We start from the raw sequence: 72,089 nt of genomic DNA, 5'->3' as shown, positions 1-72,089 counted from the left end.
GCAATTAGCGCCTCAAATGAAAGTAATTATTTTTCTTATAGAATCATCTTTATAAAAATGATCTATAACTTTTTCAACCCGAGTTTTAGCTTTCGGTAATTGGTTCTTTCGAAGCAAACATGCAATAGCGCCTAAAATGAAAATATTAAATTTCTTATAAGCATCATCTTTATAAGAAAAAATTATTTATAACTTTCAACGACTAAGTTTTAGCTTTCGTTGAATGGTTCTTTCAAAGCAAAAATGGAATAGCGCCTTAAATGGATGTGACTATTTTTGTTATAAGCATCAGCTTATAAGAAAAATCATAACTCTAGATAGACGGTCATATACCTTTCGGTAATTAGTTCTTACAAAGTAAATGAGGGACGGCGCATAATATGATCATATTTATTTGTCTTATAAGCATCATACTTTATCAAGAATCAATCAATAACTTTAATAGACGGGTGATTATACCCTTAGTCGTTATATTAGTTCTTACAAGTAAAACAAGGGACAGCGCACACCATATGAGCATATTAATTTTTCCTATAAGCAACTACTTTATGAGAATCAAATAACTCTTGGTAGAATAGTATTTACCTTTCGGTAATTACCGTATTCCTACCAATACACGCTCCTTCTCTGAGAAAAAAGACTCCCTCAATGGGAGGTTTTAAAATTTTTAATTAACACCCTTTTCTTTAACACCTTCCTCAAATACATTTGCCGCAAAATCATTTGCGCAAAATACATATTCGCAGAAATAATTACATATCTGCGCAGAAATTACATATCTGCGCAAAAATTACATATCTGCGCATAACAACACCTTTTAAAAAGATTTGTAAAAATAGATTATCGCTATTATGAAACTTTTCTCAAACGTGAGGAAGAAGGAAGAACGATGAAAAATGAAAAAGCAAATATCTTTAAATGATATGTTGATGTTGGGAAATTCTTTTTACCATTAACTTAATGACACAGCTGTTTAACAAAAGATGATTTTCCATTCACTTTTTCATTAATTACACGAGAAATTATATTATTTCCGTGGCTGATTTCACTCAGCTTAAAAACGATTAAGTATTTGTTAAACAATGCCAACGTGTTTTGATTGTTTTAAAACAGGTAATGACAGATCCTGTACCAAATCCAACTGCCATTCTACATATACTATATGATAACACTTTTTTTCGTTGTCGATAGTGATCCCTTGTCCTTTTTAACGTATACAAAATTGGTGAATTGTGCTCCCCTGTTTATTTGATCAGTTCGCTGGTTTGATACAAGCCATAACTCCCTTAGAGCAAAAAGAAATTTGGGGACGTGTTGCGTAATTGTGTAGGATTACTTTGTGAGGAGTAACAGCAGGGCCCGCGCCACGACTTTGAAAGTGAGGGCGGGGCCAACAAAAATATAGTGACTAATAAGGAGGCGCAACCATGGTTTGCGCGGACGGGCCGGAAAATTTTCGAATTTTGACCTGTCTTATTTGGCTAAAACAGCTTCCTTTTGTTCTGATTTTCTGAAAGAAAACTGTTAAGTTTGTTTGTTTAAAACAAAATAGTATAATTAGACTTATTTAAGTGTCATTCTGTCCCCTTTTAGAAAAGGTCTAACGGGGGTCTAACGTTTTTATTGGCACGCGCACAGAAAAAAATAAGAAAAAAATAATTAGGTGAGGAGAAATTTTTTATTTTGCTTTGCAAAAAAGTGCCCTGACAGTATTCGTTACCCTCATTGTGACAGACCCGGGGGCAGACAGTCAAAGATTTAATAGATATACCTAATGAAGTTGCATTACTGTATGCTCCTAAATTTCAAAAGGAAACTTATCGACTTATTCGATTTGAAAGAAATTCAAACAAGCCTCGAGACGAGCGTCTTTTCAGAGGTTTTTCTTTATTTAAGATTCACATTATTTTTGCAATGATACTAGTAGTTGGTGATAGGTCGAAATATACAAAACTTTCCATTTAGGTTCTCATGAAAAATGAAACCAAAAATCAGATCAAGTTAAAAGGAACAAGTTGAGTTTTCTATTTCGATAAGATATATGAATGTGTAAAGTCATCAAATAATTCAGTATTGCATCACCAAAATCTAGCATTATAAAACTTTTAAAACAAAATAATATTTAAATTATCATTTTAAAATGTCTTAAATTATCATTTAAAAATGTCTTTTGGGCTCTGCCAGAGTTCATTATTATTTATGATTTCTTCAAATACAATACAAAAAATGCATTGCCAGGCATTTCATCCACTTTTCGTCTCCCTGTCAACTTTACGATGGGTATTTCTTTTCATCAATTTCTTGGCATACATAGCGTAAACTATTCCCACCAGTTTTAACAATAAAATTACTTTTTCTCCATTAGTGTGCATGTTTTCTGAACCCGGGGGGGGGGGGGGGGGCACTCAAGGTAAATGACCTACCAGACGTTCGGCCCTTAAGGGTAGGTTTTTCATAGTTCAGCTAGTGCACTGTAAGGGTAGGAAATTACAAAACTGCACTGAACTGCACTGTAAGGGTCGGAAATTGTGATAAAAGGCCAATTTTTTGGTAAAATTGGCACAAAATTGGTCAATTTTGGAGGAAAAATTCCACATTTTCTTGGAAAATTGCAAAGATTTTAGCCCTTACGGGCGAGAAATTTTGAAAAAGTGCACTGTAAGGGTATGATTTTTCATGGAAATTCACTGCACTGTAAGGGTCCGATTTTAGAAGCCAAATTTTGGGCCGAACGTATGGTCGTTTTCAGATCGAGTGCCCCCCCGGGTTTCTGAACCTTCTACAGAAGTAGTCGAATGCCAAATTGTCTTTATTTTGCAAACCAGCCAGATTTATTTACATCGTATTAGATCGTGGATTGAAGTATCTGTTTAGTCTCTAATTCTCAATATTTGCTGCTATGTATTTCTTTCTATTTTTCTGACGATTGTTGATATAAAATTCAGCAGGACATCATTCAACTTTGTCTGACATAACTTTAATATCATAACTGATATAACATAAATTTCAATCAATGTGCTTTTCTTCTTTCCTTTGAGTGTATTTTTGGCATTGTGATTAATCTTCTACTCTTTTATTTCTCCTTCAGTGGCACTGCCAAATTTTGCACAGCATTCATTTTATTTTTATTTTAAATTTTTCTGGAAAATTGTTTTGAAAGTCGAAGTGTTTTCAAAGTGTTTTGTAGTAGTAATAATTAATGAAAGTTTCCATTTCATCCATTTCAGTTGCAAAGAAAAAGAAGGCTATCTCCAAGAAAAAAGAATCAAAGAAAACACCAGTCAAAGGCAATCCTTTAGACTTTTGAGTGTGACAAAGATATGTAGGTAAAATAAAGCTCGTCGATTAAATGTCGATTCATTCAAAGCTGTTACAGTATTAAGATTTACTATCCAACTTATTTTCTTTTGAATTTTCCTCCAGATTCATTCATTCATGAATCCCGCCTTGAGTGAGCACGTTTTAATCTAAAAATAATGTTGACAACATTTTTACCTTTAAATTTCAATTTTTATGAAAAATGCTAGCTAAAATTTCTGCTGATTTTTATAATTTTAAGGCAATTTTTCAAAAGGAGGGGAGTGGCTTTGGCAAAATCGGGTGCTGAATATGTATGTACGGGTACCTTTTTCAGACCTTGAAAATCGATCCAAGAGTAAAAAAAAGCCAATAAACTTAAAGGGTCTCAAAATCACAAAAATCAAAATACTTTCACCGAAAGGATCAGAATTATTGAAAATTCCGGAAGAATCTCTTTATAGCGTCCCAAAGCGTCAAAAATTCTTCTCTCCAAGGGTCGATTTTCAATTTTTGGTTCGAACATACCCAGACACTTCGCAATTTGTTAGCAAGTTCTCTTATAAAATTCTTTTTGTGTTGATACATGATACATTATTGACAATGAAGGTTTTCTGGCTAATTGGGTCTTTTCAGTAATTTCAATAATTTTTTATCTTGATCATGAAATTTTGTAGAAAAAATCTATCATAAACCTAAATTTGTCTCGCCTTATTCAAGTGGTAGCCAGTTTTTAAATATCTTCCATTTGAAGCTTAAAGTGAGTGTCTCGAAATTGGCAACATTAGGAGTTCAATTGTTCCAGTGCTGACCAGTTTTTAAATATCCTCGGTTTGAAGGTTGAAGCGAGTGTGTTAAATTGGTCAATATTATTTATTAGGAGTTTGATTGTTCATCCAGTGCTGACCAGTTTTTAAATATCCTCGGTTTGAAGGTTGAAGCGAGTGTGTTAAATTGGTCAATATTATTTATTAGGAGTTTGATTGTTCATCCAGTGCTGACCAGTTTTTAAATATCCTCGGTTTGAAGGTTGAAGCGAGTGTGTTAAATTGATCAATATTATTTATTAGGAGTGAGTTTGATTGTTCCAGTGCTGACCAGTTTTTAAATATCCTCGGTTTGAAGGTTAAAGCGTGTTAAATTGGTCAATATTATTGTTAGAAAATGGATATTTGAAAACGCCGTAATAATTTTGCATGCAACGTTACTACTGTTGCATACAACGTTATTACTGTTGCATGCAATATTATCACTGTTGCATGCAACATTATCAGAGTTACTCTTAGGTGCCAAATAAACGGGGGGGTTCGAATAAACGGGGGGGGTTGGAAAAAATTTTCAAATTAAATAAACGGGGGGGACCTAATTACCGGGGGGGGTTGGAAAATGGACCTTTAAAAACCCTAAAAAGGATCAAAATAGACTAAATTTAGGCTTTTTAGAGTAAAACAAGGAATTTTCCTTCTTGTAGTTGGGAATTTTTTCAAAAATTAATAAACGGGGGGGGTCCTAATAAGGTCCGGGGGGTTGGAAAAAAATCGAAAAATTAACAAGCGGGGGGGCCCGTTTATCTGGCACCTAAGAGTACATGCAGCCATTTTAAATGCTTGAAGTGACAAATAATTAGAGGCAAACTGGGCATGTGTAGCTTGAAAGCTTTTCTCTAGGAATCAAATATCAAAGCCTAAAAAGGCCTGGAAGTGAATCTTGCTCAGCTCAGAGAAGAAAAAAGTGAAACCGCTTATAATGTGCGCTGCTAGAGATCTCTTTTTTCTTGTGATACATCTTCTTTATATCAGATAATAGATAGATGGGAAGAGTCGATTTTTAGCATGGATAGTTCAGTAATCTACGACTTTTAGACAGTTTTCGATTTTTTTTCACGCGATCCACGGCCAGCTGACTTGACTATCTATGGACTAAACAGAACATTGCAAGGAGCGGGGATTTTAACTAGGAACCCCTGATTTAAGCAAAGAACTTCCTTGTTTCAAGCACTGATGCCTTGACAACTCGGTAATCGTGCCGGAGTGTACAAGGGTTGTGAGCTGACGGGTATGTGTGGCCCGACATTCAACCTTCGGACCCTGGGCGGGACTAAAAATGAGGAAAAATAGGAAAATTTTGCGATTCTTATTGGAACTAATTTGACCAAGTTTGAACCAAATTTCGATCTTTCAAGAAGTAAAAGTTAATTTTTCCTATTTGTCGCTTTGTCGGGACTGAGATTTAATTTTCTGATTTTTCCAACTCTTACCTGGACTCAAACTCGTCCCCGTGTATCCCAGGCTTTATTTACGTTGCTGATGGACACAAAAGAATACCCTGGTGTTGGCTGATGCGAATACGAGTTTCCCCTCTCAGAGGGAGGACTTCTCGAAACAATACGTCATAAAATAATCTGACGTTACAAAGTTACACTACTCTTTTGCGCTTAATTGTAGAGGGATGGAATAAGCGGGGAGCGTGGGTACTCCAGGTAAAAATCAACAAAATGGGGGGGGGGGGTCATAATAAAGTGCTATTGGCCTGATTTTGCTAAAAACCCCTTGGAAAATGAAGTTTTTTGGCCAATTTTGGTACTTTGTAGCACAAATGTCATAAAATCGGGGGTCATTATAAAGTGATATGAGGGTGATTTTTTTCCAAAAATTGCAAAATGACCCCCCCCCTACAATTAAGCACAACAGAGTGCAATGCCTTAAAAATCGAAGAACAAATGAAATCTGACGATTTGTGTTTGAATTACGTAATCTTTCGAAATCGAAAACCAGACGATGCCAGGGTGGTATTATCTGGTGCTATTGGTAAGCATCAAAAAGCCGATAATAAGCAGGGAACGAGGTTGACTGAGACTTACAGGTTCGAAAAAGGCACTCTTTCTGACGGCATATACCCGTACTTTTAACTTGTCTAGGTACACCCTAGGGATGTAACCCAATTTCTAATACAGTTTACCCCTTTTAGGCTGCGGAGAGTTGGTTGTCATTTTTCTGATTTGAAATTTTTCGACCGCTATCTCAAAAATATCAATTTTTCATAGAAAATTATAGGCAAGACCCACCTTGCACAGAAAATGTAATAACGCCACAGAGTGCACTAACGAAGCATAAACATGTATTGATGACGGGTACTGACGTTGAAATAAAAATCTCGAAGAAATGAATATCTTTTCTAGCGGGAATGAGAATACAGTGAGTGATTCAATTCGCCAATTTTTTAGTTAGATTGTTGAATACGAATGCTTAAATTTGCCTCACCAAAATTTAAGTAGAGATTTTAGCCAAACGAAATGGGTTGAAAACCATAATTTTCTTACTAGTACTCCATTCAATACCCCTTTTACACCCCTGTGGCACAAATCCGGTGGGACTCTCCTCCCACTGTAAAATTTGCCTGAAATTTCGTCCCCGGTTATAAAAATACTCTACAATTTCATTGCCGCTGGGAAATTGAATTTGTTTTGATTCCCATTTAAAATTCGATGGAAAAAATTAAAATCCAAAACTTTTTCATCCCTGCTGTGGGAAAGAATTCCATCGGGTCTGTGAGACAAGGGTGTCTTTCTTCATTCTTTGAAAGTTCTAGCCTCCTACATATTGAACAGGCAGTTTCACTTGCACAGATACTGAGAGAAAACGCTTTACTCTAAGCATGTTGAGTAAACTTGACTTACACCGTTCATCATATGATTACACCGTATGATAAAATTTGACAGAAGAACATACTACCCCTCAATGCCGCCATTTCCCAAACCTCGCTACATCTCTGCCACAGTGTATTAATGGATTCATTTAATGAAAAAATTTACCTCTTATTTAGTAGAGTGTGATTATAATCCTGGCCATAATTAGTCAGGCAGCTGAGGTCACATAAAAAAGTGCAGTAGCTACAAAGTTTGCGAACAAACTTTGAACAGTTGTTTTCAATAGATACGACCTTTCTGAACACAAAATCATCAACCGGACAGTTTGAAAATAATTACCGGACACGTCCGAAAATATTTTCGTATTTGATGACGTCACAAGCAAAATGAAAATTTTTATGAAAAAAAGCATAGACATATTATATACCAATCGACGCATTTTTTGACGTAGATTAAGAAAAAGGTCAGTAACTATGTCTGAAAATTTGATAATAAAAAGTTACAAGCTTCCGAAGTTTTGATGACGTCATATTTACACTTTCTTTAGGATCGATTTTCTCGAGTTAGGTTGAGAAATCATATATATCCACTTAAAAGTCTTCTATATCAATTTTTGAGAGCTTTCGAATGGCGGTCTTAGATTTCAATTTTGATAAGTTTGAATTTTTGATTTTTTTTCGTCCGTCTCGGACAGGTAAAATTGAAGTACGGACATAAAGGAAAAGCGTTCTAACTTTTTATAGCAAAATTTTCAGATATGGTTACTGACCATTTTCTTAATCTACGTTAAAAAACGCTTCGATCGGTATATAGTATGTCTATGTTGGTTCTCAAAATTTTTTCAGTTAGCTTATGGGCACGCATGACGTCATCAGGTACTAAAATATTACCGGACACGTCCGGTAAGTAATTTCAACAACTCCGGTTGATGGTTTCTAGATATTTAGGTTGTATATTTTCAATTAAAAGTGGTTTGGGATTGTTCGCACCCCGTCCAATTTTTTTGTGACCTCAGCTGCCTGTCTAAATATATTGGCACTTTTTGTTAATTCCTCGTTTTACGCAATTTAAAGTTTGGGCGAGAAAGTCATTTTTGGGCTAATTGATAAATTTATTCGAATATTTCGATTAATGGACTTCCAGGCTATATTCTGAGCCCAGTTGGACCATTCTGGGACTTTTGGATTCTCAGATCCTAAGGTCTTATGTCTAATGTTAAAACTGAGAGTTAAATAACTCAAACATTATGGCCAGGATTGTAGTTACATGCTTCATGTGCCCTCCTGGGTCGTACAGTCATGCCTTGTGTCTCGTGCGTCCCGTGTCCTTTTGCCTTCCCAGCTGGCAAACAACGTTGTTTCAACGTTCATCTAACGTTATATGGACGTTGTGAACGTTGGATAAACGTTGAATCAACGTTGTGTGCCAGCTGAGCTTGTGGGTCTCGAAAAAAAGTAGGTCCCGAAACAAAAAGTCGTCCTGAAAAAATTCTTGTTGGTCCAGAAAATGATTTCGTGGGTCAGGAACAAAAAAGTTTTGCTTTTGAACCATTCAATTTAGATCTTGTAATTAAATGAAATCACCCAGGCGGGGGTGGGGGGGTACTAGGTTTGCGAGGTGACGGGTATGTCCGAGCCAAACTCTAGAGAGCCTAGAGATACTGAATTTTGACATTTTTTGGACCCTTAAAGAAATTTTAGTCGATTTTCTCTAATTTTGGTTGATTTTTAGCACATTTTCGTCGAAATTTTCGGAAATCGCGACCCTTTAAGAGAAAAATTTTCGATTTTCATGTATCGCACGGAAAGATTTTACCGTTATAACACTGATCATACACTTATCGACACATATCTGGTATATCAATATTGTGATATTTGGAAAGCCACCTTAACTCAGACAAACTGCATCCCCTGATTCCAACGCCGTAGCAACCTTTTGGATCGCGTGGGTTCGTGAGTCACTAAAAACTCAACTGGCCTATCATTTTGCTGCTCCCTTTGTTGAGGATAATTAGATAAGGTCGCTCCGCAATAACCTAAGTATCAATTTTTTTGCTTTGAAGACGGCTGGATTAGCCCTGGCATATTTCTTATTTGAAAAGGCATGTAATTTGTAAAAAAGCACGTAGCAAAGAAAGCAGAAAAGAATGCGATTACGATTTATGGCATACATTTTTTTGGATTATCTAATCGCTTTTTCACCAGCACCAGCCAGGCATAAACCATTTCAAGCAACTAAAAAAATACGTTTGATTACAGAGTTTTTAAACTATTTATTATGTGACGTCAGAAAGATCGTCAGAGAAAAGTTAAAGTTCAAATTTTCGGTGGTGTCGACATTTAGCCATGATTTCTGATTTCTCAGCTTCTCAGGGCGCACAACGTCCACGCCAAAACGATGCTTGCAGTCCCACCGTGATTTTTGATTCTCCAGACGTCTGTCCATAGCGTTGTTTGGTTAGCGTATCGTTCGAGGTTAAAAGATGTCTTGTGCCCACTGAATCGTTTTTTGAAAGTTAATTCACAAAGTCCGATGTACTTTCTTTCACCGTATCCGGGAAGGTTTGGTGACAAAGTTGCCTCTTATACGATATTTGATATCAGACAAATTTTTCTTCATTTGACAGGTTTCTTTGTGGATGCAGTTGTATGTTCTTTCATCAAGTTGTCGGTTAAGTCATACTTATTGTTGTGAGCGTTAATAACTGACTTGATGTTTGTTTTACAACTGTAACCGACTTTAACCGCATTCTTATTAAAGATCGTGTAGAATTTATGTCCTTGTGGGAAATGCTTTTTAATCATATCATGAAATCACCTCTATCCACGTTAACACATTGTTGTTAAATGGGGGTTCGAACCAAATGATCTTTCTGCGTCTGTTTCTTTTGTTGGTTTTGTTGGATCCCCTTTGGTGTATATTCGAAATCGTGAGTGTAACCAGATTGTCTCAATGCTTCTGAATAAAACAGTGTTGATTGGTTAAACAGTCCCTGGTCTAACAACCCCGGTGGAACTTTTTCCCAAAGTGTAGATGAAAATTTCTATTGAAATCCCAAAGAGGATAGAAAATCTGTTGTTTTCAGCTCCAATCCAGTTTGGATGGTTTTGGATCAAATTTTATTTTCATTTTTAATTTCCAATAGGGATGAAATCAAAGTCAATTTCCCAGTGGGGCTGAAATTGTAGCCTATTTTTCCCACCGGGGATGAAATTTCGATCAAATTTTCAAGATGCTGAATGGACCTATCTGATGATCAAAGTCAGAATAAAAGAAAAAACAACATGATAGACATGGATACTCTTTTGTGCTTAATTGTAGGGGGGGGGGGGGTGGAATAAGCAGGGGTTGGTACTTCAGGAAAAATCAATCAAACAAAATGGGGGGGGGGGGGGGGGGTCATATTAAAGTTCTATTGTGCTGATTTTGCTGAAAACCCCTAGGAAAATGAAGGTTTTTAGCACTTTTTGGCACTTCTTAAAAGTCATAAAAAATGGGGGGGGGGGTCATAATTAAGTGATGTAGAGGTTGAAAATTTTGAAAAATTGCAAAATGACCCCCCCCCCTACAATTAAGCACAAAAGAGTAAAAAAGTGTTGTTTATACCGGGGAAATTCAACAATCAGGATTTTACTCTGTGTTCCCGGGTGGCCCAAAAAAAACTTTACATAAATTGACGTTGCTTTGCGATATGTATTTGAAATTTTACACAAGCAAAAAGAATCCTATTTTGCATATCTTGTGAAAATTTCAGGCCAAAATATTGAACCAATCTTGCTTTATGACGGTATACTCTCCCATAGGTAGGTTTCAAAACCTGCAGAAATTGACGTCAAATATTGTTACAGATTTTTTGGCTTTCAACATCTTCAAAGCCTTGGTCCGGTTTCTGGATTTAATTGGTCATGAAAAAAGAGCGTTGTTTGTTAAGCTAGTATCTCACATATACCATACATCTTCTACATGTAGTTAGCGGACTAAAAATAGTGCCAGAGAATCGTTTCCAGAAGTAATTAAAATCCTTCGTTTTTTGGTAGGAAAGCTAGACTCTCCTTTTTTGACGTTTTACTGACGGTAGCGAAGGGAAAAGGTCAAAAATAGCTTCCATGTGAATGCAAAGTCTTCAAATAATTTCCCTGAGGTTAAAAGTACCATAAAAATGATTTGGAAGATAAACAAATGATTTTAGAGCAAATTTAAAGCTTGGTTTTGAAAAATTTACAAGGTAACCCTAAAGTTGATAGATTTAAAGTTGAAAGGGGGGTCGTTTTTCTCAAGAAAAAGTGATATTTAAAAGTTTTTGTTGATAAAACCTGATTAGGACTCATCATTTGTTGTTATTTGTGCCTAATTACCCTTTCCTTTTCCCCTGTAACGAAGAAAATGGAAGAATTTTAGCTCTCTGTGATTTAACTGCGAATTCAAAAACCACAAATTGACGTCAATTTTTTACTTTTCTGCGGGTTTGGTTTTAGGCCTTATGTCACTCTTTTTATTAAAAAACTTGATCAAGACTGCAAATGATTCTGAAACTTGGCAAAAAGAATTGAATTAGAATTTCGAAGACACCCTGACAATTTCAACCTGTTTTAAAAAGGGTACGTCAAAACAATGACTTTCAAAACCTTGTAAAGTTTTTTTTGGGCCACTAGATAAGGTAACAAATCTAATGAAGCCATTTCGCACGAAGTTCAAAAAACCCCTTTTTTGGCCCAAATTTGCCCAAAATTTTTTTATCGAAAATCGAGCTCGTAAGACGTCAGGTTATAACCATTACCATTCTCAACTTCAGTTGAGCTAGAATCTGACAATGTGTGTGTATCTGTCTGTCTGTCCCAAAACTTTAGGGCAGCCTGGAGGCTTCAAAAATTGCCGGATTTGGCTGAAATTTGGCACACTTGTTCCTTGGGTGAATATCTGGAGGCGTTTTTTTCATTTTTCAAAATTTTTGATTTTTTGGGCCTGGGGACGAGTTTTTCGCCAAAACGAGGCTAAAACTTTAGGGCAGCCTGGAGGCTTCAAAAATTGTCGGATTTGGCTGAAATTTGGCACACTTGTTCCTTGGGTGAATATCTGGGGGTGTTTTTTTCATTTTTCAAAAATTTTGATTTTTGGGGCCTGGGGACGAGTTTTTCGCCAAAACGAGGCTGAAACTTTAGGGCAGCCTGGAGGCTTCAAAAATTGTCGGATTTGGCTGAAATTTGGCACACTTGTTCCTTGGGTGTTTTTTCCATTTTTTCAAAATTTTGATTTTTGGGGCCCGGGGACGAGTTTCCACTTTAATTCAACCTGAACATCTACAATTGGGCCTCTAAATAGTTTGGAAAATACTGAAGTTGAGCCCAGTGCGTTGCGCACGTTCGACTATTTTGCATTATTGTGCAAAAACCTAAGCCAATTGCAAGAGATGCTCATTTTACCATTTCAACCACTTTTTAGAGAACCTTGCTTTTTCTTGCTCGAAAATCGGGCTCCGTCACATTTTGGGTATTACCATTTTGCATCATTGTGTGCAAAAAATCAAACAAACGAGTCAATCTCGAGAAAAGCTGGTAACAGATGGACATGAGTTGATTTATAGGGCTTCCGAGGTAGGTCTAAATAGAATATCCTAAGAACATTTCACCCTGAGTTTGGGCGAATCGCCTAAGAATACCTCATCCCAGCTAAAAAACACTATTAAAAGAAGATGTGTAGTTCCAGTCCGGTTAAACGTAATTTTCGGGGATTAAATTGTTTACAAATGAAAATTATACTTCATTAGCCTTGACAACAACATTTGAAGAAAGAAAACTGAGTATCAGCTATTTCAAGGTATTCAGCGAAAAAGATATATTAAAATCTCGGGAAGCGACGGAAAAATTGCAATACAAAAGTCAGTAAAATGAAAAATCTGAATCTTTTTAACATTTATACTCCGTCTTTTTATATGTTGTGGAGAATCTTCTTTCTCGAGAGTGCTCCATACGAAGTAGAGCTTTTTAAGACAGAAAAAACAAGAACAATTTGTTTGAACTAATACTCCGTCTTTTTATAAAATAAGAAATACAATCAAGTTGTTGGTTCTATCAAATTTGATAAAATGACGTAATGTCCTAAAAAACTTGCTTACAAACGCAATACACGGGTTTCGAATTAAATTTTTGCTTAGCTTTAGCTTTGATCCCATGTAAATTTGCACGAAAAATATCAAGTAAACAGAACGAAAATTGGCCGTGTATCAAGCAATTTTAGCTCATTTTTCCATTTTGACAGACTTTATGGGTCATTATGAAAACAAAAAACATTAAAATAAAAAGTCAATCGTTTAATCATATTTCTTTTATTGAATTTAAAATAGAAAAACATCTTTTGAATGAACACCTGGCTTTCAAAAGAGAAGAAAGGTATGAAAATTTCAACCCGGGCAAAAGCGGTGAACTTTCAAAAAACCCGGCAAATCTGATTACAAAAAGCGCAAACACAGAGTAAAATCCTGATTGTTGAATTTCCCCGGCATATTAAAAAGTTGTTGATTTTCTTGACCCCCCCCCCGACTGAAATCTCTACCCTGGTAGATATTTCTCATTTAAAAGTCACCCCGGTGGAGCTTAGACCCACCAAGTTACTGAGACAGGGGTGTAGGAATAACTAATCAGCAGCTTTCCTAAATGGTATAACCATGCAACATTTGATCAACAAGATCTCCAAAAAAACTACGCTCAGTTACAGAACTTCTCCTAAGAAAAAGACCATCACGTGTCATCATGAAAATGTTAGACCCTTCACCCAGCAGACACAAGACGTCATTTTAACGTTTATCTAACGTCCACAACATCCATTTAACGTTAGTTAAATGTTGAAACAACGCTGTGTGTCTGCTGGGCATTCCTTTATGTTGACATGTTTTCTTTTTGTCATTTAACAAATCTACATTTTTCTGTCTAGGGTCAAGGTAAATTCAAAGAAAAAGCTCCGACCCTGTACGCTTCAATCATTATAATTTTTGTACTATGGAAGCATGGAACTAAATACAAATTCTATACGGTAAAAAAAGAAACGAAACTGAATACAAAAAAACCTTTAAGGTAATAGCTTTCATAGGACCTAATTTTTGCGTTCCAACTTTTCCCCCAAGATCCTTGTATTATTCTATTTTTAAGCTTTTTTATGACCGCAAAGATTAGATCCACAGAAACAATATAAAGTATGTTCGCAAATGATTGGCAGTTGAGACGAAAAAGGCTGTAACTTTTAGTACAATTTAAATTAGAAAGCAATTAATTCGATAAAAATTTCAATGAGTGGAATTATTGAATAAAATACAATCAGTTTTTATCTTTCTTTGTCTCAGCTGCCAATTATTATGGATAAATAAGTTATATCAATATATAAAAATCTTTAAACATTAGTTATTTTAAAAACTAGTAAAAAGTAACAAACTGACACCCATGCTAAAACTAGTTCAATAAAATAGATTTTGCATTCAAAATCTAATTGTACCCGAATTTTCCTCAAAGTGAAAAGTTTTGTTTTTCTCGTACCCCCTTCTTTACCAAATATATCTTTACCCCGGTAAAGATGGCCTTTCATTACAGTTCATAAGAAATCAAAATTAATGCAAATTTAAAGACAATGTCCAAAATATCATGAAATTCTCGAAAGTTTGGTGTATTTGAAGTCATTTTTACGGCCCGGAAAAATTTTTCATGCGTCAATAACAGAATCCATATGCAAAACTTTGAAGGAAAAAATAGGTTAAATAATGGGCAGTTTTCGAAAGTCCTGTTCAACCGAAACTATCGATCAAGTCGGAGGGTGGAAATCTCTACAAAAGTACACTACTTAGAAAAAAATCACAGTTGGTCCCTTCTATCAAGAAACAACAAAACGAAACAAATGTCAAAATACAAAACAAATCTTGCCATCGATCAGTCGTCAGTGTCTGTTGATGTTGATGTTGATGTTGATTCCGACTCTGATTCCGGCGAATTAGGCAGTTGATTTTTTTGGTAGTTCACACGCGTCCGAATTTGGGGCAATGTTGCTCGATAGAAAACTGTTTTTGAGGACTTCCGCAACCCGTTTTGCTCCAAGACCACCACTTGTTAACTGCCCCATATATTTTTCCAATTCATCGAGGTCACTGTCCTGCCATAATGAAATTCTTCCTTTCCCTCCTCTTCGAGATTTCTGGAACAAATGAAATAAAAGGCACACTGTCAGGACACCAAATCTGAGTAATGAAGTGCATAATTGCCTTTACCTATCCTCTTTCCTCATCTAAATCGAAATTATCAACGACCCTAAAATATTTGTAATTTGTTGATTGTAGAGTCTACTTTTGGCTTAACTTTGCTTTTTGATGATTTTGATGACTCTGCGTTCAGATCATAGTGCAAAAACTTCAAGACTCAATTATTTTCCCGCAAAAAGGACCTGGGCCAATTGATAGAATTTGGCAACAAACCAGAGCAAAAGACTGCCAATAAACACCGGGCCACTTAATCACGTCATCTAATCTATCAAAAAGCCTTAAGTAGCCTCCGGGCGAGAAGAGAATAGCCAAGACATTCGATCTTTTTCTAATTTATTATTATGATTCATCCAAGGACGAAACAAGTGATTCGTGGGAATACTTTACTTTAATATTTTACGAGAAATAATTTCACAAATATTTTCGAAAGTGTCATGGAAACGATTAGAATTAGCAAAATCTTTGAAATCGAATCTTCGAGAAACTTAACCTTCATTTGCTAGATTAAATCCACACGAAATTCCCATTTGCAAAATCAAATGCAGACGATTTTTCCATTTTTATACCTTGCAAAATTATTTCATCCGATCCGAGTATGTTACAAAGAAAGAAACATTACTTCAAAAATTACTTACTTCATCTGAGACACCTAGTTTAATTGCCTCTCTTCTTGCTTTGTCATAAAGCTTTCTCGGAGATGCATCTACATCAGGAAGTAGCTGTTTTAGCTTTTTTGGAGTAAGTTCAGCTCCATTTTTGATTAAACTTCGGACTTGGTCAGTTTCATCGGCTGACCAATTTTTCTTGGCGAATCACCATAAAAGTGGTTCCTAATAAATCTTGAGCCCTTCTTGGCTGAAATTCTCCGATTCCGGACATTGTAATGAATCGATTGCGTTTTGCTCGAATGTGCCATCAAGCTTGCCACATGCTTTGCAGCTGCTGGGTCCTTCTCCAAGACAGCTGTTGATGACGCTTTGCGGATCAAATTGACAGTTATATTCTTTGGTAGGTCGTCAGAGTTAACAATTCCAGCCTTCACCCAAAGTAAGTGAATACGTTTGCTGACGTCGCCTGAAATTAATTCATGTATAGTATTAAAGAGATTAGCCTGCAGCTGTGGTTGTTGAGCGGCCTCCCGAGCGGAGTTTTTCTTAAGGCGCACAGAAGAGCAGAAAATCATACTAAATGCGCATGAAATTGCATTCAAAAGTCTAAAATGTTTACTCAACCCAAAATAAAACCGTTCAAAATTTGTGCAAAAAGTAAATTTTTTTGTTTCAAAAATAAGCATAATTTGGGAAAAAATATTCCCTAGAAGACAAAGGTTTTCCTAAGAAAACCAAATTATGGTGCTCTCTATGTCAAAATGTCCCAAAAGATTTATATTATAAAGTCGAGCGGAAATAATGATAAAAATACCTGACGTCACACTTTTCCCTTCCCAGGACAAAAACACATTCTTTGACAAAATACGCTTCATCTTCGGCCGAATTTGCTCAACGTACGTCTTAATAAAATTGTACGAATCAGCTGTCAATTCGACGTGGGCTGGACCATAGTCTGCATTTGTCTTATGGTCCCAGACCATAATATTCCAGGTACCATCCGTTTCGTCCTGCTTGGCTTTTTCGTACTCAGCCATCGTCATGTTGGCTGTCACACCTGATCGATGGCTATTACTGAAATGGACCCTCGTGTAAAGATAGTCCCTTATTCTACAAAATTTTGTCCTCGTTAATTTCACATGTATTAAAGTGTCGAATAAGCGTCTCGTGCGTTCTGCATGTTGAGTCTTTTCGAACTTAACTACTTGTTCGTCTGAAACATGAACGATCATCTCTTCGTCAACATGTTCCCGTTTATGCTTGTCAAGGCGCGCAAGCCTTGTAAGTTTTTTTCGCCACAAATTCATTCGGAGTTTCGCTGAAGTCAACGTTTGAAATTTGTGCGATTCTGTTTGCTTAGGGTGTATGTCAACCTTCTCCATTATTAAAAAATCAATGAAATCTATCATGCTGCTCAAATACTTCGCTATTGAGCCAGGAGCAATTGCTTTTGGTTGTGGTCAGCATATTACTGCATGATATACTTTTCCTTCAATAAGCGTGCGTCGTTAGTAAAAAGTTCGTAGAGGTTTTCTGGGTTCACAACAGCAATTATTCTTTTGATGTCATGCTTCCTTTGGTAATTAGACCTCTGCTTTGTACCTTTATCATGGCCTTCTAAAAATTTGTAGAATTGGTTAATAATAGAGTTTAAGTTTTTGTTGACTCTCAAGTCCTTTTCAATATTCTCCTCTTCATCATTTCCACCCTCCGAAGTTCCACTTTCCAAAGAAGAATCTGAATCGTCATCTGAAGTGTTGAAAGCCGTACCTAGTAGGATAAAAAGAAACAAATTTAAAGTTTTTCAAGTGAATATTATATTGTAAGACCATTCCCTGAATCAAGAATAAGATATATTCGAATGTTTGTAACAGTTTAGGATTTGACAGTTCGAAACCGTTTTCCAACTCTATTGCTTGTTTATGGTAAAACATTTTTTTCAGCAATCATTTAATTAAAACGCATCGATGTTGGCACCTTTAACGGCTATTGGTTACTTTTGAAGGAAAGGAATTGTTAAGAATTGTTCAAAATCAAAAAAGACATATAGAGCTCTTCAAACTGAACAAAACAGTGGATGGGTTTACATCTAGGAGAGAATCAATTAAGAAATACAATGGAAATAGCACGATTTCTTTTCATTTCATCACGATTCCTTTCTTAAGTTATAATTGATTTTCCCTAAGCTTTCTTATTGGTTGATATTTTATTACAAAGTTCAATAAAATTGAGAAATCTTTGTTCTTATCTACACCCACAAAAGCACGAACCACAATAATTTGATTTTACAAAATTCATGTGTGCACTTTGCATGAAAAAAATCATGTTCCAATTTTTTTACTCGTTAAAAATGAATTGAAAAAATCATTTACACGATTCCTATTTAAATATTAATTGATCTTCTCCTCGTTAAGTCCTTTGTCCTTAGAGATGCCCATACCCATCTCTTGAAACAAAAGCCTCAACGAGGGGAAGATCGATTAAGTTTATAAAAGAATTCGTATAAGTGATTTTGAGCTTTTGTTTCGTTTATGTTCTGAATTGTTATCAACAAAGGGATTGCTAATGGATTCTCTCCTACAGATGTAAACCCACCCAGTATATTACATCATGAAGGTAATAAAGATAGATGGAGCCATCACTCCTACTATTCTATTGTATTATATCATTGATAGCAAACTGTTGCTTTGTTGCTTTGGGAAAAAGCCATTAATTTTACTTTCACTCATGGGACTAGTAAAGTCGAAGAGACTTTGAATAAAAACAAGCGATACTTTTATGGACCTACCTGGTTATCAAACTAATCAGTGAACATTGAAACAATGAAACACATAAGACATAACTGGTCAAAATACAAAAAAAAAAAAAGAAAAGGAAAGCATATCTATTGAGAGAAACTATCAACACTATTGAAAAAGATTTTTGAAAAAGAAATAAAAAAGCTATTACGCGCTTTTCTTTATAAAAACCACTATCAGAAAAATGCACAGCTTAATAAATAAGGTTTCCAGAAAACTCAAACCGTCGCACTCTACCGTGACATTTTCTTCTGTTAGAAAAGATACTAATAAAAAAACAATTTGGCTAATAACATTGATATATGCTCATAAAAAGTGATTCTTATAGATAAAGATTCGTTTTTCAGCCACAAAAATAATAAGTGTTTACAGAAAACTCAAATCATTACCCTCCACCGTGACATTTTCATCGTAAAAAAACTAATAATAATAATAATAATAATAATATGGCTAAGAACATTGATGTATTCTTATTAAAAGTGGTTCTTATAGATAAAAATGCGATTTTTGAGCCAAAAAAATTTTTTTGCAAAAATCTGCTTGAGCCATCCTTTAACTATGATTGTACCCTACTTTCATGCTAAAAATCAGAAAAAATTAATGATCCAATTTTTCACAAAGTCCAAAAAACCCGTTTTTAAGCCGTTTTTTGGCCCAAATTTGCCCAAAAAATTTTTTTTTCGAAAATCGGGCTCCGTCACATTCGAGGGTTTGTGGTCATGCACCTTTGTGCCAAAAATCAGAAAAAACTAATGAGCCAATCTCGAGAAAAGCTGGTAACTAACACACTAACTAACGAACGAACGAACATGGGTTAATTTATAGGACCTCCACCCCACCGGGGTAGGTCCAATAAATTTACTGACCAGCCAGAATTCACTAGTTCACTTAAGCGACACCAACTAGTTCACTTAAGCGACACCCGCTAGTTCACTTAAGCGACACCTACTAGTTCACTTAAGCGACACCTACTAGTTCACGTAAGCGACACCTACTGGTTCACTTAAGTGACACCTACTAGTTCACTTAAGCGACACCCACTAGTTCACTTAAGCGACGCCAAACTTCACAATTTCACTTTGCTGGTATGGATGATCTGCTGGCTTACCCAAGCCTCGCAGAAAGTTTAGCTAGTTCCGGACCATCGCGCCGTATTCATAGCAGCTATATCGTCCAGGATAGATTGATTTCCCTGGCGGGCTTGCAGTTGCACCAAAATCTCATATCACTGAGATGCTGTTTGAGATGTTGTTACAAGGGAGTTTTGTAAAAGCTATGAAAGATTCTATCGGTTGGCAGTATTGAAAGGTTTTCTGACTCATAGTCATACCTGTGGTGAGGAAAACGAGGCGCCAGGCTTCAGATGGCAGAAATATCATCAACCGTTCGGGTTATATGGCAATAACGTCATTTGCGGCCCGCTCGGAATTAGATTGAAGTCGTTGCATTGAAGCGAAGAGAGACTTACGTAGAGACTAAACTGAGATGGTCGTCTTCTGCGGCTATAACTATTGTTATATTACCATTAACACCTATCAACTCTAAAGCTTGAAATTAAAAATGACGTCATTACGAAAATAAAAATGAGTACCTTAGAGGTGGATTCTTAACTTGAGGTCAAGATTTTGTTGATTAGCATTTTTGACGTCAATTTTGGCTGTTCAAAAGAAGACATTATCAAGTCTTTCTATTGTTAACCGGTTTGTATTTTGACGCGGTCTTACATGACTTTTGCGTCCAATTTCGCTTGACTACAGGCCTATACACTGCACGTGGTTGCCCGTCAGTGACGTCAGTTTTTTCAAAGGAAAATGAACACTGCGTTGAAATCATTCGTTCATTTTTAATTTTTGACGTCAGAAATCAAAACTATTTTCAATTTTTTTTGTTTTCTTGCTAATAATAATAATAATAATGGTATATTTCAATCTCCAAAATTTACATTTGGCTCTTCGGCTGAAAATATTATATAGCATATGTGTGCAAAGTCTAGAAAAAAATATTTATATTTATAAAATTATTATGTATACTAGTGAGATGCTCTGACCGGCTACGCTAGCAAAGTAGAGTGTTAGTAATTGTATGCAGAAGATTAACTCAGAATTGGGACGATATCTAGTCCCGCGACCAGAAGTAGTAAATTCGAATGCAGCCAAACGAAGATAAAACCGGTATAGCAAGGCCTGTTTGTCATTTTCAATATTTTAAGGTGAACATAAAATAAATGAAAAAAACAACAAAATACTGGTAGACCACCAATGAAATAGATGATGAAATATAAAATTAAGTTAGACTATACAAAATTGGATGGGAGATAGGAATTGTAAATACTAATTGAGCTAATTGAGACTATGTAGAAAAGTGGACGAAGAACTGAATAGACATATGGAATAGATACTAAATACGAGTGCGAAGGGGTCTGTACCAGTGCCTATGAACATATCATACTGTATATAAAAATAAATTTCAAGTAACATATTTGGTTTAAAATTTTAATGAAATTAAGAAACATGATTGCTTACTGACGTAGTAATATGGCTTGTGCTAGAGAAGAGATTATAATGTATTTAGAATTGTGACTTGTTAACAAACTAATATGGGTATTGCAATATAAAAAGTGGAATATTAAGCAGTTCGTCATTAAGTGATTATGGGAGATATCGCATACGAGAAACAAGAGATTGAGTGTCAGTATATGTAAAACAAAAGCTTATGCTGAGAAGATAGCAGAAGATATCAAACCGAGAAAAAGCTTTAAATAAGGCTTGTACTACTGCAGGCTTCTAGCAAGAGCTTTATCTAGGAAATAATTTTTCGCCTCTTTGCAGAAAACTTTATATTCAAGTGAGTTACGACATGTAACAGGAAGGTCATTAAAAATTCTTGGAGTTTCAAATTCAAACGAGCCATTAATATTCAAAGATTCACGCAATTTTGTACCACCGATACGGTCGTTCCTAGTAATAGGTTGCTCATATTTTTCCATCGGTAGAAACTTTGGCCAAGTACTCATATTAACGGATTTCCATGCGAGTCTAGCCATACTGTAGTCCGAGCGTTCCTTTACCGGAAGCCATTTCATAGCGATGACATCAGTTTCCCACGAATAACTCTTTCTTACAAAGCTGGCAGCGGCATTTTGTATTTTTTGTAGTTGTTTGAAAAGGTAGTCTGGTGCATTGTTGAAGACAGCATTACCATAGTCCAGTTTACTTAGGACGAGGGTCTCGGCAAGCTGGCAACGAAGTCGGTACGGTAGATAACGTTTAATCAGCGCGAGACTTTTAAGTGTTCCGTAAGCTTTCGTTATCGCATTTTTAACATGGGCGTTCCATATGAGATTTTCGTTAAACGTGACACCAAGCAGTTTGAATGACGGAACTCGCTCGATTATCATTGCGTTGTTTGATTTTATCTCAAAAGTAAAGTCGTGTCTTCGTGTCATTTGACTGGTGGCAAAGAGCATCGATTTTGTCTTTTTTGCATTGAAGATTAAGTTTGAGTCGCGTGACCACTCCTCGATAACATTGACATCGTTCTGAACTTCTTGACTACATAGTTCAAGGTTAGCAGGTTTGGTGTGACGATAGATGCTGGTGTCGTCGGCATACTGAACACATTTGGCGTCGGTCTTAGATGCCATGTCGTGAACATAGATGTTAAAGATGACGGGACCCAATATGCTCCCTTGCGGCACACCATTCGTGACAGTTAAGACGGGTGATCTATTATCATCAATTTGTACGTACTGTTGTCGACTGCTGAGGTAGTTTGCAAGAATACGTAAGGACTTCTTCGAGAAGTGGAGTGAATGAAGCTTTTTTATCAGAGTTTCAAAGTCAACGGTGTCAAATGCTTTCGAGAAATCGGCAAGAACAGCAAGTGTGATCTCTCCGTGGTGCATAGCTTTCAGAATGTCATTTTTGATTTTAATACATGTGGTTACAGTGCAATGGCCCTTACGAAAGCCAGATTGGTATTGTGACAAGAGTTCCTGGTGTTCAAGAAAGTTTGTCATTTGTATCATGATGAGTTTCTCGTAAACTTTTGATAGAGTGGGTAAAATCGATATTGGACGATAATCACTTGGCTCATTCGGTGATTCAATTTTAGGAATTGGGCTGATTTTTGATATTTTCCATTGACTTGGGAAGATCGATTGTTGAATAGAGGTGTTAATGATGTGACATATCGGACTGCAGATTTCATCTGTGGACAGTTTTATATATTTTGATGGCATTTGGTCGTGACCGGTTGAGCAATCGTCCCGAAGATTTCTAATGGCTTTACGAACATCAGCGTAGGAGACTTGGGCAATGATGAACGCGTCATCAAATTCAGGTAGATCGTCAATGAGTTGGTGAAGGAGCTGCTCTGGTTTCGGTTGTGAATTAAGTAGTCTCCCAGCAGTTGTGTTGAAGTGTTGGTTGAGGGTGTCAGGCTCAGCGTGGATCTTTTGAGGATTCGGATTGAGGATACGATGGATGGTAGACCACACCTCTTTCGGTCGTTTAGAGGATAGGGCACGACGGAAGAAAGAAGCTTTGGTTACACGAATGAGAGTCTTTAGTTCATTACGAGCTTTACGGTAGAGGTCCCAGTCTCCCTCTTCGGCATCGGGGACATGGCACTTAGCGCGGAGGTAATCTCTTTCTCTTTGTTTCTCGCCGATATTGAGATCTTTCAACCATGGAGCTGGCGGACGTGTAATTTTCTGCTTTACCAGTGGTGCATGTCGGCTAACACAGCTAGTAAACAGTTCATTGAATATGTCAAGCTGTTCCTCGGCGGAGTCGAAGGCGTAAACTAGATTGAATGGTACTTGTGCGATATCGTTTTTAAACGCATGTATATCGAAGTTTTTTTCATTACGTATGTATTTAAACCTTGGTTCGAATCTTGGTTTCCTGAGGTTGCAGATGACGAAAGGTGCATCATGATCACTCATTTCGCAACAGGGTATCACGTGTTCGCCGACGACTTTCGGAAACGAGGTGATGATATGGTCAATGCAGGTTTTTCCTTTCCGGGTTGGTTGTTGACGTAAACCGAGACGATCTAGGGTATCTTTATATTCGTTAGCAACGTTGTAGTTCTCTTTCAGAAGATCGATATTTGTGTCACCAGTGATCACAATTGGATCAGACCAGATGGTGTGAACGTATGATATCAATATTTCGAATTTTTGAAGCCAGGCGCGTTTGTCGACATCTTCGGAACTTGGTTGATAGAAGACGGCTATAAGAAAGGGACTTTTCCTTCCCTTCACTTCAAACCACTGGTGTTCGATCGTTGTGTCCTTCTTATCAATGTCAGTTCTTGGCCCCTACAGTAAAACAGTGCGAAAAATCAACCGAATCTGAAAGAAAAGGCTAACAAATACAAAAATGACTGTTTATTTTTTTGGGCTATACTGAGAAATATTGTCCTCGGTCAACGCAATGACCTCGAACAACATTTCTCAGTATAATCCTCAGTAACCGGTCATTATTGTATATTATTAAGCATATAGCTGGTCATTAAGTAAGCCATTAAAGGTTCAATCGGCGGGCGGTATTAAGAGGTTTTGTGACTCAAATTGACATACCCGTGCTGAGGAAACTAAAGCGCCAGGCTTCAGAGGACTAAAGTATCATTAACGGCCCGGGTATATGCATTGAAGCGAAAAGAGTTGGTTGACGCTAGAAAAAAACATTGTTTGAATGTCCGATATGGATAATAATAACAATAGCGTTTAGTTTTCGTTCATTTGTTGTCATTAATTCTGCCCTTGCAATTTGATTATTAGCCCTCTAATGCCATTTGCGCCCTCCGCTTTGCGTCGGGCCCAAATGACACTATCGGGCGAATAATCAAACTACGCGGGCAGAAAATAATAACAACGACCTCAAACTGAACGCTATTGTTATAATAGTAAGAAGAGCCATTTTCTATACTAATCCTATACTAACTATTTATGAGGGCAATACCGTAAAATATTGACCGATATTGACCGCGCTTGCGTGGGCAATACGTTTGATAGGAGTAAATATTAGTAATAACATGATTTAGAAGATTATTCGGTATTAATAGCCCCGAGGCTCATTGAAAACATTTCAAAATATTACTGTATATAAATACTAATTTGAAATGTTCATGAAACGAAGATTACCCGAGAATACCATGTTATTCCAGAAGCAGCCAACGAGCCCATTTCCCCCAAATATATGTTTCCCTCTTCCAGGAGAGAGCTTTTTTTCGAAAAATTGGGAAACAGATCCGGTTATCTAGGAAAGACCTTTTCCTTAAAACTGTTCAAATCTTAAATCTGTTTCCCCGCTCCAGCTGAGACGTCATTAAAGAGAAACATATCAATATTTCTAGGGGGATGACATGATAAATTGGGAAACAGACATCTGTTTCCAAAAAGATGACATTGCATTGGACTCGGCATTGAAAACAGATTGGACTTTCTTATCTTAGGGAAAATTATTATATGGTCACGTATGGTCTCCTCTATTTCCTTCTGTAGTTTGAGTTTTTTCCTTTTCTGTTCCTTATTTTTTTGGAAATTATTAAAACATTCCAAATTATAAAAAAACATTCCATTGACTCTTATTTTGATTGGCTTAAAAATTTCGTGCGAGATTTTATCAATAAAAATGCTCCAAAGATATCGTACGATACTTTTCAACTACCTTATTGGCTCTTTTTACGCCGGCCCTAATTTAATGCTAGCCCCTTTTACGCCACAATTTAGGCTTACGCCAATTAGGGCCGTCAATAACGCCAAAATTTGTAAAAACGGCTACTCATGCTTCAAATTAGTAAATAATAGTATACTGTAACGTGCTAAGACACTGGGCTCAACTTCAGTATACGTGTGAAAGTGAAAGGCCCAATTGTAAACACTTTTTTTAAAAGGGCAATGGGTACTAGGGATAAAAGAAGGCCGATTGTAAACCCGTGGTGAATGGTGATTGGAATAAGAGAAAGCTAAGTCGTAAACCCATAGGGTGATGAGTAATCAGGACTAGGGAAGGCTTAAAATTGTAATCGAAAAGTGATAGTTACTCAGAATAAGGTAGGGCTAAATTGTGAACTTTGGTTGATAAGCCTACGTAGCGATCGTTCACAGGAAAGGGAAGGCTCGATTATAAACCCAGATAGATGAATACTTAACAGAATTAGAGAAGGCTCAGTCGTAGGCAATTTCAGGAATAAACAAAAATTGGAATGAAATATCTAAATTGCAAAAATTCAAGTAAAACAATTTAAGGCATTGACACTTGAAAAGTTAAAAAATGATATTTGACGTCAATAAATTCATTTACGTCAATGAATCTAAAAAAAATAAAAAAAATATTTGACGTCAATTATTTTGACTTTTATGACGTTAAGCGCAAAATCCCGGTAAAATGGGGATAACTCCCGAAACGAAAAAAAGCGAAATTAAAAAAATTTAAAAACTACCCCTAAGTTTTAACATAAGAAGGGCGTGTGCCAAATTTCAGCTCCTTAAACCAATTATTCCGCTCTCTACGCTGCCCCAAAGTCTGTGGACAAACAAACTCACAAACTCACAAACATTCTGAGATTCTAGCTCAACTGAAGTTGAGAAAAATTCCATTGGGATATCCTTCCATTGAAAATCACTGATTTTTGTGAAGTCTTAGATACCGCGAATATCCGATACCGCATTACTTCGAATAAACGCCCCCTTCTTTTTAACGTCCCTCCAAAAAACGCCCCTCTTTAAGGGAAAAATTTTTAATATACGCGCCCTCAAATAAACGTCCCCTTTGAATAAACGCCTTCCCTCTCTGGGACGGGCGTTTGAAATAATCACCTGTAGTTAAGTCTCGTATGGAGAAAAACTTAGATACAGTGTTAAAGATTGTATTCTTTTGTAATTTTGACACCAGTTCTACATCTCTGAAAGAACATAATTGTACTAACAGAAGATAAAAAAGGCAAAAAAGCTCCCAAATTACTTTAACAAAATGGCCTTGGATACCGCCCTGGGCGTTTATTTGAAGTGATACGGTATGGAGTAAAACAATGGATAATTTTCGTCTTTAAATCACACCTAAAACCCTTCAAATTGAGAAATAATGATCAAACGTTAACGCCGATTTTAGGTAAAAATTGCAAAATATCTTGGCCCTTTTTATGCCGGTCCAAAAATAACGCCTAAGGGCCGGCATAAAAAAGGCCGATTAGGTAATTGAAATCCCCGTTCATATCAGGGCGATTACAAAAAAAGCGGGGCTAGTACGGACTTATCGCCCCGCTTTCCTTTTCAAATCTAAGCTGAATGTATTCAACCTAGAATTTATTATAGACACTGGACAACGAGCAAGATTTTCATTGATTTCTCATGTTCTAGCTTTGTCCGCAGTAATGACATTATTGTTTACTCTCCTTCCTCCATTAAACCATTTTTCGTAAAAATTTAATCATTTTTTCATCTGAATACAGTCATTTCAATTCCCAAATAAAAACGAGAGGCGAACGCATCAAAATAATTGCTAATTATATGTCGTTATGACGTTTCAAGTTGCGAGAAAGATACGAAAAACATGCTATGTATGAAAAATTGAATGTTGACACCAGAAATTTTCAAACTTTAACCTCAATAAAACCACCGATCCACCACGAGCCTCTAAAAGATTTTCATACCCCACAGTGAAGCCAAGACACTCAAGTCTAATTTATGTTAATCTTAGCTCTTTTCAGAATGATGTTAGAAAGATATCAAAAGATATCAACTTAAAATTATGTGTCATTTTAGGCCTTTTGTTTGATTTTTCTTGTCTGATGATGTTTTTCGCACAAAACATTTAATACATGTATCCGTTAAGTATTTCAGCATTTATTTCCAAATTTTTAAAAAATTTTGGCGATTAAAAGTACAAAAAGATAAAGATAGAGGCCTTTTTACTAATTTTGGTGCCCTTTTTTACCTCACAAAGTTTTTAGCCTAAGAAGAGGAGAATTGTTCAAAATTTTGACAAAGTTGCGACACAAACTTTTTGTAGTAAGGGGCGATAAATTACTAATTTAACTTCTAATTTGCATAAGATTTTGAAGGGGGTTTTAGCCAAGAAAGATCGGAGACACAGTGCTTAGGTTTTGGCCTTGATTATTGGCTAGCCTCTTATAAAGTATAAGTTTTGGGGTAAGATTGTCCCCGTCAATACAAATATTTTCTATTTATAAGGGCTGCCTGCAACCACACATGTAAGGTTGGGGTTGGCGGTAACCAAAATTTTGATTCAGCTTCTCCTTCACCGTACCCATCAAAAGGGAAAGACAACGAAACGACAACGAAACGATGACGAACGAAATTTTTTCAAAGCCTATCCTCTATACGATTTCTTTACATGAAACTAAGAGGCCCCCCAACATTTTTGCTGAATACCGAATGCGTGGTTGTTGAATACGGTTTCAGTACCATTTAAGACAAAAAACACCCGACAGGAGCCGAGGGAAACATTTATGACCACAATGATGATTCAATTTATTTATTGGCGTTTTACCGTTTTCCATTCCTCTGGAAACCTAACGTTACTCAATACCTTATCGGTAAAAAAATTCACCGGGAAAAATATTCTCTGGCAAAAAGAGGAATTTTTTTGCTGACATATTTTCTACCGATAAGGTATCTGGCACCTGATGTAGAATTCCTTTCCCACAAGCTAAAGCTTTGACTGTTAGAAAGAGTTTAAAAACCTTAAATTTTTGCGTCCAAATATTTCGCGAATCAGGCCATTCGCAAAAATCTGCGTGTTTTGATGGAATTTAATTTTGCAAATCATTAAAATTGACTTATTTCATAGGAATTAGTTTTCGCGAAATTGGATTTTCTTAGACAAAAACAGTGGCAAATAAGCTCATTTTGTCCTAATAAGCAAAAATATCCTCTTTTGCTGAGCCAGCAAAATTATGCTATAGCAAAAAGCCAAAATATAATGCTATATCAACGAAATCTCGACCTCAAGATAAGGATCCACCTCTAAGGTACTAATTTTTATTTTCGTACTGACGTTATTTTCAATTTCATTTATATTTGATAGGTGTGAATGGTAATTACGATTTACCTACTTTTTCCTGGCGGCGAAGCATTGCATTGCATTTGATTTTATTGACTTTATGCTTGTACAAAACTCCCTTGTAAAAGCATCTCAGTGACGTGAAATTCGCAAAGACTTCGACCTACCCTGGACGATATAGCCGCTATGAATACAGCGCGATGGTCCGGAACTAGCTAAACTTGCTGCGACGCTTGGGTAAGCCAGCAGATCATCCAAGCCAGCAAAGTGAATTTGTAAGGTTTGGTGTCGCTTAAGTGAACTAGCGGATGTCACTTAAGTGAACTAGTAGGTGTCGCTTAAGTGAACTAGTAGGTGTCGCTTAAGTGAACTAGTAGGTGTCGCTTAAGTGAACTAGTAGGTGTCGCTTAAGTGAACTAGTAGGTGTCGCTTAAGTGAACTAGTAGGTGTCGCTTAAGTGAACTAGTAGGTGTCGCTTAAGTGAACTAGTTGTTGTCGCTTAAGTGAACTAGTGAATTCTGGCTGGTCAGTAAATTATATCTTAGACGGTGGCCCACTTTCTGAAATGTGCCATCGTCAGTTCGGTACTATCATTTTGGGTGGTGTCGCTTAAGTGAACTTGTGAAATATACTAGTTCACTTAAACGACACCGACCACGCTAACGTCACCTGATCCAAAATAAGCAACATTTTTACTTTGTTCATTGTGTGACGACAGCTTTTTTGATGAAAAATAAGGAAACTTTGCAAGAATAAGGTAGATCCTGAGTAAATTTTTTTGATTTTTAGATTTCTACTAATGGCAACCTTTCATCTACATTCTATTAAAATTCGAAGGCAGCTGCTCTTTTAGATCTAAAGATATTTGTAACAAGGAAATTTCCAAAAACCGCGAAGAATTCGCAAAATTTGAAAAATTCTACCTCCCGAAAGTTTCCCTACAAAATAAAAAACATCTTTAACATAATAAAAAAATATTTACAATAAAAAATTTGCAATTTTCCTGAAAATATGAGGTTTTGTTTGACAGAATAAGTTACTTTAGTTCTTATAATCTAAATCTTGACTCATTTTTGCTAACAATGATTGGTAATCAAAGGAGGCCGATTTGAAAGAAATTTCTAAAGATTTTTACGACCAGTAAAGCTGTTACAGAAAAGTTGATACTCCATCTAACTTTTATTACCTCTATGATTACATCAAAGTCCAAACTTGTCTTGATCAACTAATTGAAGCATTCTATTTATGGAATAATTATGCCTGCATAGTGTGACTTTTACCATGGAGGTATAAAGAAACAGGAGAAGTATGCTATTGTAACCATGCTCGCCCTACGATTAGAAAAATTACGAGGTATGCATGCTCATAATCTCATATATCGTGCATTTTTAATGAGCTCTTTTGTTGATAGGTGAAATCTTATTGGCTAACTTAAGTGTTGGAAATAAGATGAGACGAGATTCATTGTTTCTGACATTGGTGTAAGAAAATATTTGGATTAAAAAAAGGCCTGTAAAATTTGCAATCCTTCATCAAATGACAAGATTTTTCGATCAACATTTTCTTCAAGGTGAACTCTATTGCTTAATACTTTCCTCCAAAATTCTCCAGCGACTTTTTGTCTACAAATTGGGTCTGAAATTGTGTGTGCTTATACATAACTTTTTATTTTCTGGCTGGAGAAAATATCTTTTCAAAACAAAATTTAATGGATGATAAAATTGAACGTAAACTTATTTCGTGGAGCTAAATTTTCGCTTGTTCATGCTAAAACATTTTGGTTATCAATGGTTGTTTTAAAGATCACTTAAAGGAAACGTATATGTTTTTAGCATAAAAAGCATTAGAGCAACAAAAATCTGTGGTTACACATGTAGGATAGAATCTCTTCAAAAAGGTTTCGACCAGAAGATTTCTAAGAATCAACCTATACGTATGGAGTACAATCGAAGAGAACATTCTTTGTATAAAGGAAACTATACCTGCATTGACGTCGGCACCAACAACGGCGAATCGGTGTTGCAACGGCTGCGACAATTACAACAGAGGGAGTGCTAAAAAAAGAAACGTATAATTTTAGCGTTAACTAGCAATGAAGCAACACAAATCCGTGTAATCATTGCAGGATCAAAGCTCCTTAAAAAGGTTTTCAGTTGAAAATTTAACATTAAATTTTTACGTTACAGAACTTAAGCAGCGCCTAATGAAGCATTCTATTTATCCCTTTATAAAAATTATGCCTGCATAGACCCAGTGTGACTTTTACTAATAAAAGAAGACAAATGTACCTTGATCGATGTTTGTGGAGTTACTAATAGGTGCCGATGGGTTTGGTTGGAACGTAGACTGGTTAATATCTATTATAAATAGAAAAAAATATTTTTATGAACTGAAATTTCAGAGGTTTGGAACATTGATCTTTGTACTGAAATCATCAAAAAAATCTCTACAAAAAGAAGCAAAGAAAAGACTAAAGTACCTTGATTGAGTTTTACAGAATTTTGAGATACGGACAACATGTTTACTTTTAATTGAGACTGATCGGCATCTATTAAAAAAGAAAAGTCTTTTTATTGAAATTTGCAAATAGATAGATATATTTGATCGATACAGCGCATTCGTCAAATAGAATCATTCTGAAAAGAATTCGAAGATGTGTCGAATACAGTTAGAACAGAATTACTAAAAACATAGCATCTTGCCAATACATGATTACATCAAAATGGGAGTCTCTATAATTTTGTATTAAGACAAATGTACCTTGATCGAGCTTTGCAGAATTTTGAGAGGCTGGTAACGGGTCGTGTTGCAGCCGAGGTGGATCAATAACTATTAAAAGAGAAATACCTTGAAATAGAATGGATTCAAAAAGTCAAGAGCTAAGATAATATTACACAAAATGCTGAAGGTGCGCGCATCCCTGAGATATATTTTGTTATAGCAGTGGATATCAATTGTCTAAATTATTCTTGTCCAGAATGTTGCTCCGTGTTTAGGGTAACCAAATTAACATAATTATTACTTAACATCATTAAAAACAAACAAAAAAAGTTTGCTTTAAATTTTCATTCTTTGAAAAAGGAAGAAAAAGTGAATAAATCACTATTCTATGATGTATATGAAAAAGAAAGATGAAAAGACTTTTGCCAAAAAGTACCGTTTTTTGAAAATAGATTTTTTCGACTTTTCTTCATAGCTTTGGAACAAGCAAAGCAACTAATGTTGGGTGGTTTTAAATTTAAGTTCATCTTTCCTCTTCAAATTGGTGGAGTGTTTATTATTTTCAGTCTTCTCGGATTTTTGATTTGTACCCTTGTACACTTTATTTTGAAAAACCCGGTAGAGTTTCTTAACAACGCTGTTTCTAGCAAAAAATATGAAGTTGTTTAAGGAATTATTCTAAATTGCGGGGCCCCCTAAATTTGGAATGGAATAGATTTCCGTGATATTTCATTTCGGAACTCAGGCGAATGGTTACTTTTGGTGAAGAACAAATTTTAGGGTAAAATTTCCAAACAGAAGATTTGAGTTTTGCAGGAATTAATTTCACGAATGACACTCTCAAAATTAGAGTTCCCTTGTTCACAGTAAGATCTTTGATATAAAATTTTATGCAGCTAGAATAGAATTACTCCAAATATCTCAATCTATAACAATAGTCGAACGTGCGCAACGCACTGGGCTCAACTTCAGTGGCTTCAAATTATTCATAGGCCCAATTGTAGACCCCCAGATATTCACCCAAGGAACAAGTGTGCAAAATTTCAGCCAAATCGAACAATTTTTGAAGTCTCCAGGCTGCCCCAAAGTTATAGCCTCGTTTTGGCGAAAAACTCGTCCCCAGGCCCCAAAAATCAAAATTTTTGAAAAATGAAAAAAACACCCCCAGATTTTCACCCAAGGGAGAAGTGTGCAAAATTTTAGCCAAATCGAACAATTTTTGAAGTCTCCAGGCTGCCCCAAAGTTTTGGGACATACACACACACAGACACACACACAGACACACATTCTCAGATTCTAACTCAACTGAAGTTGAGAATAAACATAATGTATACGGACATCGGATTGGTAATTTCAATAATTTTAGAAAATGTTTGGAGTATAAATGAGACTTAGGAAAAGTCTCCTTACAGCCTGAAGATTCAAAAAACAAAAATCTATTGTAGATCATATATCATTGCACTGCATTTATTAAATTGAATTGCTCGAGAAAAAAAACGTAAATAAATCTCTGTTATAAAATTTTCAGGTATCCTAAAAATGAAAAAAAAAACTGAGTAGAAAGTTTTACTTGGACTGATGTATGCTCCATTACTAGGTAGTGCCAATAGAATTTCTTGAGCCGTGGATTGATCGAAAGCTATAAAAAAATTATCATTCAGTTTTCATTAACGTAAACAAGGACAACGTAAATCTATTGATTAAATGGCACTACTTCAAAAAGAAATCGCGATTTCGCCCCGGCACTGGGACAGTGAGAAGGGGATAGGTTATATATTTATGTCCGGGATAATGTTTAATTTCACCGATGTCTGAATAGAGCATTCAATAATTTTGTAGGAGAGGTGTACCTTCGTTAGCGTAGCCAGAATTGAGACTTTCTAAAACCGAGTTTGGTTCCCATAGAGACTGATCGATATCTATTGAAGAGAAAACAAGCAACATGCTGAATGGACCTACCTGTTGATCAAAATCAGATAAAAGTAGGTGTTCTACATTTTACTTTTTTTATTGATTAAACACAATAAGTTTTAGAATGCAAAAACGTCTGATTTATTTTCTTTTATCATTGTGTAACTTGGTCGTCTTTTTTTGAAAATTTTATGACGAAAAAAAATTTTCCAAGAAAAATTACTTCAGACACATTTTAGGGTGCCTTGCACTCTATCTTTCTGCCAAAAATCAGGAAAAACTAATGAAGCAATTTTGCACAAAGTCCAAAAAACCTTTTTTTAGGTAGTTTTTGGCCCAAATTGACCCCCAAAATTTTTTTTTCAAAAATCGGGCTCCGTCACTTTTAGGCCTTGCTATTTTGTATCATTGTGCAAAAAATTAAAAAAAACTAATGAGCCAATCCCGAGAAAAGCTGCTAACAGGAAAATGGTAAAAGGGAATTTCCCCAAAAAAACGAAAATCCGTACTTTACGACGATCGAAAAAGAATTTTCCGAGAAAAATTACTTCAGCCACATTTTAGGGTACCTTGCACTCTATCTTTCTGCCAAAAATCAAGAAAAACTAATGAAGCAATTTTGCATAAAGTCCAAAAAACCTTATTTTTAGGTAGTTTTTGGCCCAAATTTGCCCCCCAAATTTTTTTTTCAAAAATCGGGCTCCGTCACTTTTCAGGCATTGCTATTTTGTATCATTGTGCAAAAAATTAAAAAAAACTAATGAGCCAATCCCGAGAAAAGCTGCTAACAGGAAAATGGTAAAAGGGAATTTCCCCAAAAAAGCGAAAATCCGTATTTTTACGACGAAAAAAAATTTTCCGAGAAAAATTACTTCAGCCACATTTTAGGGTACCTTGCACTCTATCTTTCTGCCAAAAATCAGGAAAAACTAATGAAGCAATTTTGCACCAAGTCCAAAAAACCTTATTTTTAGATAATTTTTGGCCCAAATTTGCCCCCAAATTTTTTTTTCAAAAATCGGGCTCCGTCACTTTTCAGGCATTGCTATTTTGTATCATTGTGCAAAAGATTAAAAAAAACTAATGAGCCAGTCCCGAGAAAAGCTGCTAACAGGAAAATGGTAAAAGGGAATTTCCCCAAAAAAGCGAAAATCCGTATTTTACGATGAAACAAAATTTTCCGAGAAAAATTACTTCAGCCACATTTTAGGGTACCTTGCACTCTATCTTTCTGCCAAAAATCAGGAAAAACTAATGAAGCAATTTGGCACCAAGTCCAAAAAACCTTATTTTTAGGTACTTTTTGGCCCAAATTTGCGAAAATCCGTATTTGACGACGAAAAAAAATTTTCCGAGAAAAATTACTTCAGCCACATTTTAGGGTACCTTGCACTCTATCTTTCTGCCAAAAATCAGGAAAAACTAATGAAGCAATTTTGCACAAAGTCCAAAAAACCTTATTTTTAGGTAGTTTTTGGCCCAAATTTGCCCCCCAAAAATTTTTTTCAAAAATCGGGCTCCGTCACTTTTCAGGCATTGCCATTTTGTATCACTGTGCAAAAAATTAAAAAAAACTAATGAGCCAATCCCGAGAAAAGCTTGTAACAGACGAACGGACAACGGTCAAATTAAAGGACCTCCCGGTAGGTCCAAAAAGTATCTTGATGACATGAACATTGGGCAACAAGATCGGATACATTGTCCGGGGATAGAAAATCATTTTGGAATCTTTAGTTTTACTTTACTCCAATTTCTTAATGGCAGTTTGAGATATAGAGATAACACTTATCAGCTTTCGAGCAAGTCTGGAGACCCATGCTATGATTTCTTCTTTTTATATATATATTGATGGTAAGAAATATATACTATGGCCAGATCAAAGAGTTTCATACATTATTTTATCAGCACAAACAATTGCTACAGTACCATATTTCCTCAAATACGTGATTTTAAGTGCGGCGCTTATTAGAGGGCGGCGCTTTTTTCGTGGTTTGATATTTTGCTTTCCAATGCTTCTCTATAATTCCAGAAATTAGGCTGAATCGTGGATTTTACATTCTGTGACTTTGCTATTAAGTTTTAATGAAATAGAATTAGCGATTAATTTGCAAGTTTACTTATGTTAACATTTGGTTATTGAAGATAAGCCTTAAAATTTCTTCAATTTACAGTTATCTTCTAATTAACGCAGCACTTTGAGGTGCGGTACTTATTGAAAGGCGGCACTTATTAGAGTGCGGTGCTTAATGGAGGAAATACGGTATCTATATTAGAGCAAAGAGGCATGGTAAATCTATATTATACTGGTAGGATCGAATGGCTATAATATCTCATTAACACAAATAATCAAACGAAGCAGGATCCAAGTCTTTCAGTAATTTATGTTACAAGAATGTAGAATCTACACCGATGCATGATTGAAGTAATGGACTATTCTATTTAAAGAATAAAATTATACCTGGATTGACACTGTCCTTAGTAGGGATTAAAATTGGTTGATTTGATATCAGTTGCGATTGATGAAAGACTGCTGTAAATGAAAGTATAATATCTCATAAACACAAAGATCAAACGACACAACGTAATTCTATATTACACCGGTAGGATAGAATTGCTACAGTATCTTTAGAACTACAATCTTTTGCGAAATATATTGAGACTTCCGGTTATTTTGACGTTTTTCAAGATTTAAAGTTCGGGCGAAAAAGCCGATTTTGGGCTATCTCTTTAATTTAATCGAATATTTCAATTTGAGAGGGGTTGGCAGACTTCCAGGCTATATTCTGAGCCTTACTGGACCATTTTTGAACTTTTTGATCCTCAGATCCTAAGGTCCTCAGATCCTAAGGGCCTAAGACTTAAGTCTAGCGTTAAAACTCAGAGTTAAAACTCTAAACTTCAAACCTACATTAGAACACTTATAAATCGATTGTGGTTTTGAAACTTCCTGGGGAATTTCCCATTTGTCTCAAATATTTCGAGAAAGATTGTAAGATGAAACGAGGCAACGTAATTCTATATTGTACTGGTAGGATAGAGTTGCTACAGTATCTATATTAGAAGTAAGAGGCATGGTAAATCTATATTATACTGGTAGGATCGAATGGCTATAATATCTTATTAACACAAACAATCAAACGAGGCAGGATCGAAGTATTTCAGTACTCAATGTTACAAGAATGTAGAATCTACACCGATGCATGATTGAAGTAATGGACTATTCTATTTAAGAACAAAATTATACCTGGATTGTTGACACTGCTATCAGTAGGAATTGAAATTGGTTGATTTGATATCAGTTGCGATTGATGAAAGACTGCTGTAAATGAAAGTATAATATCTCATAAACACAAAAATCAAACGACACATCGTAATTCTATATTATACTGGAAGGATAGAATTGCTACAGTATCTTTATTAGAACTAAGATGAAACGAGGCAACGTAATTCTATATTGTACTAGTAGGATAGAATTGATACATTATCTATATTAGAACTATTATATCCCATGTCTCCCCTGGGTGGTACCCCTGGGTGGTACCAATTTATATTATGCATCGTAATTCTATACAAGAAGCCTTGCGGCATGAAGGCCCAGCGGGAAGAAAAATTTAAAACTGAAAACAGACAGATAGACAGACAGACAGACGGACGGACGGACGGACGGACGGACAGACATAATGACTAGTGAACAGAAAGACTGAGTACTCCGAGTGACAGACAGATAATTACTGATCGATAGACAGACAGACAGAAAAACAGACAAAATTGATAGACAGGCAGACAGACAGACGGACTGAAAAAGAGACAAACAAAAACTGACAATTATACTGGCACAAGATGGGCCGCCATCATAGAATGAACTCCTTTTAGGATCTGCCATTTATGTGGTTTTCAGCCTTGAAAAGGATGGCTGAACAAAATGCTTTTGGCATATTGATTGAACTGATAGGCCGAAAAACAGACAAAAATTAACAAAACTGACTGACAGCCATTTCCCTCCCCCACAAGTATGTAAAGTTGTAAAATGATCATCAAGATCCATTTAACAGTTTGTCATATATATAAAAAATTTTAAGATTTGTCAAAAATCAAAGTACTGCCATCAATTTGGGTTATTTTTCAAAAGTAAAGGGTAACTTTCATCACAACAACATTTTCTGCTCCTCAAAATAAATGTCAGGAGTGATTGTTTATTATAGCTAAATTTACTAATTGCAGACTAGAAAGGTTTACTGTTTCGAAGTGATGAAAGTTACCCTTATGGCTTGTGAAAGTAGTCCCAAGTCCAGATTGATGGTATGCAAACACAAAAATCAATCATTTCCTAATACGTCACGACCCTGCCGGCGCACCAGACTCGACAGCACCGGACATAGTGGATGTTCGGTGTTGGATAAGAATACTTTTTACCACCGGACAACCTCAACACCAGACTTAGGGAAGTCCGATGTGTCCGGTGTGCGTTAATTTTTTCCGACGCATGTCCGGTGCCTATAGCTCTCGGCATTTAACACCGGACTGACACCGGACTTACCACGTCCAAAAGGATACTTTTTGACACTGGAGGAAAACACTGGACTGTCCGGTGCGCCGGCAGAGGGTTGTGATACGTCACATGATCAGTTTTCGTATATACCATCAAAATATATCTTGTTTGTGGTCAAGTTTTCACACTACACCACTTGCTAAACTTTTGTATGTTTCTTCAAAATCCATTAACTGTCTACATGCCATATGAATTTGAAAGTTACTTGCTGCAAACACATGAAACTGACGACAAGTCCAATCAATCTTTGCAGTCGCGAAAAATATGCTGAATTTTTTCTAATTTCCACATCCATTGCTACCACGGTTTGTGTAAACCGCAGGTTACAGGTCACAGGTTACAGGTTACAGGTCACAGGTCAGTGATGACAGGTTGACTCTAATCAATGTCATTGCAGAGGAAAATGTTTGGAAAACACAAAGAATTATCAAAAACATAATTCTCAAGCAATTTCATCCATATAAAACCATTTCAAACATCAAAATTTAACCATGTGCTTTTATCGATCTTTCGCAGTTTGCGCCGTGTATAACGCAGACCAGAAAATATTTGAAACCATATTATACGTATAACAGGTATATTACATATTGTAATGTTTGTAATGTTATATGATGGTTACATACATATAACAAGACGACTTAAAGTCGAAAATTTCGCATAATACATACTTGAACATCAACGACGAAGACGCGTAAAACGTGACTCTTGCAGCATTATGCATTTTGAATGAAGCGTTACACAAAATATAGAGAATGTATTGTACACACTGGTCATAGATACCCTGTTTTTTTTAATGAAAAATCTCAACCCCCATAGGATCCACCCCCCCCCCAGAGATTTGGGGGTACCTAAAAAAAAAAAGTGTTAAAAAAGCCAGGTACCTGGAAGTATTCTTAAATTTAGGGGTACCTGATATGTTTGGGGACCTGCATTTCCATTAGTGGGGGCGGGGGCTGTTTTTTTTGTATGAAGTCATCACCCTTGAATTCCTTGAAACCCTTGAAACACCCTTGAAAAGTCAATATTATTTTGGGGACCCTTAAAATGCATAATTTATACCCTTGAAACCCTTGAAATGCCAAATTTTGTGGCCATTTTCAGCCATTTTAACTTTCAGAAATACAAAATTTTTCCCATTGCGTGGGATACAAACATCGCAGTGACTTAAAAATGAGAAAACATACTTTTGGAACCCCTGAGACTCAAGGGGATATTCCACACTCATTCTTAGGGGGTTTACCTTTTAACCCGTTAAGTGCCACTGGAATTATATGAGATTGGCAGGTCTGGGTGATAGAATGGGTGGTTGTAAAATTATCAATAATCAGCCAATTTAAGAGCCCTCCTTTACACAAAAATTGAAAATTCAACCTTTCTCCTTTTGTCGACAGATTTCCTTGAAATCTTTGAAAACTAGCAAAGATCAACTAAAAACCCTAGAAACCCTTGAAAGTTTGTGGTATATAAAAATCTCTTGAAACCCTGGAAAATTATAGTAAAAAATGACACCCTTGAATTTGAGAATTCTAAAAATTTTGGGGGTACCAAAATGATTGGGGGTACCTAAATTTTTTGGGGGTACCTGAACCCTGGAGGACCCTATGATCCCTTAAAAAAAAGATTCCTTAAAAATGCGACTAAAGAATTTCATTCTATAAAGCGTAAACAAAACCTTTCAATTCAGAATAATTCAGAGAACTGCAATATACTTGAGAAAAATAATTTTTTTTGAAAATGAAGAAAAAATGAACTTTTCATTCTTTGATGCCAGAAACCTCATTTTGTGCTTTGAAGGAACTTGTGATAAAGACTTCTTTCACTTGCACAAAGTTTATATAAACTTCTTTCTATACTGTAAACAGTAGAATTTGTCTAAAATTGAGAAAAATGGCTAGTCAGAAAAATCTGTTGTATACTATACATGTTTTTTTTTTATAAGCAAGTGTATGCCCCTTGGTCAGGCTCGAGTATGCTTAAGCTTTCAAAGCATCCAGACATACAATATGCTTATTATATGCTTAAGAATTATTATGCTTTTGATTCACCCAAACAAATTTGTTAATAAAATCTTTAAGATTTTGTTAATATTGGATTCAAAAAGCATTTAAATTTTTGAGCAATGGAATGTGGCTAGCCGTGGAATGTCTTTTCTTACTTCACCACTTGCAAACCTTTTTGAATAGAAAGAGATTGACTGCTTGAAAAATATTTCAGGCTAGCGTATATGCTTATATTATGCTTAGGAAATCTGCAAACCTGAGCCTTCATATGCTTATAAGCGTTATGCTTATAAAAAAAACAACATGTATTCGCTTTCTGATATGAATGATGGCCCACCACCATCAAAATCATTGGAATTTTCCAGAAAATCATTCAATATGGGGGGGGGTGAAGGATATAACATTTTTTGGAAATTTACCCCCCCCCCCTGGACATTGTGACTTTTGATCCCCGGACAGCAAGACTAACCCCCCCCCCCGCCCAGGACAAGCATCAGTTGACCCCATCGAGAGCAAGTTTACCCCCCCAGGACAAGGCAAATTTTATAGATTTTCACTACCCCCCCCTCCGGACACTATATCCTCCACCCCCATGTACGGACATTTTCTGGAAGAGCCCATTAAAGGCAAAAAGCAGTTGAGCTCCAGCTTCTCGACTAGAAAATGGCAGGGTAAAAACTAGCCAACTTTAAGCTTTAAAGAAATAATACTCCTTGAGATTAAACTTTGACTCCTTTATAACTGCTTTAAACTGCATCCCATTAAACAAACCCTCCCCAATCTCTTGCCGTTTATCCCGTGATAAAAAATAGATAGGAAAGATTCCAGAAAAGTAACAAGAATCTTAGTGCAGAAATGGGAATCTTATACAAACAACGGTACCATGATTCAAAATGAAAATCCTAATTTATAGCAAAAGGTGTATCAAGATCGGTGAAGTTTGATTGAAGCTAGATTAGTTTGATTTATTACCTTGTTGTCCATTTTTTTTACATTCCAACGGCTTATTAGCAGACGCCCACGCTAAAGCTTAAAGAACGAGCCAATATCTATCATCCTATCAGGGAGGAAAAGCTTGAACTTTTACTAACCAAACTCATCGAACACCAAACCAATCAAACTTCATCGGATAAAAAACTGTCATCATTAACGAGGGACCGCTGTACATTGTGCGGTGGTGTACGGTGGGGCTGGATCTAAATGTCCTTTGTACGGCGGTGAAAATAGGTTAATTTGAAATATGCTGTACACCCCACCGTACCCACCGTAAATCACCGTACAATGACAATCTACGGCAGTGTCTAGAAGGCAGGATCGTTTCGATTATACAAAAATGATTGCTGAATTTCAATTGACATGATTTCTAAGAAATACTTGCTAAAAACTGACTGTTTGTCACAACTGGTTTCACTATTAACACATAACTAGGTATCTGGTAAAAAAAGGAAAAAAATATCATACCTGTGCTGTTTGTAGTTTTGGTGAAGAAGAGAAGAGAGGGTATAATAATAATGTTGGTTGTTTTGCGTGGAAAATTAACTCTTTTTGTATATACTATACTTACTAAGCATGATCAATTTATTGGTGCATTCGCTAACTACACAAACATAAAATACTTAGTAGTAAACGAATATTAAACCTCTTTAAACATTCTACAAAAGACCAGAAAACATGATAAAAATTTATACTGCAGCAGCAAGTTTCAAAAGCATGTGCAATCAAGCAGCCATTAAAAAATTCTCACGATGAATGTTTACAAAGGCTTGGTTACACTTCTTGCACTAGCGTATTTTATTTATTAAGAAAAGCCCTGTTTTTTATCACTTTTTATCTTTGTGAGTGAGTCCACCTTTAGAATATTGGCCGTAGTACGCCTGCAGCCAAACGCCCAAATTTGCGCCCCAAAAATTTTCTCGATACATACATACATACATACATAGAAAGACTATCGTAATACTTTCGCTATGCGAAATTAATAAAACATATCGCTCTAAAACTACCTTCTCAGAGAACTCACGAGCTTCTGATTGGTGTAATTTTATATCCAGCCATATTGTTATCATCACATTCAGTATGCTAAATATTTTTGGTGTTTTTCTCTTGTAAGACATGATATTATGTGATTCTGTCAATATTTTTGTCAAAAATTGTAATTAACTCATTAAAATAACAATTGAATGATTAATTAGTTTCATCCTTCTAAAACCACTCTCTTAGGGACCTAACAAGCTTCTGATTGGTGCCGTTTTATATCCATTCACACTATCAACATCACATTCTGTATTATAAATATTTTTCGTGTTTTTGTCTTTTCTTGCATCAGATTTTATGATTCTGTTAATATTTTTGTCAAAAATTGTCATTAAGACATTAAAATAATAACTGAATAATTAATTAGTTCCATCCTTCTAAAACCACTCTCTTAGGGACCTTGCAAGCTTCTGTTTGGTGCTATTTTTTATCCATTCACACCATCCACATCACATTTTGTATAATAAATATTTTTCGTACTTTTGTCTTGTTAGGCATCATATTTTATGATTTCGTCAATATTTTTGTAAGTAAGTGTCACTAGGTTGTTATTCTATTCAATTGTCATTTTATAATATCTAAATAACATGTATTATATTACTTTTTTGTAATTTAATGCGTTATGTATTGATGTTATGTTATGTATATGTTTTGATCTTATTATCTTTTTTCCGGTCTGCACTTTGTTGACCTGTAACCTGTGACCTGTAACCTGTGACCTGTAACCTGTAACCTGCGACCTGTAACCTGCGGTTTACACAAACCGTTGCTACCATATAATAAAAATTGGAAAAAGGTTTGTCATAAATCAAATGCGAATATAATGATAATGCTGCAAACATGAACATGATGAAATATATATTCTGACCACCGAAATATCATCCACGACCAGTCTCTCGTATTTGGCGTTATTATGGTCGAAAAATATCCCAATTGTTGTCAAATATCCATGATACGATGTTAAACTTTTTAATCTTTCATCAAAATCCAGTAAAGATCTGTGTAATCAAATGTCAATGTGACTATCGTAACGATTGTTTATTTATTGCATTGACATGAAACAAATCTGTGAAAACAATCACCCTAGAGCCAGATACAAAACAAGTCTTGTCTTTGACCGCCGATCATGAGATACATCCCAATTGTCAACATGATTCCACACTCAATAAAAACCTTGCATGATTTCTAAGTAATGGCAAATGGTCTCTTAGCTAATTGTAATATTCCAGCTGTTTGTTGTTTGTCTTTTTGCGAAGCGAATTTATGAGCGAAGCAGTTTTGCTATATTGTGCACGTACCTTTAACTTCTATCCCAAGCGAAAATTTGCTATAAAATTTGCTATATAAATCACATCTCCAAACCGATGATTTTATCAAAATGACCTTGAATGGTTTGGCTTGAAGCCACAGAAACTTTCTCGGTTTGGTAGCTAGGACTGCGAAAAATGCCGTTTTAAAATGGTGTACCCTAACAGTGAACAGCAACAAAATTACCGGAAGCCGAAACACGGACTTAGAATCTGAAGTTGATCAAATTGCCGCGGGCGGCACGCATCTAAGCAATCTAAGCAGTGGTTCTTCGGTTTTAAATGTTTATTTTGCTGTTATATGAAAAAAATTAGTTTGAACGTTGACAGAAAGGATCTTCATCATCCCTTGACTTTTAACAGCAAGTATCAAGTATCAAATAGGTCAATCAATGAGAGGTTTTTGCAAATCGCGCGGGCGGGCGGGCGGGAGGAGTGCTCTTTTAATGAACGAAACTTACCTTGCAAAACCAAGTGGATATTCTATGATAAAGAAGTACGGAGGTAATCAAATTTGTCAATTTGTCAAGAAATAAATCAAAACTGCCCAAGAACGAACAAGCCATCTTTGTACATTTTTGTTTTTGTTTTATTTTTATGTTTTGATGATCTCGACAGTTCGTGATTCGAATCGAATAAAAATGTTCGATCGTTCGACTAATATTGTTCGATTTTATTAAGGCACCATTTACACTAGAATAACTAAAAGGAAAAAAAAAGAGCGATGCGCGGCGGGCGGCGGCGGGTGTTGTGCCCGTTGTGCCTCCGTAGATTATGTGGTGTGTTTGGGGCATTAAGGCTCTTAGCTTACGACCCTGTCTCTATAGCAGCTTTATTTATTAGAGGGATTTTTAGAGTGTCTCTTATTTCGCTAGCAACTTGCGAATTGAGGTGGAGTCTGGATCGCTTCGCAACCCTTATACAATACGGCTAGTTTATCTAAAACTCAAAGATAATTAATTTGAGCTAGAATATCACTCAAAACTGAATGAAAACTTAAGCAAAACACTGAGAAAGAAGAAGGATGCTGAAAACAAGATCTTTAAAGCAAAATTTATCAGAAAGTTTTGAATCCAGATAGCATCAAGCCTGCATCTCTTATCGCACTTCCCACCGCCACCAGCTACCATTTTGAAAACGATTTGTCGTACGGAGCGCGAAATCAAGAAAAAATATTGTACTAATAGAGCGCCGTTTCTACCAAAACGGACACACTGACTGACGGACAGCGGAGGACGGACGGAAAGTTGCCAATGAAAGGCCCTATCGCTTAGCGCTGGGCCAATTATACTGGCATGATAGAATTGCTGCAATATCTTATTAACACAAACAATCAAACGAGGCAGGATCGAAGTATTTCAGTACTCAATGTTACAAGAATGTAGAATCTACACCGATGCATGATTGAAGTAATGGACTATTCTAATTTCTATTTAAGAAAAAAATTATACCTGGATTGACACTGTCCTCAGTAGGAATTGAAATTGGTTGATTTGATATCAGTTGCGATTGATGAAGGACTGCTGTAAATGGAAGTATAATATCTCATAAACACAAAGATCAAACGACACAACGTAATTCTATATTATACTGGTAGGATAGAATTGCTACAGTATCTTTACTAGAACTAAGATGAAACTCGAGGCTTCGTAATTCCATATTGTACTGGTAGTATAGAATTGCTACAGTATCTTTATTAGAACCAGGGTGACTGTTTGAGAAAAAAAATTGTCATGTACTACCTGTGTACTATAAATTGGGGTGTTGGGTCCAAAATCGATTTTGATTTTTACTACCTGTGTAGTAAAATTGAGGTGTTGGGTCCAGAATCGATCCTGATTTTTACTACCTGTGTACTCTGGTGTACTAAAATTGGGGTGTAGGGTCAGAAAGTCGATGTTAAATACATTGAATACTTCATGCTCATAAGGGGACAATACACATTCTTTATAAGAATAACATATGTCAGATGTCTAAGGTATTACATGGGTTACCTCTGGTTATCCTACTTAAGGATTCCCTGTCGGGTCTGTTCGGGTAAGCTTAATAGATTTGAAGTGGAGTAGTTTTACAAAGCATTTAACACTGAATTAGTGAGCGTAGACTAAATAAATGAAAATATGTGCCATTGGAGAAATCAGAAGTTTGTTTTAGTTTACACCATAATTAATTACACCCCCTTCTCACAGACCCGGTGACTTTCAAAATGCAAGTGGGGATAAATATATCTTTTAAAAATTTGAGTGGGGATTTTTTAGGAAACGAAATTTTCAGTGGAGATGATGAAAATGCCAGTGGGGATTAAAAAAATTTCAGACACATTTTAGAACTCGTTCATTTGTTTGCTTCCTCTTATTCTTTCTCCGGTGATAATTTGCGTTTGCTTGGTTCATTCGTTTCACTAAACGAACACTTTGTCTCTGTTTAAAGGAGAAACTTGGTTATTAGGGGACACCATAGGGGAGGGGTTTTAAACGAAAAACTGCAAAAATCACACAAAGGCACTAACAAAGCCGAACATTCCCCTACCCCCCATTAGGTACCGCACTGTGTGATACTTTGTAGATCAAAATATTTTGAACAGGCTAGTGCGGCGAGCATAACTTTTTGGAGTTTTTGTTTTGTTTTTCTGTAAACAGCTGTAAACTTAGTAAAGCAAGGTGTGCAGGTACTTTTTATATTTTTTTAAAGTTAGAGTCATTTAATCGATACAGGGGAGGTAAAGACAGGCTAAAGGAGGTACGGCTTTAGGTTTTGACAATTTTGCAAGTTGTACAACTGAGTACCTAGCTGTAAAATAGGGGGTATGAGATGGTTTCTCCATCTTTCCATGTAAGGCCCAGTAGTAAATAGGGTTGTTTGGGGTGTTTTCCAGGTAGAACTTGGTAGTAAATAGGGAGGGGGTATGGGGTGGTTTTGGGATTTTTCCGGGTAGTACTTGGTAGTAAATAGGGGGTATGGGTGGTTTTGGGATTTTTCCATGTAGTATGGTGTACTTCAGGGGTGGGTGGGTGTCAAGTCTCGAAAAACACCTTGTAGTACACATACATGCCACCTTCTAGTACACTGGCCCCCCTGTTAGAACTAAGATCAAACGAGGCAACGTAATTCTATATTACACTGGTAGCATAGAATTGCTACAGTATCTTTATTAGAACTTAGATGAAACGAGGCAACGTAATTCTATATTGTACTGGTAGGATAGAATTGCTACAGTATCTATATTAGAAGTAAGAGGCATAGTAAATCTATATTATACTGGTAGAATCGAATGGCTATAATATCTCATTAACACAAATAATCAAACGGGGCAGGATCGAAGTATTTCAGCACTTTATGTTACAAGAATGTAGAATCTACACCGATGCATGATTGAAGTAATGGGCTATTCTATTTAAGAACAAAATTATACCTGGATTGTTGACACTGCTATCAGTAGGAATTGAAATTGGTTGATTTGATATCAGTTGCAATTGATGAAGGACTGCTGTAAATGAAAGTACAATATCTCATAAACACAAAGATCAAACGACACATCGTAATTCTATATTACACTGGTAGCATAGAATTGCTACAGTATCCTTATTAGAACTTAGATGAAACGAGGCAACGTAATTCTATATTATACGAGTAGGATAGAATTGATACATTACCTATATTAGAACACCGATGCATCGTAATTCTATATTATACTGGTAGGATCGAATGGCTATAATATCTCATTAACACAAATAATCAAACGAGGCAGGATCGAAGTATTTCAGTACTTTATGTTACAAGAATGTAGAATCTACACCGATGCATGATTGAAGTAATGGACTATTCTATTTAAGAACAAAATTATACCTGGATTGACACTGTCCTCAGTAGGAATTGAAATTGGTTGATTTGATATCAGTTGCGATTGATGAAAGACTGCTGTAAATGAAAGTACAATATCTCATAAACACAAAGATCAAACGACACAACGTAATTCTATATTATACTGGAAGGATAGAATTGCTACAGTATCTTTACTAGAACTAAGATGAAACTCGAGGCTTCGTAATTCCATATTGTACTGGTAGGATAGAATTGATACAGTATCTTTATTAGAACTAAGATGAAACGAGGCAACGTTATTCTATATTGTACTGGTAGGATAGAATTGCTACAGGAGAACTAAGATGAAACGAGGCAACGTAATTCTATATTATACTAGTAGGATAGAATTGATACATTATCTATATTAGAACATCGATGCATCGTAATTCTATATTACACTGGTAGTATAGAATTGCTACAGGAGAACTAAGATGAAACGAGGCAACGTAATTCTATATTGTACTGGTAGGATAGAATTGCAATATATAAGCAAAAAGCTCGTACCCAAAAATTTTAAAAATGTCAAAAAATGAAGGTCTTCAAATCTCTCTAAAACCTATTTTTATGGGAAGCTATGGTATTTTGTAGCAAAAAGCAAAAAAAAATAGAGCTTAACCTCGCTTTAGAAATTTTTTATCGCATTTTTTAGGTTTTTGTAAAATCGCAGGCCAAAATAGGAGAAAAAATCATCAAGTTTGGCATTTTCTTCCCATTGACTTCATTTTTAACCCCTACTTTTAACCATTTTTGAAATCTACATAAAATTTCCGACAATTTGATATATAACATGCATATGTTCCCGAAAAATCAACATAGGCTAAATCTGAGCCTGCTGCTACGGTACTGAAAAAACTGCTTTGGAATGATGTCCTTATTACAGGGTTTTTTTTTCAGGTATAGATTCAAAAAACTTACCAAAAGGCCTCTTTTGCAAGCTGAGTCAACTTTCTATAGGACTTGGACTGGTTAATCTATGACTTGAGGCTTTCAAATCCATTTTTTCACTGACTAGTACTTAGGTCAGAGTTTTTGTCACGCCGTGACGGAAAATTTTCAATAGCCTGTAAAAATCTATGAGAGTGGAATCAGGCCTTAATTTTCTCCATGAAACATCAACCATATAGTGTTAATCAGAAACCTAAAATAGAAATTCAAAAATCAACCCACAAGATTTTCTGTAGCCCTTTTTAGTTTTTGTCACGCCGTGACGGAAAATTTGGGCCTATGTCAAAATTCCCCTATCTTTTCGTCAATTGTACTTGAATTGAGATTTCTTTGCTTGAAAATTCTTCAAATAGGTAGAGTATATCAGAATATGCAAAAAATAGAGTCAAAAATGAACTAGAGGTCCTGCGAGGTGGATTTTCTCATTTTTGATCAAAATGTTTCGTAGACTAATTTTGGAAAAACCCGGTTTATTTTTAGGATTTAGCTCATGTTTTAACTTTCTAAGTTTATTTTTCTCATTCTAGTATGTATTTCTGACAACTTTACATTAAAATTATAATATTTCTTACAAATTCAGGAAAATAATTACATATTTCTCATTTATGATTTTTAGCGTTTCATCACTTTTTTGGCCAAAAATGGGTCATTTTTAGGCCGAAATCCAAAAAAAACGGAATATTAACTTGAAAATAACCCTATCATGTTATATATCAGTGGAAGCGGAATTTTGAGTAGATTTTGAATATCCAAGTTTCATGTCCTGAAAAAGAACTCAACTCAAATTATTATGCTTTAACAGCTAAAAATAGACATGGGTACGAGCTTTTTGCTTATGGCTTGACTACAGTATCTATATTAGAAGTAAGAGGCATGGTAAATCTATATTATACTGGTAGGATCGAATGGCTATAATATCTTATTAACACAAACAATCAAACGAGGCAGGATCGAAGTATTTCAGTACTCAATGTTACAAGAATGTAGAATCTACACCGATGCATGATTGAAGTAATGGACTATTCTATTTAAGAACAAAATTATACCTGGATTGACACTGTCCTCAGTAGGAATTGAAATTGGTTGATTTGATATCAGTTGCGATTGATGAAAGACTGCTGTAAATGAAAGTACAATATCTCATAAACACAAAGATCAAACGACACAACGTATATTGTACTAGTAGGATAGAATTAGGATAGAGTAGGATAGAATTGATACATTATCTATATTAGAACAACGATGCATCGTAATTCCATACTATACTGATATGATAGAATTGCTACAGTTTTTTACCAGCACAATTAAATGATCAAACGAAACAAGGTAATTCCATAATATACTGGTAAGATAGATTTGTTTCAGTATTTGTTACGTTCTTAGTGGCCTCTCCCAGAGTAACGTGAATTTGTGACTTCAATTCTTAAAAGGTGGCAGATTTGTTTGTTGAAAATCAATGACGGGGAAAAGTAATATTTCCTCAACTTTAAAGTCCTTAGGCTAATCTGAAACCTTTTGGCCACACACCAAAAAACACACAAATAAACTATACCTGAATTTGATTTTGCACCAGTATCTTTAACAGTGTTCCCTAAGAAATAAATATACATATGCTATTTTAAACAAAATGCTCTTTAAATTAAATGTTCAGATGTCTTAGAAAAGGGTGAGTTATTTAAAGAATACTAATAAGGAATGATGTCAAGTTTTGAACTCACCTTGTGTTCTCATGTATTCCAGCAAAGATTTCCTCTCTTTTGGATCTTTGATGTCATGGCAACCTGAAAGATGCTCGCTTGGGTTTGACATTTCCCTGCCACAACCTGCCAAAAGACAATATCTTCTCGAATGGTAATTCTTTGTCTTTGGGTTTGACGTGGTGACTTTGTTATACGGCTTTCGTTGCTTGAATGATAGATCCAAAGCACTTTTATGATCTAAATTGTGTAGTGGGATCGTTTTTGACTTTAGATGTCGGACCAAATTGGAGGGGATTTTCCCACATATTGGGCATTTCTTCTTGTATCTATCTTGTTCATTCCTATAATGTAACGAAATAGAGAAAAATATGTACACAATGAACATGCCTGTAACTGTATTTTTCAGCATTTCACATCTCTGACCCCACGAGAAATATTTTTGTCATTAGACAAACATAAATTGACCCCCAAGGATATCAAGGATCACTCTCACTATCCTTTGCAAAATAAATTTACCATGTGTACCCATACTCGTGCTGTATGAGCACTTCCTGGACATTTAGCAAGGACCTACAAAGGATATGTAGCCGATGAAGTTTTATACTCCTATGTATCTCTTCCAAGAGTTGTACTCCAGTCTTTTCAAAGTCCCAGAATTTGAAATGGAAAAAATAGCAGAAGATGCTCAGAGTCTAAGTAATAGACCATCGAAGATGTTTCCTTTGTTGAATATATCATAACTCTAGAGTAAAAATACCCATATATAGTAGGGGGAAATTTGTAAAATCGCTCGATTTTTTTAGTCAAAGCACTTGTTATACATTTTTGGAAAGCTAAGGGGTAGGGGAATCAAAATAACTTGGGTGCCAATTTTTTTTCGGACACTTTGGTGTGATTTTCGGACAAATACGACGGTCTCAGGCAAAAATCATAGGGTGAAAAATTAATGAAAATTTTAGCTTGAGAAAACGGAGACCTGTTGTATAATTTTGGAAAGCTCTCAAAAAATCAAGATTAGTGATATATTGCGAGTATAGGTGATTTCTTTACCTAGCTCGAGATATTAATCCTTAAAAACAGTGTTTTTCAGTGTTTTTCAGCCAGAAACAGCTGTTTTGTCCAGTTTTTGCGCTTTCGGAAGCTCAATATCTCGAGTTAGGTACTGAAATCACTTATACTCGCAATATATCACTAATCTTAATTTTTTGAGAGCTTTCCCAAAATATACAACAGGTCTCCGTTTTCTCAAGCTAAAATTTTCATTAATTTTTCACCCTATGATTTTTGCCTGAGACCGTCGTATTTGTCCGAAAATCACACCAAAGTGTCCGAAAAAAAATTGGCACCCAAATTATTTTGATTCCCCTACCCCTTAGCTTTCCAAAAATGTATAACAAGTGCTTTGACTAAAAAAGTCGAGCGACCTCAAAAAAACGAACAAATTTCCCCCTACTATATAGACAAAGATTTTGGTAACACAGTTTAGTTTAAAATAATATAACAATAAAATAATATAACATTTTAATATAGCATAAATGGCTGCTGAGAAAAGCTTAAAAAAGTAGTGTCCACGAGCTTTTGGAATACACTTTAGATGGGAAACTCTCATCTACCTTCCCCTCGGTTTAACCTTATTGAGGTAACTGAGCCTTTATCTTTCATTTTGGAATAATCTTAGAGTAAAAATTGTTTTCTTTGTGGAATACATAGAAAATTTGTTTTGATTAATTTTGAAAGTTTGTCTTAATTTCATATTTTTCTATAAGCAAAAAGTCACCTTATGCCTTTGGCTTTAGTTTTTCTTTCAGGTTCTACTTCTCTTTCAGGTTCTTCTTTTCTTTCAGGTTCTTCTTTTCTTTCAGGTTCTTCTTTTCTTTCAGGTTCTTCTTTTCTTTCAGGTTCTTCTTCTCTTTCTGGTTCTCCTTCGGGTTCCTTCAATCTGCTCTTCTTGCATTGGCTTTAATAAAAATAAATTCATGAAGCATAATCAAATCTTCTATGAATTTTGAAAAAAGAGAAAGATGGATGGATGGATGGATAGGTAGGGGGGTATGTAGAAATTAAATGTCATTGATTTTTCGTAAAAAAGTTATGCTGGAAGTATCTGAAATAGTTACATACTAATATAGAGTATGATATTGTCTGAGTCTTTCTTCCTTTTCAAGTTCTCGTTCAGGTTCCTTCAATTGGCTCTTCTTGCATCGCCTATAATAAAAATAAATTCATGAAGCATAATCAAATCTTCTATGAATTTTAAGAAAAAAAGAGAAAAATGGATGGATGGATGGATGGATAGACAGATAGATGATTTTTCGTAAAAAAGTTATGCTGAAAGTATCTGAAATAGTTACACACTCGTGGAAGATGGTCCATTTTCTTTGAGTTATGCTTAAAAGAAGAAAATAATGACATTAGTATTTTCATGAGTGTCGCAGAACGTAGCTACACTCCTTTTTTTTTAAGCATAACGTTTATAAGCATAATTTGGCTCAAATTTGCCGAAAAATAAGCATAATGCTAAGCATACCTCAAAGCTGAAATCAAAAAAATCTTGCAGCTTTTCTAAAATATTGACCTTTTTCGGGTTACTTTTAAAGCTGTTTGAGCATTCATAGACCAAAGATTTTTGCCTGCGGCGCCAAATTACAAATTTCATTCTTTGAGCAGAATCATTATCCAGGTTTAAAAATTCGAAATTTTCATTGAGTCAAAGAAAATCAAGTTCAAGTCCAAGCATATAATTAAGCATAAATTAAGGCTGAAATGAGATTTTGCTAAGCATATTGAGCCTCGACCTGATTTTCCCGTATGCTTATAAAAAAAAAGAGTGTACATCAGAAATTAATAAGACCAACCAATTATCTCTTGCTTTCAGTTTAACATTTATATTACATTCATGTAGCGACCGTAGTGCAGTGGTAGAGCATCCGGCTACGGTGCGCAAGGTTGTGGGTTCAACCCCCAGCCGGGTCATACCAAAGATTCCCAAAATGGTACTTGATGCCTCTCTGCTAGATGCTCAGCAATTAAGAGAAGGATCAAGGGTAAGTGGAGCAATCCAGGGAGAAAGAGTGGCGCCCTCCCCTACCTTCGGGTAGACAGCTATCGAAAGAGGAGCCTTCGGGTCGCCTCCGACTGCGGTCGCAGACTTACTTACTTAGCTGTAAATTATGAAATTCAACTTCTAACCTACCCAGGAAAATCAAGCGAGAAGAAATCTTCCACGGTGACAATGTTTTCTCTAAAAAGGTAATTGAAGTAGTGAATTATAAATCAAATAAAACGGGAAAAAAAGATGACTGGGAAAAGGAGCACTTTCTCGAGAGCTTGATTATGATTTACAAGAAAATAGCTTCCATACAGGGAGGAGGGGGGGGGGGTCACGCAGTTACTCCATGACACTTTGATGAGTAACTGGAATTTTTCGAATTTTTTTGCCAACACCACCACCCTTGCAGTTACTCCACTTTGGAGTAAGTGTTTTCGCTCTCCAAAATGCACATACCACCCCCTAAAATTGTCCTACAGCATTTACTAAACTTACATATCAAGAAAATATACTAGATACGACATTCCCCACTCCTAGGAATACTTTTTAAGCAGTTTTAAGAGATTCAAAGTCAATAATATTCCTTTAGTTTATACTTTAAAAGACTTTCAAATTATCTTTCAAAATATTCTGCTTCGAAATAAAACTGTTATACCTAGTTGTACTTAAATGAACTAAAACTGGACAAATAAACAAAAAATACCATAGTAAGGTTAAAATAAAATTGAAAACATTACTATATTACTCTCTAGAAAAACAAATACTATACTACATCTATAGTTTAAAAATGTTTATAAACGGGCAATGACAAATATGAGTTTCAAAGATCTAGATCAAATGTCAATTTAGTTATTGTTTTGGTCCTTTTTTTGAGATAGATTCCATTGCCTCCCTCTCTTTAGTTGTGACGTAATCGTTGAGTTTGTGGTTAGGGTGTACACCTAAGTAGTGATCCTTGGCATTGTATGTCCAAATTGGGGCTGCACAACCGGTACAATACACTATGATTCGAACATGGGTTTCTATCAGAATGAGCAGGTTTGCGTTGGATGAATGAATTGTATTTGCAATTTAAAAAAACAAAAAAAAAACAAAAAAAAAACAATGGCCAAATCAGACCAAATCAAACAAAGTTCTTTATGATCTTTTACCCTAAGACAGATGGAGGTTAATAAACTGGATAAAAATTAATGTATTTATCTGTTTTTATTGAATAATTGATGTTATATTCCAGAAACAATTTGCAAAATCTTTAAATTTTAGCTGCAGTCAGCTGCAGTTAGTACAAAAAATAATAACTAAAGTCCCCATATTTTAAAGAAGGACCACCCATTTCTGCACTTACTCCACCTTGGAGTAACTGTCTTTCAGTTTTTCAATTGTTACACCACCATGTAGTAAGTGTCATAGTGTTCACATAATAACTGCATGACCAAAAGGCTATTTTTGTTCTTTCTATAGATGCATTCTTCCTTGGCATTTTAGTACGATTAAAGTGATATATAACAGATCTGTTCGTCTGGTATTTCTCTCTAATACTGTGATCAGGGCGAGAGAGGGGATCAAATATATTTTTTGTTTCAACCGGATAAACAGAGAGAAGATCAGAACTTCTTGTGAAAACTTGAAAAAGAAAAAGACAACGAAAATTATGATTGGGCACTTCTGACACTGTTTTTCCCTTTATCTCGAAAACATTCATATTGTTTTCCAAAACTGGCTCGAGTAATTTTGCATTAAAAAGGAGAAAATGAGCTCTATTTCAGTTCCCAATAAGTAATGCTAATATTTTTACCTGGATGCATTAGGTGCCTTAACTTTCTTTTCCATTGTCTCGTTATAATCTTTGATTTGTGCCTTCATCTGAAAATTTGATAAATATCTGAAGAAATAAAAGAACAGAATGGATTAGAAGACCCTGAAATTTATCAACCCCATTATCATGCGAAAAGTTTTACCCAGACAAGTAAATTTTGGAATCAAGAGCTCTAGAATGGCTGAAAAGGCACTTTAAAAACTAAATTCATTCATATAAATTCAAAATTAAGAGGAAAATATTCAATTTTAGGAGAAAAATACTCCCTAATACCTCCCCCGGTAGCTACATCACTGTGCTATCTAGAAGATTTTTATGTCACTGAGAAATTAATTTACATTGGATCGTCGATTAAATTATGGGGTAAACGTTTTCCATTATCATTTTCATCATCTGCTTCGTAGCCATCGTCTCCCTGTAAAACAAAGAAATTTGAAATCTTATATAAACATTTATCAATTAAACTACTAAAGATTAACTATTATGTGCATATTGTAAACTGGGCTATTGAAAAAGATTTATTCTGATCTAAGCTGCTGAGATTACGATATATCTTATAACTTTAAATGACATTTAAAAAAACCTTTCTTTTCTCAGAACAGAACACTAAGCCTTTATTAAGATAACTAAATAACATTTACTACTAGATCTTTGACAAACTGTCTTCCTTCATCGTTGACTAGAAAGAAATAAACGGAGCGAGTTATATAGAAAGTTAAATGCCAAAAAAGTTCATACCCAAGTGAATAAAAAACAGAATAAAATAAAATAGAGGCAAAGTTGGGTGACCATGGTGACAATAGCTTTACCGTAGAGCACTTGTTCATAATACGCCATTTCGGAGTTCGCGACGCCATTTTGCAGGCGGAGCAAAAAATGGCCGTGGAAGGGCAGAGACCGGCGGAGATTCCTTTGTAAACAAAACAGAATCCCCTTTCTAAAAACTATTCTGCAGTTTCTCATTTCTTGGTGGATGGAAAATGGAAAGAGAAGGCTGTCTTTTTGTATTTGCTCACTAAATCACTAAATTACCATAAAAGTGTTTGATTACTGCTTTATCATTGTCTTTTTACAGTATTATGTACTGGATTAGTTAGGCAGGTAATAACCTTCTCTCTGTCTGTGTGTGTGTAACCTTTGCTTGCTCTGATTTTTAGAAGCTTCTTGTTGATGGTTTTGGTAGCAACCTTGCTAGCTAGGCTAGCTTTATGCTCCTCTCGGATATATTTTTTATACCTTTTGCTCTATTGGGATATACACTAGTAGATATACACTAAGGCGCTGTGGGATAGTGGTCATTTTTCTTGGTTGCTGTACAGAGGCGACTGAGGTTCAATCCCAAATTGCAGCGGTTCACTTGACAATGTATGGACAGTATCAGGATGGTTTCACATTTTCCTATTATTTATTTTAGAGAAAAACAAATGACAAAATGAATGAATTTAGCAGAATTAGCAAACATGGTAGAGAGAAAACTAGTTGTTATCTATTTGGCCTTGTTGATGGTTGATGTTATCTGGTTTGTATAGTAACAAAAGAGGAAGTGTTTTAATGGCAGACAAATTACTCTCAAAGGAAATTTGAATACTGTTGCAAGTTAAGTCCGTGTTGCAAGTTATGGCCGTTCACGGTACTATTCTTTTGATAGAATTATGCTACAAGTGGCAATACAGACAAATTTTATAGCACACGCTTTTGTTGGAAAACTTCTGATTTTGAACCTGTTCATCAAAGATCAACCGATGGGTTCATGACACGATACGATGCTGTTACAAAGGCAATTTTTGAATAGTATAAACTAAATCTTAGACTGTGTTGTGTATAATCATCAAGACTTTGTGAATGGGCTATCCGTTGAAAAAAACATATTTTATAGACAGTCAACGGTAAAAAATTATGGATTATGTACGGATAAATTGGCTCTCACCACAGCTGCTTTAAGACTTTATAAAACAAACGATCGTGGTTTTTTCTTACAAAAATTTACTTATGAATAGCATACCCAAACTTATTCTTCCTTTTAGTTGAATTTCTAATATATCATCAAATTTTTTACACCATTGTTCTCCTAAATAATAGATCTTATTTTTTATATTTTTTTATTGAGCTAAAAGCAGTTTTTAGCAGACTTTGTTTTGTTAATCACAAATTCATGTTGAATATATAAAACTCTGTACAAAACAATAACAAAGTGATGTATAATTAGCAAAAATATGTTCTGATATTATTTATCATTGCTTTGAGGCATGGGAATTTCCAATGGAAAATACCTAGAAAAAGGGAATCGGAACAATTCTTTAGAGGAGACTCCTTTTGTTTGATTCCTGTTTTCTTTGATATGATTATATACATAGAAAGACCCCAGTCACAGCATTGTTTTTTTAGATGTGAACAATCAGATACGATGAAGAATGGAGGACTCTTGATAAGCTAAAAAAGAGAAATATTTAGGTTTTGTGTAGTGACATCCATGATAGATTTTGTTCTAAGTAGAAAATTATATTTTGACCGTTTGAGGATAAGTTTCAATCGAATTTTTAAAGGTTTGTTTACTTTTTGTGTAGACACGACGAGGGAGTGCTGGAGGAATCACCCTAGGGGGCTTGTTTTGCTCCGTCTCAGTCGGGTACAACTCGATAATAGTCCGAGATCGTAGCTTACGGCTCTCTGAAATGATTCTCTAGTTGAGGCCGACTGCACCCCCGCCATTAGATTTGCTCCGCTTACAAAATGGCGTCGTGAACTCCGAAATGGCGTATCTGCAAAGTCACAAAGTTCACTCCATGACGATTGAAAAGGAAGGGGTTCCTATCCTACCTCTAAGTAGAAAGCTAAAGTAACACAGCTTACTCTTTCGTGCCTGTTTCCATATAACTCAACTGTAGGGGGGCTCAGAGAAGAATGGGGGAAAATCTAAAATAAGGCGGTCATAAAAAAAGTCAAAAGGGTACTGGCTTATTGGTAATAGTATTTAAAATGAAGAAAAATACCTTGTGGAAGTATGGCAGCACCATCGTTTGATAACCCAGAGCCCTAGAAATGAAGCAATAAGGTTTGGCTTATTGTCGATAAAGTAGTAAAAAATCAATAGTATCTTTAGACATGACAATCAAAGGTTAATATATTGTATACCAGGTTCTAACAGTTCAATTCCCTCCAGAATTTTATATACTTTGTCCATAGATAGTCAGCTGCTTTGTAGTCTGTCAAAAGATTTATCCATCCATATAAAAGTGTACTGAAAAGGTACCGCTTAGCATATTTAAATACCTCTGCCAACAAAAACTGTCCACTTGGTTCATCAGTATCCTAAAGAAAGATTAAATTAAGTTTTTTTTAATAAGTCATGTGATTTAAAGTTAGTACTTAGTACTTACGAGACCCATACCACATTGATGTAGTAACTGTTTTTAACAAAACCCAGAACCAAACCCTGTTCAAAATAAGAGGCACCAGTTTTTCTTTTTCTTATAACATTTGAAGCAATTCTTCTATCTAATAAATTTGGTATCGTTCGAAAGATATTTGTGAGTAGAATAATTCATCTAAAATGTAAATTATTTGAAAAAATTCTAAAAATGAAGTCAAAATATTGTCAGGCAATAATTCTCACGAGGATTCTTTTGTTGAACAAAAACTTAACGATCGACCAAAATCCATGTTAAAAACTTATAAAGTTATCCCTTTCTCTTACTACCTACGTTAACTTAACTGAAAATGAAATATTATTAAATGCTACTAGTTTTATACTAAAGCTGAAACTAGAGATTCATCACAGACACTGGATACACATCCGGCTAATTTTTATCAAATTTTTATGTTTTAGCGATGTCCGCAGTAACGAGATTATTGTACACCCTCCTTCAATGACAAATCATAGTTTTGTAGCAAATTTATTACCTTTTGACACTAACGCACCACATTTGAATTCCTTAAATGAGATCTTAACTTATACCCCAGATAATAAACAAAACATGAAACAAATTGTTTTATAAAACAATGGAAATACAATGGCCCGCTCGCCACCGTTTTATGGGATGGTTATCCAGTGTCTACAATAAATCCATACCTAAAACCTTTGTTTTCTTATCTGGTCTATTAACTTAACCTTTAATAAGCGATATAACTAAAATAACAATTACTAAATCTTTGACACATTCTGCTTCTTTGCTATCGGATACTATAAAAAAGGAAAGAGAACTCGGGTAACTTAATGCATGTCCCAGAATTGCATTAATTTTTCCGCCCCAGTTCCAGTCCCTAAACCATAACAAACTATACATTTTTGGAAGCGTATTTGGATGTAGAATACCGTATTCGGTGTAACTTAAATTCTTTCTCAGTATAATTAGAGATATCTTAAGAAAACCTGATTATGACGTCATGATTGATGACGTCATAAATACAAAAAGTTGAATATCTCAAGAAATATAAATCAAAACTTTATGAAATTTGGACCAGTGGTAGAATACATTGAGATGTTTCAAAAAATTTTGAAAAAATTTCCGAAAATTAATGACATCAGCAGAAATTGCAAGAATTCGAATTTTTGCGATAAAATGCTGACATCAGCAAATTTTCAAATTTTTAAAAAGAAATTCTCTTCCTCTTGATGAGTTCTATCATTGGTCCAAATTTCATAAAATTTTGAGTATTAGTTCTTGAGATATTTAACTTTTTAGAATTATGACGTCATAAATAATGACGTCATAATCAAGTTTTCTTAAAAAAACTCAAATTCTGCTGAGAAAGAATTTAAGTTACACCGAATACGGTATTCTACATCCAAATACGCTTCCAAAAATGTATAGTTTGTTATGGTTTAGGGACTGGAACTGGGGCGGAAAAATTAATGCATTTTTGGGACATGCATTAAGTTACCCGAGAAATAAGTTTTAAAAAGAAATCTCTAAATAAAATAAAATACTTAAGCCAGGGATGATATTGGTGGCCCATTTAGTGAAGTAATTAATTTCTTTTCGAAATTGCCTAAAACCATTTTTGTCTTATAATAAGTTCAGTTGTATTTCATGATTAAGTCTCATTTTCAAAGTGCTTTTAAAAGAATCGCAAAAGTAAGACCAACTGGTTTCGATTTTATTTCAAAACTAAGTTTGTTTTTGTTTCAAACAATGTGCAATTTTTTCCAAAACTCCAAAAGCAGAAAGGGCTGTTGTGACTATAGGGATCGAACAGTTTGTTTACAGTTCGTTGACGATCAAGACCAAAGCAAATTTGTTCAATAAGTTATTTACTATTTGTTAAGAAAATCAAATACCTTGCTCATTTAGAATGGAACATTCCATAACCGGTAATGCGTTGTTCTAGTAAGCAAATGGAGAGGTATAAAAAGTCATTAACATTATACAGAAGAAAACTATAAAGGATACTCCTAACCATAAATACTCCAATTTTTGAGATTTCATCCCGAGAAGAAAATGTAATTCTGTTTACACCCTTAAAAATTTATCTCTGGGTAAGGACTTTACACACATTTTACAACGCAGTTTTCAAATCTTATTTATACAAGGATGAACTACTTTTACCTCTCATTTCTGCGAGAGGGAAAACATCTGATCACTTTTACACATTTGACTAGACACCAAGATTATCCCGGTGTGATACCAACGTGTAAAGAACCATTAATAAAACTTACCTCTAACAAGAACTGCTCACTGGGTTTATCCGTTTCCTAAAATAAGTTTAAAATGATTTTGCAATTTAATATGACCTGAGATGCATTTTAGAAGATTTTTTTTTTTTGTTTTTCAATAGTTTGAATGTGTAACACATGGGATCCCCTACCGAGGAAGGTAGGGGATAAACTTTTGCTGAATCCCGGACAAAGGGTAGGTGGGGGGAGAAAATCAAATAAGGTTTCGGGCCCTGGATGCAGGAGGCTTGCATCTATTAACAGAATTTGAGCCGAAAAACTTTTCAAAAGCTGTTAAAAAATCGAGAATGCACTTACTTTCCAAAGGAGCGACTTCACTCCATAGTTGTATCTGATTTCCGAGCCAACTGGAAGGTTTTTCAAGGCTTTCAGCCAGATCTTTCCATCCAACATTTTAGCGACTGCGTTGGCATGCTTTGAGGAATGGTTCACAAATCGGCCCAAACCTTCTGAATACGTTGCGTCGAAGCTATGAAATAAAATACATGTTCATCAAATACCAATCACATTTTGAACTATTTCAGTTAGTTAAAAATCAATTGTTTGGGCTTATGAATTACTGTCTCTTTTGTTTTAATTTAAAAAATATGTTGCTCTTTTTGACTGATTTTGCTCTGAATTCAAAAATCTGATAGTTAACTAAAGTTCATATAGACAATTCATTCAATCTAGACAAACTAAGACCTAATTCAGACGGTCGACTTTCTGCTGAAATTCGTCAAAAATGAGGGAAAGCAAGGCAGAAAATCGACCGTCTAAGCTAGAGTTTATAGTTTATTAAGACTATATTGAAGGAAAGAAAAATCTAAAATGAGCAAACCTATTTAGAGTATCTTTTATGGATACTCCCAACAGAATTTACATACGGCAATTTTAAGTTTCTAAGTTCAATTAAACTTACCAATCGTTGTTGTAAAAGAACAGGAAGGAACCAACTTCCGAGGGATACTCAGCTAATCTCCGATCTCCCTCAGATTTTGTAATTTTCTCTCCTGAAATTGACGATAATAGACGATATCGGATTTAGATAAATGCAATGCATTCTGGTTTCTAGGGAATCTCAAAGGAATTATAATAGATCAATTATAATAGATTATAATTCCTTTGAGAGTCCCTAGAAACCAGAATGCATTGCATTTATCTAAATCCGATATCGTCTATTCATCAGAAAACTTTCAATGTGATGATTAGAAGCTTAAATAATATTAGATATTTAGGTTCATCAAAAAACAGGGCTAACAACAACAGAGAGCACAATATTAGTAGCTTTTCAAACAGAATTCATTTTTCTTCAGTAAGAGATTCTATATCAATCTCCTTCTTGCACCCTCTTCCACTTGGTATCTGATCATCAAATGTGATCCAGGAAAGGGGTAATTCTCCCCTGTATTCAACATTAAAAATGTTGTATTATAAAGAAGCTTTTTTGAATTCCAATCGTTACCTGGATAGGTCAAAAGGAGATCACCAACGGAAAATCTTTCTTTGGTGATTACACCATACCCTAAGAATAACATTTATAGAGAAGATAATGGTCGAATTATACTTCAGGCAAACATATAATTGTATGCTATAGCTTGCTGAAAATATATTCCATGACATTTACCAAAACATTGCCCACGCTTCTCTAAAAAAAAGGCATCAAATGGTACTTTTTCCAAGACTTAATATAATATAGGCCTTAGGGGACCCAGTATGATTGGGACTGAAAATGAAATTTTTAAATGAGTGTTTGGAACAATTATAATGGGCTCTTCCAGGAAAAATCCGTTCATGGGGGGTGGAGGATATATTGTCCGGGGGTATTGAAAAAATACCAAAAAATTGCAATGTCCAGGGGGTTAAAAATCAAAATGACCAGGGGTAATTCATGAAAAAAATAATATATCCTCCACCCCACCCCCATGAACGGATTTTTTTCTGGAAGAGCCCAATGCTAAATATATGAGCTAATATTCACCGATTGAATCATTGATGAACTTCTTCTCAAATCCATCTTCTTCGTTGACGAAAATTTCTTTTTTGTAAGTTCTTGCACTTCTTCTCATTTTTGTTTTTGAAAAATCTATGTCAAAATTGCATTGTTATAAAATGACACACACTAACACCGAACAAAGTATTGCTTAAACTCAAAACTACTTTCATTAGAAAGAGGATAGTCTAACAGAGATTTTGAGGCACAACTTTTAAAATTTGGCAAATTTCTGACCCTTTGGTGACCCAGTCAGATTTATTGAAGGTACCCGTCGTTGCAGATGAGCTGTTGTGTCTGAAGTGGCGAGAGAAACATTATCAATGTTATATGGCTGTTAGCAGGAGATGTTGTTCATAAATTCATTTAGGACAGTATGTATGTATGTGTGTGTATGTTAATTTACTTTTCTGAAAATATAATTTTGCTGCCCTAATTCAAATTAGAAATTTACAGTACAATAAAAATATTAACTCTAAATTAAGTTAAAGATTCATTACGAGAAATAATAAAAAGTAAATTTATCAAACAGAAACATAAAGTCGATACAATAGACGCTCATCTTCGTAGGTTCGAGCTTTTTTCTCACGTTGTCCGACCTTCTATCAAAGGGCAATTTGAAAATCTCTTAAAAATGATTTTTGAATCTCAGATGATCTAGGGATGTGGGGACATACATGTCTTTTCGGATATAGGTGAATTAATTTGGAAATTGCTTAGGGCTGAAAAACGACAGCATTAGTTCAGTCTGTACTACGGGAACCAAAGGTGGGTGCTGTCGCAGCAAAACTAAACAGGGAAGGTAGGTCGACGTGTACCACATAGCTAATCACCTCCTCAGATTACTGTGTATGGCAGGGGCAACTTGCCTTCACGTGGTGCCCCTGTTTGGAACAAAACACAGTCAATCTAGAAGAATGGAAAACCTTGATAAAACAACCCCATTCTCTTTCCGCAAAAGAGGTGGTAGTCGATGAAGCTTCATTACTATTACTAATCTTTTCATCAGGGTAGAAAAGAAAGAAAAGCTTCCCTTAAACATCATTTCTGAGTGGATTATTTAGACGTAACTGAAATTTCATACACGTATGGTCGTATTAAAAAATAAAGGCATGTTTTGTGACATTTTCAAAGATGATTATATAATAATCTATAAAATGAGCAATACACGTGGCTGACACCCCAAACTTAAGCCTCGATAACTAGATTGATTAATCTTTTTAGATCCTTTAGAACCAAATTCAGCGGCATCAAACTTTTTAAGATATTCATGTTTAAGCTGTGAGTCGTTTACAAAACTCATCAGTCTTAAGAGCTTGTAACCTTGAGTCAAAGAATGAAGTAATTGAAGTGTGAATATTGTGAAAAGGTTTCTCAACACAGAGTCTGCACATACATATTAATAGCTGCACTAAGAATCCATACAAAATTGAGAAAGTTTTCAGATGTGGTGGTTGCAAAAAAGAGTTAAGAGAAAAGACATTTCAACAAGACACATTGATAGATATTGTAATAAAGAGACATTTGAAGTAGGCCATTCATGTAAGATTTGCAGCAAAACATTTGCCAGAAAATTCAATTTGAGAAGACATGCAGCTTTACATGACAAACCACCATCAATACATAGCTGTGATTCTTGCAAAAGAGTATTCAAGCGGTTGGGTCATTTACAAAAGCACTGTTGTGAATCATAATACTCCTGTGTAGTCTGGAATAAAGTTTTATGTATATAATGCAGATGGGTTTCTTTCAGATATTTTCAGCCACCGAATTTTACATCAGTCACCTTTTTCAGGAGCCAGTCTGGAAATTGCGACGTGTGCGCCGGATATGTCCGGCGTAGATTTGAGATTTGAGATCTGTTGCCTTTGGCTTTTCCAAGTTAAGTTGGCGCAGCTCCGGCGTAACATTTCCCTCCTTTCCAGACTGGTTCAGGAGTTGGAAAACTCATTATACATTATTCTGAAATGTGAATCCAAAGTTATCATTGACGAAGAGGAGGAACAGAAAGAAAACAAGACCGAGACTGATGGTATTCCCTTGGAAAAATTGAGAACATTTATGCAAGACAAGACAAATAAGGAGAAGGAAACAGATAGGACATAGGGAGTGCGGGGTTACGTGAAAACGGGCTCCGTCTCACGAAAATGAACACCATAATAATAAAGAAAAAGTAAAAGAGATTGCAAAAAGCAATCAAAGACTTAAGAAAACTTTAAGAAATTTAATTTATATTCTGAAATGTGAATCCAAAGTTATCATTGATGAAGAGGAGGAACAGAAAGAAAATAAAACCGAGACTGATGGTATTCCCTTGGAAAAATTGAGAATATTAATGCAAGACAAGACAAATAAGGAGAAGGAAACAGATAGGACATAGGGAGTGCGGGGTTTCGTGAAAACGGGCCCCGTCTCACGAAAATGAACACCCATAATAATAAAGAAAAAGTAAAAGAGATTGCAAAAAGTAATCAAAGACTTCAGAAAACTTTAAGAAATTTAATTTAGAATGTGGTTCGTTTGGCATGTAAAAGGCGACCCTAGAACCAACCTTCGCCTAGTTCGGACAAAGATCAAAACAATACCAAAACATACCAAATGACCAGACGATGTCAATCGAACGGAATCGAACGAAAATTCCAATCGAATCAATCGAACGCAATCGAACGTAATCGAATGATTGCGATTCGATTGCCGAACGCAATCGAATATCAATCGAACGTAAAATTCTGGGTAAAATTCGATTGATTCGATTGATATTCGATTACGTTCGACTGATATTCGATTACGTTCGATTGATGTTCGATTACGTTCGACTGCGTTCGACAGGTGGTCAATTAAATTAGATTCCAATTTACATCAATTCCTTTCAATTTCGAGCGCCTCTTATTAGGGAGGTTAAGTATCGATACGATAGATAAATCAACGCAACGAACGGGCTTTGACACACAACCTGCAGTAAACATGTAGGCCTGCATGATCTGCATTTTCTAGAATCCAGGCTAAAATGATTCATATCATCTCGTTTAACTCTTGTTAATCAACAGAATCAATTAGTCGAACCAGTCGAATGCACAAGCCAACCGAACGTAGTCGAATCAATCGAATACATTAGTCAATCGAACGCAATCGAATCAATCGAATCAATCGAATCCAGGCACTAATCGAACGCAATCGAATCAATCGAGAAAATCGCGGTAATATTCGATTGGCATTCGATTGCGTTCGGCAATCGAATTTCAATCATTCGATTGCGTTCGATTGCGTTCAATTGATTCGGCGTTCGATTCGTTCGATTGACATCGTCTGGAAATGATTCAACACCATCCAACAGTCACACTCCAATTCCAAAGCAAACAAACCACACCGATGTGATTATGTCAGAAAAGGTTTGTTGATAATAGTAATCTTAAAGATCTATTAAACGATAAGATCTATTAAACAAGTAAAAGTGGAAGAAGAAATTGAAGGAGAATACAAGAGTTTTTTAATCAAAAACGTAAAATTTTACCATATAACCTCTCTAAAATCTTTGATTTTGCTAACCAAATTCATAACCAAGGCACTCGTCAAGCAGCCCTCGGTGGTATGCACATTCATCACATTAACCGTCTCTTTCCCATACAAGCCCTTTCTTGCAGATTTTGGAACACTCACTGTTTAGAAATCTATGATCCTGAAGAAACCAAATCAACCTTCATTAATAAACTGAAGCAAAAATTCTTGCAGCCCATAGAAGGACCTTTTATTTATTTTTAGTCCGCTCGTCTCATTAGTTCCATTAATTATTTTTGTTGTTTTTTTCTCTGCAATCAATGATTGTCGTTGTTGTATTTATTTTATCTTGTTCTTTCTATTTATAAACTCATCCTCTTAAAGGAACGATACTTTTACTTTTCTTTTTTTTTTTCTGTCAAAAAGTTAAGAAAGATTTTCCCTTATTTTTCTTTTTTAGTTAACATAAAACCCAACAAAATATTTACTAGTTAATTTTTTTTTTTTCTCTTCGTATAGAAGTGTACATAGCTCGAAAACCACCCATGGTTAAACCTTATGTACATAGTTTATTCTTCTTCTATAATCTCAAAAAAGATAAACAAACAAACAAACAAAAGAATTTACTGATATTAAAGATGGCGATTGGCGAAAACAACATCGGTGTAAACGTTGCACCAAAGGCTTCATAAACACATCGAATTTGAAAGTCCATATGAGGACACACAATAAAGAGAAACCTTTTGCGCGCGAAGAATGTGGGAAAAAATGGGTAGGTAGAAAACCTGGCCCACCTCTCTGGCCCGGGCCATATGGCTTACCCTTGGCCTACCCTTTGGCCCACCTTACAACTCTAAAAAAGATTTGATTCTTATCATTCCGAAAATCTGCAAACCAATTCTGAGGTTGGACTTTGGTTTTTCTGGCATTTAGAAAAACAACGAGACTGAAATAAACAAAAATAAATAAAAAGTTTTGAGTCTGCATTTTATACACCTGACATAGATTAAGGGGACCCCCGGGAGAGGGTCTGGTTAAGTCCTGTACGGGTGCCAAAAACCCCCGTAGCGCTGTTTCTTCAACTTTTCAGGACTTCGGACCCCTTTTTTCGGAATCTTCACCCAAAAAAACATAAAGTATCAAAACCTGGCGAAAAACTTTGACGTTGACCCGAACCCGACTCGAACTCGGGATCCCTAGTGCAAGAGCACAATGCGCTACCATTAGGCTGACTTTTATTGAAATAAGTTAGAAATTTTAAGGGTCTTGTCCCTTGGTCAGATAGACAAGACCTACGTTAAAAATATTTCACCCTCAATTTTGGCACTTCTTAAGAATAATTGACCCTCTCATCCAAAGTACACTATTCTTATAAAAAAAAGCGTTTAATTCTTAGAGCATTTAGAAGATTTGACCAATTGTTTGTCGTAAAACGGCTGATTCAATAACGCCAACACGCTTTATGATGAAATCATAATGAAATTATAGCGCATCCCGACGCACACATATCATTATAACCTGGTTGTCCGAGAATAAAATCGGGGAAAAAAATGTTTGAAGGTGGGCCAAAGGGTGGGCCAAGGGTAGGCCATATGGCCCGGGCCAGAGAGGTGGGCCAGGTTTTCTACCTACCCGGAAAAAATTATAAATACTAGTAATTTGAAAGTACATTCACGCATTCAATGAAATACCAAATGAAACACTGAACTTGCAGAGACGATTACATGTTAGTAGCAGACCCGACTGACCAATGCTATGTAGCAGGTTGGAACACGAGTTTCTGCTGGAAAGATGCAGTTTGTTTTCAAGTTAAATCTTCAAAATAAAACAAACTGTGTGGGTTTCTTTACTTCCAAACAACCTACCAATAGTTTTGGAACACTCCATAATAAAGGAAGATGGCTCTTCTTGTGGATTGACTTTCTGATACCCCATATAACATATAAACACGATGTGACATGAAAGTGAAGAGACATGATTTGTTGGTTTTTGTTTGATTTGTTGACTCATATATCTCATGGCAAATGGGATAGGAAATGACTTTTCATGTATTTCTTGGCTCTACATATGATACCTCTAACTTTGAACACCTCCAGAATGTTGAAAAAAGCATTTTACGAGATAAGCTTCAATTATAATTTTCATGGAAATTTTTAATCGACAGATTTGGCTTGGCGTCAGTTTTGTTTGGTTGATGTTTGGTATGGCCACACAGTCACTCTACAAATGATGCCTCCAGCCATGATTGGTATCAGAATGTTGGAAAAAAAAACATTTTACGAGAAATTGTTGATAGAAATTATATTGACTTATTTTTACAATTTTGGCGGTGTGGGTTTAGTTTAGTTGGTTGATAATGTTTACACTGTGGGATGGTTTTCAAAAAACTGTTATATTGATTGTTGTTTGTTGGAATTGATTACCAAAAAAAAAGAGAACCTTTTTTTGATAAATACTTTATTTTTTTCATGAATCGAAAAAACCGTGTGGATAGTATAGTATGTCTTGTAGTAACCAATGCAGTGTCTGTTTTCACATTTTGAAAGCTCCTACCTACTGAATTGAAGCTCTGACTAGCTCTGTTTTTAAAACTTTGAGCCATGTTTTTTTCTTTGTTGCTATTAAAGATAGATTTTTAAATTGTCAGTGCGTCTCAAACCGCGATATTTCGAGAGCACGGAAGCGCGTCAAAACACCAGCTTTTTTAGAGTTTTGTCTCGTTTACCCAAACGCTGCAATCCTGCGTAGGCTTTGGGCTCAAGACTAGAACCCCCAATACGAGACATTGGCCTGACCGAAAAAAAATCATCATCATCAATTTTGTTAATTGTCAGAGTCGTTTACTCACTGGAAATACGCAACTTTCTGAAGTTTCGTTTTTTTTCGGTTGTGCTTCATTTTAAAAATAACGAAGATGAAAAGTTACCATCAATCCCGCGAGTAAAAGAAAGTACTCCGACTAGTCTACGAAAAGTGCGCTCGCGCGGCGAATAGAATATCTCGCAAATTAATATATGCATAAAATAAAACTGACGAAATCCTTTCTTTTTTATGCTTAGGTGACGTCACCCTCGGGTAAGTTATGGCATGTCTTAAATTTACCATTATTTGATTAAAGATTTTTCCGAATTTTTGATGATGTCAGCAGAAAATAGGATTTTTCGTTTTTCAGTAATTTCTGCTGACGTCATCAAAATTTTGAAAATTTTTTTTTCAAATGATCGACTTTAGTAAGATACATCTTTGGTGAAAGTTTGAAGACAATTGGATAAACCGTACTTGAGAAATTCAATTTTTAGTTTTGATGACGTCATCGATTTTTACGTAATAATCAGTTTTTGCGGTTTTTCGCGAAAATCGGCGAAAAAACAATTAGGTTACACATCAGGTTAGAAACTACATCATAGTACTTACCCTTCATGTTCAGTCATTTGCTTGGTCATTTTCTGTCGACTAATGCGATCTAAAAATTATGGTAATTTTCAGTTTTTGAGACATGCCATAACTTACCCGAGCCATCGATCCTGACTCGACAATGGAGAACCAAATTTGGCAATGTATAATTATTATGAGCGGCCGAGAAAGTTTGTGTGACGCAAAAATTGCGCAATAAACGAAGCCCTAGAAGAACGCCCACTGAAAATTGAAACCAGGAATTTATTGAATATTTCACTAATGAAGTATCAAACTTTTTTTTTTTGTAATTATTATAAATTCATAATTTTTAAATACTATTTTTTGAATGTCAAAGGACAATTAAAGTGAATTTGAGCTGATTGGGTGGATATTGGGCGGACGGGCGTTTTGCACGTTCCAAGATTGGAAATTAAATGAGAGTAAAAGACGGGGGCGTCTTAGTATGTAATATTAATTCATTATTCTTTTATTTTTATTTTTCGCGAATGAAAAATGAATTTTTGATTTTTGAATTAAGGAAATATAGTATAATATATTGTATTTGATTGTCAATGCCAAAAGATACTTACGAATAATCTGCTATGTTGCTTCGCTATTTCCCCCCGGATTGTTTTAGTAGGCACTTCGGTCACGTAAATAAAAACACGTGTATATGTTGAAGCCGACTGTGGACTGACCGCAATTGCAATTACATAAATTATTGTGGAAGGGAACGCTTGAGACGAATGTTTGGGAAATCAAAAAGACAACTTATTGTCCATTGTGAGAATGTTGAGTTTTGTTTATATGGCTGTTTGTGACGCACTGATTGTCGTAATGTAAATTTATGGTAAAGTTTTAGTTTTTGAGTTTAGTTCATCAGTAGTACATACAGTAGTATTTTTTCAGTAATCCTTTCTTGTAAATATAGTGAAATTTAACCAGACTCATTGCCCTCATTATAACATTATATTCGAATTTATATTTTTTTAGGACTGATAAGTACATATTTTTAAACACCAAAACAAAGCAAACAACATGCCAGGAGTTCTTTTTTAATCAACCCTCTCAACTGCTGATCTTTCAACTATCATTTAGGAGTATAGAATGGGCTTCAATAGTACCATTTTCTCTAAGTATTTTGTGCAAATTTTCAACAAAGTAGACTTCTTGACTGTCCTTGTCCCTTATGTTAAAGTTGTTCTGATGAAGGACATTGCTATTTTTGGTAGCCTTCACATATCAATAAGGAGCTTTGGTGCGTGTAAATGTTTCTTCTGATGAAATTATACTAATCTGAAACTATTAGGCCTTTATGAACTTTCTAGAACAATAATCTTGCTCCAATCTTGAGAAACAATGGAAAAATAGGTTAGCATTCCCTGCCATAATTTCACAGATTTCCTCTGCTTTCTGCTTGAAAACGCTGTCGTATAGCCGAAAACGAAAGTGAAACTGTGAAAACGTCCGCAAATTCGGGCCCAGTCCTCTTCCGAGACGGAGTAGACTAGTAAACTAATCGGTTATTATTTATAACCTTATAATAAAACTGTCAATCAAATAATGTAAACACTAATTAAATATTCAGCGCGCGTGAGAGAAAAGGAAAATAATTGAAATTCAGAAAAGAGACGCAACTTCACCCCTTCGATTCTTTTTATTTGGAGCTTGATTTTTTGTATATGGGTCTGTTTTCAACGACTAGTTTACTAGTCTAGAGACGGAGGCTAATAGGCGTTTGACAGAAACTTTTGCTGTTTTCCATCCACCTGCTATACTTTTATACACTAGTTTGCCCGTGTTGTCCACGTCACCGTCCATTTCCAGACGATTTCAATCGAACGGCATCGACGATCGAACCAGTCGAACCAAATGGAACGCAATAGACCTTTTTCCAGACCCGATCAATCGAACTTGTCGAACCAATCAAACAATCGAACTAATCGAACTCCGTCGAACGATTAAAGTTCGAATAAAAAAATTAATCGAACTCTAAGATTTTTAAAAAGATTGTGAGTGTTCCATTAAGTTCGATCAATGGGTTTCGGTTCGATCAGTTCGATAAACCAATTTTGGAATGTAAATCGGGAAATTAATTCCGATAACAGATTACACACTTTTCCTGTATCCTTTTAGCGCCAGAGGGGGTTTGTTAGGGTGTAGTATTCCGTCACTCGGCCGCGCGCGAACGCGAAATCGCAACAGAGGGGCTACTTAATCCGGATAGACAAATATCCGGGTACAATAAACGTCAAGCTGTTAAGTCCGGGTATTGTCGAAATAGCAATCGCGTGTCAGGACAAAGTTTTTGCAAGCGAGGGAGGATATGAGGATTTTAAATATCATTGAACTATTAAATCGATTAAATCGAAATGCTATTTATTGCTTCAAAAATTGTGAGTGTTCGATTGGGTTCGATTAATTTTTTTAATCGAACTTTAATCGTTCGATGGAGTTCGATTAGTTCGATTGTTCGATTGGCTAGACAAGTTCGATTGATCGGGTCTGGCTTTTTTCAAAGAGGACGTCCTGTTGAATAATTATGTAGTCCGGCCATAAAAACAATGAAGGGCCGTGCATAATTACTGTATCATGCATATTGTAATAATTATGTATGGTTTTATCATTGTTTTTCTGCTGGACTACATAATTATTCAACAGGGTGGCCTCTTTGAAAAAAGATCTATCGACCGATTGAAATTCGATTGTCGAACGCAATCAAATCTCAATCGAACGTCAAAATTCTGGATAATATTCGATTGGTTCGATTGTTGTTGTTCGACTGGTTCGATTGTTGTTGTTGATTGTCGTTGTTGTCGGGAAACGTCGCCCGGTTCGGAAGCGTATTGTTGATCGGACCATACTGCTTTCTAACCGTCAAAACAAAGATGGCAGCATAAAATAGACAATCAACTCTAGACAATCTCAATCGAAAGCAATCGAACATCAATCGAACGCAATCTAATATCAATCCAATCTGAAAATTGCGGTAATATTCGATTGAGATTCGATTGCGTTTGACAATCGAATTTCAAATCGG

At 35.5% G+C, this 72,089-nt stretch overlaps 2 protein-coding genes across 5 annotated transcripts; both read right to left on the bottom strand.

The window, feature by feature from the left end:
* Positions 1–14,618: 14,618 nt before the first annotated feature.
* On the bottom strand, positions 14,619–60,201 carry LOC136802044 (myosin-M heavy chain-like). Of its 4 annotated transcripts, none has more exons than XM_067058749.1 (27): positions 60,169–60,201; positions 59,791–59,836; positions 57,783–57,821; positions 57,503–57,545; positions 54,851–54,927; positions 54,492–54,578; positions 52,841–52,888; positions 52,003–52,035; positions 51,769–51,852; positions 51,425–51,604; positions 49,666–49,988; positions 49,500–49,538; positions 48,994–49,065; positions 46,985–47,056; positions 46,551–46,625; positions 44,590–44,661; positions 36,496–36,570; positions 35,710–35,781; positions 33,191–33,259; positions 32,911–32,979; positions 31,380–31,448; positions 31,099–31,167; positions 30,908–30,976; positions 30,602–30,673; positions 16,602–17,557; positions 15,815–16,253; positions 14,619–15,115 (listed from the first exon to the last, which is right to left on the bottom strand). In XM_067058749.1, the coding sequence occupies exons 3-24, from the start codon at positions 57,812–57,814 to the stop codon at positions 30,657–30,659; spliced, it is 1,746 nt and encodes a 581-aa protein (XP_066914850.1). In that variant the 5' UTR covers positions 57,815–57,821; positions 59,791–59,836; positions 60,169–60,201; the 3' UTR covers positions 14,619–15,115; positions 15,815–16,253; positions 16,602–17,557; positions 30,602–30,656. The 4 variants fall into 4 exon arrangements, with proteins under 4 accessions (XP_066914850.1, XP_066914852.1, XP_066914853.1 ...); XM_067058751.1 differs by having other exon boundaries at positions 48,994–49,062; XM_067058752.1 differs by lacking the exon at positions 33,191–33,259.
* LOC136802102 (N-lysine methyltransferase KMT5A-like) lies at positions 59,783–62,234 on the bottom strand. Its single transcript, XM_067058820.1, has 6 exons — positions 62,147–62,234; positions 61,631–61,690; positions 61,088–61,178; positions 60,484–60,655; positions 60,169–60,204; positions 59,783–59,836 (listed from the first exon to the last, which is right to left on the bottom strand). The coding sequence occupies exons 1-6, from the start codon at positions 62,232–62,234 to the stop codon at positions 59,783–59,785; spliced, it is 501 nt and encodes a 166-aa protein (XP_066914921.1).
* Positions 62,235–72,089: the final 9,855 nt, after the last annotated feature.

This window comes from Clytia hemisphaerica, unplaced genomic scaffold (assembly GCF_902728285.1).
Source record: "Clytia hemisphaerica strain Z4C2 unplaced genomic scaffold, Clytia hemisphaerica genome assembly, whole genome shotgun sequence".
Taxonomy (NCBI): domain Eukaryota; kingdom Metazoa; phylum Cnidaria; class Hydrozoa; order Leptothecata; family Clytiidae; genus Clytia; species Clytia hemisphaerica.
The sequence above is the reverse complement of the archived record's forward strand: the minus strand, read 5'-3'. Positions and strand labels throughout refer to the sequence as shown.

Bases quoted from the DNA above. Each gene is read 5' to 3' on its own strand.
- LOC136802102 (XM_067058820.1), bottom strand. From the start codon at position 62,234: ATGAGAAGAAGTGCAAGAACTTACAAAAAAGAAATTTTCGTCAACGAA. The intron at 61,691-62,146 runs GTGAATATTAGC...TGTTATTCTTAG, and splicing joins GTTCATCAATGATTCAATCG to GGTATGGTGTAATCACCAAA. The intron at 60,656-61,087 runs GTAAGTTTAATT...TTTATTTCATAG, and splicing joins TTCTTTTACAACAACGATTG to CTTCGACGCAACGTATTCAG.
- LOC136802044 (XM_067058749.1), bottom strand. From the start codon at position 57,814: ATGAACCAAGTGGACAGTTTTTGTTGGCAGAG. The intron at 54,579-54,850 runs GTAAATTAATTT...TTATTTCTTCAG, and splicing joins AATTTAATCGACGATCCAAT to ATATTTATCAAATTTTCAGA. The intron at 31,449-32,910 runs GTAAAACTTTCT...CTCTTTTAATAG, and splicing joins TGGAGCATACATCAGTCCAA to TTATTGATCCACCTCGGCTG.